This window comes from Astatotilapia calliptera, chromosome 22 (assembly GCF_964374335.1).
Source record: "Astatotilapia calliptera chromosome 22, fAstCal68.1, whole genome shotgun sequence".
Lineage (NCBI taxonomy): Eukaryota > Metazoa > Chordata > Actinopteri > Cichliformes > Cichlidae > Astatotilapia > Astatotilapia calliptera.
The window spans coordinates 36,398,311-36,470,399 of NC_137442.1; the positions used below are offsets into that span (position 1 = coordinate 36,398,311).

The window sequence follows — 72,089 nt, forward strand, 5'->3', positions numbered from 1 at the left end:
CGTTTGCTTATTGAAGTTAGTTCTTTAGTAAGAGCTTTACATTGTTTTACTAATGTTCCACTTCTGGTGAGATATACCACGAGTTTAGGATCAAAACACTGCATAAATCCTAAAAGTAAAATAAGTAAATGTGTTGGCACAAATAAAAAATGTAGGCATTTTAAGAATCTGGAACATTCATTTTTTATTTTGTTGTTTTGTTGCAAATGTTTTTAATGTCCGATTTACCGAGTTGGATATTAGTGTTCTCACAACAACAACAACAACAACAACAACAAGTCTGGTAACACAGAAATGTTCCAGGCTACGATGGCTGCTGATGTGTTCGGCCGCCACACACTGTTGCTTGAACAACTTTCCCTCCAAGTGTTCTTATTATAAAATGTCCTGTTGAGGATACAAAGGATGCAATGAGCGAGCCTCACCTGACTCCACCAACTGTCGTTCCTGTCTTTGTGATTCTGTTTAAACCAACCTGATGACTGATGTAGGTCAATGACAGTGAAGAGTAGGGGTGGGTATCGTTTAGGTTTTATCCGATACCGGTGCCAAATCGGTACTTTTGAAACAGTGCCGGTGCTTAAAGAATGGAGAACACAAAATTGGTCCAAAAACCTCTCATGTTCAGCTGGTTTTTGTAAAAAGATAACAATGTTAGCCTTTTCTGCAGCTATGGGGCATATATGGTATCACTGTTGGCTGGAAGCAGTGCTTAAACAATGGAAAAAACACAAACTTTGTCCAAAAACCTCTCATGTTTAACTGTTTTCCACTTTTTCTTTGGTCATTTTAGCCTTTTTGGCCAGGGTGAAGGGAGTATCTGCCATCAAACAAGAAGACAGCCGCATGTAGCTATGATGATGTTTGCTAGTTCACCTTACATGCATTAATGTAATAACGTGGTTAGCCTACTCAACGTAAATTACACACGAACAACATGAAGCTACTCACGCAGAGAAGAACGGCTGCTGCTGCATCATCATCCTCATCATTTCTGCTACACTGGCAGGGCTAGGGGCCAGGACTCTCCTCTTCGTGTTTCTGGGGGATGTTGCTAACTCGATAACAGGCACCACACCCGCAGTAGATGTGCACAGTGTGAGGTCTCGCAGCAAGCTATCAAATACGGCGCATTTTTCGGCTTTTAAAAAAAACGCTATACGTCTCCAGGTGTTTCATCGGATTCTTGGTGTTACCTCCTTTGACAGTATCACAGTATCAGCTTAAAGCACTTGTTGCTGCTGAGTTTGCATCTTTTGCTGTGAAGTACAGCCAGACTTTGACCGCTTCGCCTTGGGCATTTTTAATCTGTAGCTCTGCTCTAAAAGAACGTACGTACCTGGCCCCGCCTACTATCCTCGGAAACGTAAAATGATTGGCTAGAATTCAAAGTGTGTGACGTCTCAGGAAAAAAAGCACCGAAATAAAGCAATGTGCGCTGCTTTTCGGTCTGGTTACTACCGTTTATGTCAGAACCGGTGCCATCATGGCACCGGATACCGGTACCCATCCCTAGTGTGGAAGAGTTATCCTTCTGGAAGGGTTAAAAGAAGAAAGAAATGAGAAGAAGAGGGGGGGTGGCTGGAGCCTATCCGAGCTGTCTCAGGGTGAGAGGCGAGGGACACTGTGGACAGGTTGCCAGTCTGTCGCAGGGCTAACACGCTGAGACAGACGGATAGCTAACAGATGATAATGATTCAATATAATGCACTGACTTCATGCTGCCAGTGTAACATAACAACCCGTTCTCACTCCCAAAGCGTAACATTTTACGCTAGGTGACAAATCGTCACCATATTACGTTTTCGGCTACCCACCACGTTCCTAAATGACGACCTCGGAAAAAGAGGAAATATGAGAACCGTCTGGACTGAACCTACACATGTTCGCTCTTATTCTTCAAATCGCTTAGAAACACGCTATTTAACATCATTAAAGTCCTGGTTAAGGTCAGGAATAAGGTTATGGTCAGGGCTAGGGATAAGGTTAGGTTTAGGGCTGGAATACAGGGCTGGAACGTCTACTCCCGCGGGAGCGTCATTGCACTGGATTCCAGCCATAACCCGCCGCGTACCATAAGAACGCCGAAGGTCTCCTTTCGCGTTCCTCAGGAACGCCGCGGGACGTGACAAAACGTCGACATGTTACGCCTCGGGAGTGAGAACGCTCTGAACATAACCAGTATCGGGCTTTTTCTTTTGTTTCCCAAAGCTTAGTTAGCTTAGCGAGCAGAGCAGCGCGGTGTGTCCGTCTGTGCGACCACGATGGCACACGGTCCATTTGTAAGCATAAGCTAGCAGGGGGACTGTTGTAACTTCATGCAGCGTTGTACCAACTGCTGGTTTAACGTGGGTTGCGGTCAAAGTCAACTTTAGATCAAGCACACAGGACTGAGACGAGGCTATGGTGGAGGTCGGGTCTTTTTACTCAGCTCCCTTTCAATCACATACAATACCACAGTACCACCTACTGGTGGGAGGTAGTAATAGCTGCTGCTTATTGCAATATACCACATCCCTCTTTTCCGAGATAAAGATACTACCTCTTAACTCCAATATTTTGTAACATAAATGCACCTTTTAAATCGTAGGAACATTAACAATATTATATTCTTGAGACATTAAGTAAAGCACACCTTAGATTGCCTATCACTTGAACAATGCAAATATATATCAGTGCAGTGTTTTGAAACAGATGAACACATGACAAATTGGATGAGACATGTCAAAATGAACATATGAAACATGACATATTTTCTCTCTTTTCCAACAAGACAGTTATCTAACTTGTACAGAACAACTCAGGTACAGGATAGAGTGACTTTAAGTTTCCCAATCACTTAGTCTCTATACCTGGCAGGGCGTATTATTGCTCGGCCACTGCGTGTGTAGCATGTGGGTGTATTGTCCATACTTGCAGGAGGTGAGTGTTGTGGGGTGTCACTTGCTGGTGGCACAACTGGCTCTTGGGCGTGAACAGACATCTGGGTCCATGGATGTGTCCTTAAACAGGCTTGGCTGTATTTTCCTCAGATGTCTCCTGTTTCTCCTGAGCACCTCACCCTCTGGTGTTTGCACAGTGTAGGAGCGTGGTTCCTGCATGCATGAATCACAGGTGTTGCGTTTGGGTCAGTGTGTATGTGGTGAACTCCAGGGAACTCACCTAAGCCTGTGAACACATCAGCATACATCTCCACAAGCTCTTCCTTGGTAGAAGGTGGTTTGGCTAGTTTCGTTTTAGTGGATGTTATGGCAAGGGTCTCAACTCGTTTCACCAGATGCAGCTCTTCACAAGCTTGTCCACCCAGGATCGGTTTATCTGCATGGCCTGATACAAGAAAGTCAAACACAGCCTTGTGCTTCCGTGCTTCACACTCAAGAGACACCACACCATCTGCACGTATGCGGGCTCCACCAAAAGCTATGAATACAGTCTTTGTGGGCTGTAACCGAGGCATCCCTGGTAACTTGTTGTAAACTGATCTGGGGAGCACATTTGCGTCTGCACCTGTGTCTAGCTTGAAGGTGACTGATACGTCTCCGATTGTTACACTTTCATGCCAACTTTCAGTTTTGTGCTTGTCACTGCACACCACGCCAATGTACAGTGAATCCCCATCAGTCTCAATGTTATTAATAGTTTTTGTTTTCTTGTAGTTTCTACTTTTCTCTGCGCCTGCTCTGCACACTTTTGAGAAGTGGTTATTTTTCCCACACTTGTGGCATGTTGCCCCATAGGCTGGACACTGTCGGAGCGCGTGTTTGTTGCCGCATTTGTAACAAACCATTTGCTTGTCGTTGCTCGTTTTGTTTTTACTGTGTCCTGATTTAACATGTCCCGTTATTTTTCTTAATGCGTCCACTGATGTATCTTGGGCTGCAGTTGTTGACTGCATAGCCTGAATCTGTGACTTGGCCACTTCTGCTGATCTGCATATTTCTATCGTTTTGCGCAGTGTGAGGTCGTTGTCACGAAGTAATCTCTCTTTTAGTCTTGTGTCATTTATGCTGAACACCAATTTGTCCCTGATCATGTCGTCCTCATTGACCCCAAACTCACAACTTTTACTTTTCTGACGGAGTTCTGTGATATATCTGTCCACTGTTACACCTGTTGACATTGGGTTTGACCAGAACTTATGGCGCTCAAAAACAACGTTCTTTTGTGGACTAAAGTAGTCCTTAAACGCTTTCAGAATGTCCTCCATTGCTAGCGCGTCTCCGGCCGGGGTTACAGTGAGTGTGTTGTACACTTCAAGCGCCTCCTCGCCGATAGTGTGGAGAAGAATGGCTGTTTTAACCTTTTCATCTTTCTCCAGCGCACCCGTAGCAGTCATATACAGTCTGAATCTTTGTTCCCACCTGCGCCAGGTCTCAGATAAATTGCCGGTGAGCAGTAGCGGCGATGGTGGCCTGAATTGCCCCATGCCGTTAGCAACGTCTACCGTTAGCTAATCTACGGCTAGCTTACTCACGTCGTGGTCCCCGTTCACACGGTCTCGCCAACTTCTCACACCATGTTGTAACTTCATGCAGCGTTGTACCAACTGCTGGTTTAACGTGGGTTGCGGTCAAAGTCAACTTTAGATCAAGCACACAGGACTGAGACGAGGCTATGGTGGAGGTCGGGTCTTTTTACTCAGCTCCCTTTCAATCACATACAATACCACAGTACCACCTACTGGTGGGAGGTAGTAATAGCTGCTGCTTATTGCAATATACCACAGGGACAGTCAGTCAGAGTGTTAGCACCTTAGAAAGAGTTTGATGTTTTTGATGTTGGCATTGTTAGTGAAAAAAACACAGTCTGTGTCGTTTCTGTTGAACTGATTATTTTGTTAATAATTTGGAGAGTGATATTACTTTTCTGTACTTGACCTATTTATGAGTTATGAAACTTAACAGCAAAGACATTCCGATGTGTATTCTATATTTGTCTCTCGCCCTTGTTCTCTGTGTGTTTTGGTTTTTGCCTCGTGGCCTTGGGCGAACTCGTCCCATGTCCCACGCTTGTTTGTGCTCACCTCGAGAGGTCCCATCTGTAGCCGATCACCTGGCTGATGACGCTGCTATTTTAGGCCGTGGTGGAGATTCTGTCTTTGCTGGATCGCTGAACGTCTAAACGTCAGTGATACCCCGCCCATTGTTTCTTCGTGCTTGCGGGTTTTTTTGTTTTGTTTTTTTGTGTGCCGTTTGGATCTTTAGCATCAGAATTGTTGTCTGAAGGCCAAGAAAGATGCCAAGCGGATTTATTTTACCAAGTGGATCATCATGGCCTTGCCATATTGGTCCATTTGATTGACCTTTATTATAATTATGAATTTATTTTATTTTTGTTTTTTAAGACGGGACAGACATGACTGGGGGATAGGACAGGGAGAGAAAGAAAGAGAGGGAGAGAAAGAAAACCAAAGGGGAGAAGAGACGGTGAGAAGGGGGGGAAGAAAAAACAAACAAAACACCTGGGTCACCTGTATGGAGAAAAAAAAAACAGAAGAGAAAGCAAACAACAAAGAGCAACATAATAAAAAAAAACAGCACCATCACAATAAACTAGCTAGCAGTAGATAACAGTAGATACTAAATATTAAACGCTATTGTGCAGCAAGCAAGATAGACAGCGCACAATGTGCTTTGAGGCAGCAGCCAAGAAAGCTGTAGTCCACGTCTGTGAATACCCGTGTGTACACCTGTGAGCATACCTGTGTGGATCAGCATGCTTGCATTCCAAAGGTTTCTCCATGTAACGATCTGCTAGGGAGTGTGGGGAGCCACAGCCCCGTCCACCAGGGCATGAAGCAGGCATGTGCTTGCGTTTTGAGATCTCGCTGGTCGTTGTGGATTGCCTGACCTCCCCGTCTCCCTGTGCTCAGGCTCTGGACCCTGGTGAGCCTGACCCCGACCCTTCGCACCACCAATCCCTGCACGTTCCCACACTGCTGTACGTTATTGTGTCACTGTAAATAAATCAGCTGTCTTTCTGAGTCTGCGCCTGAGTGCTGCACATTAACACTGCTAAACACTGTGCAGTGAACACTTTGTGCTAGTGGAATACTCAGAAGGATTTAGACTCATGTAAAGGCTTCTGAATTTAATGTTATTACCATGTTACTGTTGTAATGCTGCTTTATTATCTTTTCTCAGAATCATCACTGGGTTTCTGGCACCAGCAGCACTGAAGGAGGAGGACAGGTGCTCCCTGTAAATGCTGCTAATGCTAACTATAAAGTCAGAATTCAATTGTGAGTCAGCTTCAGGGTCTCGGCATGTTTATCTTCTCTGTGAGGTTGGCATGAAGCCCAGGCTCAGGCTCTGCTTTATGTTCAAGTAAAACAGGTGAATCCAGAAAGGAAGCACAAACTCAGGTAGCAACCACTTCTTTCCTCGTGTTTGTCCTTATCATGAGCACAGAGGGAAACATCCCAGCTTTCCTGATTGGAGCATCAGCAGCAGCCGCCGGTGTTACTCAACAGTTGAAAGCCTCGGGGTTTCCCAAGGCAGGGAGTGGCATCCCCTCTCCACTGGTGAACACATCAATAATCCCTCAGGCTGACTGACTGGCATGAAAATAAAGCAGGAAGACCTGTGGAGAAGAGGCAATTAGTGTTCACTCTAAGGTGGATGGGTTTAAAAGGTGGGTGAATCATGAGGCCCGGTTGGCTGAAGGTTCGTGTTGCTCTCCAACGCATCCATGGGGGTATGAGCGAGTGTGAGTCTGACACAGATGAAGTGCTCTGAGTGCTGAGTTGAAACTCTCTATAAGAATCAGTTCATTTACTGTTTATCTTTATGAACTAATTTGTCATTTTAATGCACTGGTTTCCAGTACACGCATGGAACAATGCCAGCTGTCTTAAAGATAAGTATAAATGTAATTCGTGTAATTCGGCTCAGAGAGCATTTAGGCTGATGTATGAACAAACACTACAACCAGGGGGAACCTGCTGATGTTTCAAATATGCCCTGCAGCAACTCCAAAGCTTTCCTCGTCATGCCGTGTAGGAAAACAATATAAAAACAAGACGTTGTGGTTTCTGTCTTTCACAACAGGTCTAAATACCTAAATGACGATGCAGGTCATGTCAGTGGTTGTGAAAATAACCTGATATGTATCCACAGACAAAGCCCAGGTGCTCTGAGGCACCGAGGCTGTTGGCCTCCTGGTACATGTCCTTTTTTTCAAGGCAGTTTTTTTATTTGATCATTTTATGTTGTTATTTTAATTTTGGCCCATGGCATGAATTCCCCCTTAGAAGCATTTAATGCCCAACAGTTCAAAGTCACAGGAGTCGGCCCGGCACCTCACTGACTTTCTTTGCCTCCCTCAGGAGCAGCACCTGATCAGATTTCATTAGCACACGGCTGGTTTCATATGTGCTACTGTTATCAAAATAAAACATGCCAGCCGAACATAAGCAGCCATCAGTTTGTAAAAAGAGAAGCTAGTTTGGTTTAAAATGTTCAAGAGAACAAAAAGAATTACTTATTTATACGGCGCCAAATCACAACAACAGTCGCCTCAGGGCGCTTTGTAGTGTAAGGTCGACCCTACATATATATACATATAGAGTGAGTATGGTTTTACTGTCAGCTAGTGAAGGTAAAAGTGCCAGTGCACGTTTTAGGTTTGCTTAACTTTAAAACATTAAAGTCATAAGAAAATGAGCAACAAGCTTTTTACAAACTGAGCTGATTAAATGTCACGATGAAAAATCCTGAATTCTGATCTTTGTTCACTCAACCTTTCCAACTCCAAAGAGCATTTTATAAAAAGTCCCACCTGTTCATAGTCTGTCGTTACTTTGGCAACAAAAAGATGTTTCTTTTAAAACATCTGAAGAAACAAGTTTGGACATTTTTCTGCTGAAAAACACAAAACTGGTGTGTTTGAACTGGGATTTGGATACATGCTGGTGTCTGTGGTAGGTAAAGCATAAAGCTCCGTTCTGACTGGGCTCAGCGCCCACGTGGAGCACAACGTTTTAATGCACCAGATAATCTTCAGCGTCATTTTAAAGAAGCCAACATGAACTTTTATCCAAATGATGCTCGTTTCCTGAGTGTCATGCATCACTCTTTCAGTACAGCCATCCAACAAGTGAAAATCAACAGGATCTCCTGGACTTAAACACCAGCACGGCCTTCTCACGCACATGTTCACTGAGACAGCACAGCAGCACCTGACACCCTGGGAGAGAGCACACCTCATCGCTGACTGTGTTGGAGCGTTGCTTTAAATGAGAGCGATGTAGGTCGTTTGCCTTTCATTAGTTTGGGGATCAGTGGACTTTGAGATCAATAAGAATGGGCAGAGTGAGGGAAGTGACACACACAGTCAATATGCATATCATGAATATTAGATGGTGAGAAAACAGAAGGATAATGGATAAAAATGAATCCACCGTGTACAATCGGTTAATCTGACAAATAACAGCTGAAACGAAACAATGACATAAAATGTGTTTGTTGGACGAGCTGAGTGTTTATCCTCTACTTATAGTCTCTTCATGTTTCCCACAAGCTGCCACAGCGTCTTCAACAAATCCACTCCCCTGTCTGCCTTCACGCTGCGTCCGGCCGTGTGACTCATGTTTCTCGTGTTTACGCTGCGGCAGTACATCACCTAGTCGTGATGACGAGGACTTTGCCATAAGCCACAGCAGACCACACTATATCCACCCTGCTGGCACCGCTTCAGTGTTTTCATTCCATATGATAGGAGTCACACCGCATTCCTGTTACAACTTCTCTGTGGCACATAAAAATCTCCTCGGAAAACCGCAGAGCCATGTGTTTTGAATTTTCTCTTTGTTCCCATTTACAGCATCTCGCTCGCTCTCATTTTTCCTTTACTCTCTCACACACAAACGCTGATCGCTGGCTCTCTTTCTGTTGATAGGTCCATTTAGTTCTTGTGAAAGCATTCCATTTATGTGCATTTGAGGTTTATGGTTGTCACTGACAACCGGCTGACAGAGAGTGGCAGCCTCTATCAGCGTTGGGGGTTTCCAAAGGAGCTTACGAGACACAGAGCGGCCATTGATGGGGCGAGCTTTATGGACTCAGAGCCACCCAGAGACAGCAGTGTGTGAGAAACACACCGAGGAGACTTGGAAGCGTCCTCCTTTGGCCCTCACAAGCCTAAATTACAACACTGTGATCATCTGGACTTTGTCAACAAGAAGAATTTGCTCCTCTGTCCACTCTCTCATTGGATTTTCCGTCTACTTTTAGACAGATATATGAGGAGGAGGGTGGCTGTGATGAAACCGGTCCTTAGTTCTTCTTCTGCTCAGTCACTCACATGCACAGCGCTCTCCTGTGTTAAAATCCAGTGTTTCACCCACCTCGACCTTGCTTTACAGTAAAACTACACTCAGTGCTTTTCTTTATTTTCAATGAAAGATCTTCAGATTCCACCTTTCATTGAAGGAGACGAGGAGCACATCACACAGGTGATGATCCTCACACAGTGAATCAGAGCGGCTCTCACACTGTGTGTTTGAGGTTAACAGATAATAAAATAACCGCTCACAGTTACATCTTAAGATTCTTGCACTGTTGTATGTGATAAATGTAATGCAGTAGAAGATACAATGAAATTAAAATGCAAAGTGTCCCAGCATCCCACAGAGCAGTAGTCAGGGTTCTTTGTGTACAGGCACTTGCAGTGCCAAAAATAAATAGACAGACCATGTTGGTGCTAACGTTGGTCATATAGACGCATGAAGGTTTCCGTGTCTGAAACCTAAAGCCAGCTCCGGATCCAGAATGACCCTCTGCCAGGACCTCTGGGAGTGGGTGGGCTCCTCTGTCACTCATCATATTCTGGTCTCAAACCCTCCTGATCTCAAAGCTTCAAGATGACAGCAAAATATCTACTTCACCGTGATGGCGTCTGTGGTTGGTCTCAGCGCTGCCGTGGAGAAGACTGAAGACTGAATAAATAAAGTCTTTGTAGTGACTTGGAAACAAGTGCAGCCACTGTGTGCTGTTGTTTTCTGATGTTTCATGTTTCATCTGCTTCTTCCTCGCTGTGCTGATCTCCAATATCTGTTCAAATTAACTCCGCCCCCAGCCATGACTTTTTCAAATACCTGCACTTAGTGTCAGTATTGCTACTGGGCAGCATGCCACAGCCCCTCTGTGACCTGTGCAAACTGACGCCACGGCAAAGCCAAAAGTCCCAGACTGAGATACTGGGACATACTACACAACCTTTGCTGCTCTTATAATTACTGCAGGGATTTAATTACCGAACACAAACCTTGGTGTTTAATCTTTTTCTGCATTATGTTCTATTATTCTATTAACAAGCAGACTGATAACAATCTTTTAACTGTAACCAATCAACACTAATCACACAATAACAAGATGGCCACGATCGTTCTTGTAGCCACATTTAAAAAATGCAAAACAATATCAGGGTTCATCAGGAAAAGATGAACATCAGCTGCGTTTTGCAAGGTGAACGCAGTATTTTATCTTCAGTTCAGACCGTGTTTAAACCGGATCAGTTCATAACATTTACACCCAGAAATGCATCCTTTGGATGGAGGTTTCATTCAGATACTTCACTGAATGAAGCTACAAAAATAATAATGCAAAACAAATGGGAGAAAATATTAATTATACGTATGATTTCAGTTCTAGTTTGTGTTCTCGTGGTAAATTATTAGTTTTGCTTTCCTAATAAGAGGCAGTTGGACTTTCAAACATTAACCTGGCAGAAGTTTCTAGACAGGCTTGTTCTGATGGACGGACTTTGTAGTGGGATTAGAAAAAAGTCCGTCAGTTCAATTGTTTCTTTAAAAAAATGTGACTATTTTAAAACACAAGTCTATAAATGAATTTGTCTGCTGTATAGAAAGGGTTGCTTTTAGAGTATTGTCGGAAATTTCACCACACACACGCACACGCACGCACGCACACGCACGCACACACACACACACACACACACACACACACACACACACACACACACTCCTCCCTCTCTGGAAACCTGTTCTAGAGGGAGTGACTTGATCCAGGCGGCGTCCAATTATATGGAAGCAGCACTTATTCCACTTTATTCCAGGCTACAGTTGAGTGGCTTGGAGCCTTCAGAGACACACAGACTTGTAGAATAAAGGCAGAGCAACAGACAGAGAGACGGTACCCATGTGACATGTGCACGGAAAGCTGAAGACAAAGGTAGAAACCACACCGAGTCAGGTTGCGCGGAGAGGAGGCAGAGGATGCTCCCAAACAAACCCACGAGAGGCTTCTTTTTTTCTCTCATCTGGAAATTTACGGCTTCACATGAATGATTCATGAGAGCCTGTTTTGATTTCTAAAGGAGTAAATAGGCTCTGTTTCACTGGCCAACCTGCCAAAACGCGCCAGCAGAGCTGGGATCAGAGCCTGGAGAAAAATCTGAAGTCAATTAATTTGGGGGGAGTTTGATAAGAATTCTGGACCTCGTCTGTCAAGGATCAACTGTTGCTGCAGCCGGAGCGCGAAGAGAGACATTCTCCAAGTGTGTCTGGCTTTTTTACTGGATGTTTGACCGTCACTCGGTTGTGCATGCAGCCACACAGCCAGTGTTGTGCAATTAACATGGAAGAGAGACTGATACTGCTTTTGATGCCTTGGATACACCTTCATCTGTCCTGATGTGATGCCACATTGTTGCGCTGAGGAGAATGATAATATGCCACACAGCTGCTGATAATCCCTGTGTGTGAAACTGTACAAATACATCTTTTTACCCCCGTTTGGACAGTTTGGGCATTTTCACTCACTGTCACGTCAACACTGACACGCGTTGTGTTACTGTGACCTTGCCCGGTTTTGACATCTATTCAGCGGGAGATCATGCTGATGATGATGGAGAACAGCGGCGTGGATGTGCATCAGGTTGACATCGATTCGGAATTTGAGCCTCACGCTCGGCCGCCGTCGTGCACCTGGCCGCTGCCGTGTCCGGAAGACTTCCCCGGGGGAGAGGAGGCGAGCCGAGGTCTGGCCCTGGCGGCAGTCAAAGTGGAGCAGTACAACGTGCCGGCGTGCCGGGGCGAGAGGAAAGGCGGCGCGCCGGCCGAGATCAAGCATCCGGCCGGCGCCCCGGCTCCGGTCGTGGCCGCTCCCGCCTGCATGTCCGGGGCTGCCCTCGACGTGGCCGGCCAGCTACGCAAAGCCAAGTCCTCCCGACGGAACGCGTGGGGAAACCTGTCGTATGCAGATCTCATCACCCGTGCCATCGAGAGCACCCCGGAGAAGAGGCTCACCCTGTCCCAGATATACGACTGGATGGTTCGCTTTGTTCCTTATTTTAAGGATAAAGGCGACAGCAACAGTTCAGCCGGGTGGAAGGTAGGCCACATGAAAGAATGTTCTGACACCACACAGCAAAGGTTTGAGTGCAATACTAGCCTACACTATGTTTAGCCTCAAGCTGTGTCTGCAGCACACCCCCTTTCCTGCATATCTCAAAGCCACATAATTGACCCTGGTTCCAGCAATTTATGTCAGTGGCGTGTCCTCGTGTCACTCCACAGTACAGTGTGTGAGCAGGGGCAATGAGCGTGGCTGGATAAGGGTTCACTGGGTTCATTGCATTCAGGAATTCCACCGTGTGCAAACAGGAGAAGCCACACGGAGCCCAAACTCCCCTCTTCACGGTTCCTCCCGGGTAGGCGAGCCGTGACGCATTTGCGCTCGTAAGCTTGTATTTCCCCGCGGTCACATCGGGGACATAGTGAGCCTCCTGTCCGATTTCTGTCACCTATGCCGTCGGTTGCGTGACGGGGATAAACCCTTTGGAGCCACCCCGCCCCCTACTATCCATTGCGCGCACGCCGAGTTACGCACAGGCTGTGGGAAAGCATGGCACAAGGAGAGAGGCTTAAAGGGTAACAGTGGGTGTCACAGCAAACAGATGTAACTACAGATTATCATTCAAATTAATACGAGGGTAATCTCATAGACTGCTAGCTGTAATCTACTTAAGGTTATCACCTATTCTGTGTTAGGATTACTAGTCTTTTGTTTCCACGCCTCACATGTGGGTTTTTCCTTCGTAGCTACTGTTTGACACCGTTCTCGTTTACAAACCAACAGGAGACTGTCAATAAAGCATCAAAGTGGGCTTCAAGTTACATTAAACACAAAAGTAACGGAACTGCATTTTATCGTAAATAACAAGAACATTTGCATCATTAGAGACCTGATTTGCTCTGTCTCCACTTGTGTTTTATGGTCTCAGTGGGAGTTCCCTCAGTGGGATGCAAGGGTCAGTGCTGCAATTAATGAGCGTTTTAAAAAGTGAAACACACTGTTAACTGTAACAGAACACGGACGAGGCCTCAGGTTCTCCCATCTTTACTCAGGTTCACAGGCGCCGTGAAAACACACAATGTATTTATTAAACATGATGACAGTCTCCACAGAAAGAGTGGGGACTCGCAGTAGACATACAGATATAGCGAGAGCAGAAGTTTATTTTTTAAATCAAAGAGTTCATAATTAAAGCTACAGAGGATGAGACGCACAGACTTTCTTCTGTCATCGTTAAGGCTCTAACTGAAAACTCTCTACGGTGTACACGCTGACTTTATGGTTACAAAATTCTGATGACATCACTATGACATCATCAGAATGATTTCTTTATAAACTTTAAAGCCCTCTCAGAGCTGCATTAATAATATACAACTGAAAAAATTATCCCCATAACAGTCAATTGACAGTCTTGTTTGTAACAGGTGGAGGAGAAATGTGGATGCTTTTTAAAGCCGCGGTTTGTTGCCATGGTGTTTTTGCTTTAGTGGGTCACCCAGAGGATACTGTATCAGGCATGCAGAAGAAGAGGAAACAGGGTCATAGTGGGATTAATCTGTGTGTGACATTTTATCCTATTCTTACAATGTTTTTGTGAGCGTCTTTCTTCTTATTTGACTAACTTTTTCCTTCAAGCTTCAACTCTATACCAGCTGAAAACTGAACATAACCGAGTTGCAGATTAATCCACGTAAAAATGTGAAAGAACAACAACAAAGAAACGTAAACCAATGATAAACAAGACTGGATATGACAGGGTTTAATTCCCTGAGTCTTGTTTTTGTTGCTGACCGGGGGATGCTCAGCGTGATCCCTGGCTGACCTCCACTGAAGCTTTGTTTGGAGGTTTTGATTGGCCGGTGTGGCAAGATAGGTGATTGGTGCAGAGACGGACTCCAAGTCCTGCGTGAAAACAACAACTTGATTCAATCACAATAAGTCTCATCAACAAAAGAGAGTAAGAGAGAGACGTGCACACTGCTTCAATGAAATTTCTAACGCAGTGTGTTTATAGGTATATAATACCTAAAAACGTACGCAGGCACTGACATTTCAGTAGAATATGTGTACACCCTCACACTGAGGGGTTGGGGCTTGTGAGTACATGACTGGCTGGATGAATGGGACGAGTGGGAAGGAAATAAGATCCAATCAAAGTCTTGCTGCTAAAAGAAGTCTTTAAGAGCTGTTGTGTAATCGCGTCTGAGAGCTGCTGCTCAGCCCTGCCACTGGGCTGTGTCTCCATATCTAGGCCAGCAGCTTCCCGTGCACCCTTCAGACAAACACTGTTGAGGTGTCACTCACTCTTAAGTGTGAAGTGCTAAGGCCACAGCAGCCAATCAGATGCTTTCACACACTGCTTGTCTCCAATGATACGTATGTGGATTTCTTTGATTGTTGTCTCTCACACACACACACACACACACACACACACACACACACACACACACACACACACACACACACACACACACACGGGCAGTGTGTGTGTGGCAGCAGGGTTGCACTGCTGACTATGTATGGATTTCTCTGACTGTGGCTCAGTAATTGTGGTCAAGTGTTTCAGCCATGTTTGTTATTGGCTCTGAGGTGGGAGGCTGTGTTTGGCTGTATGAAGTGAGTTCAGTTCTGTGGGTGGTTTCGGTGCTGCTGGTGGTGACGGGGGAGGGGGGTGCGTCTCTCTGTCTCTCACACACACACACACACACACACACACACACACACACACACACACACTGTTATGTTCATTTCACAAGTGGCTCTGCGTGGGAATGGATGTGCTGAGCTGTGGCCTGTCTGCAGGCTGTACTGCACACAGATTGGGCAGCAGGCAGGCAGGTAGGCAGCAACGATCTGACTCTACCTGAAGGCTTTACGAAGAAGCATGTTAGAGGTTCATTGTGGGTGTATGCCTGTGGTAATCAGACTGCGATAAAATGACATGAACACAAGACAAGCAGCAACTTAATATGTATTAATTTTTGTTTTCTGTCTCTCATGAGAGACTGGTCATGAGAGACTATAGTGTTTCTTTCCGTTGGTATATTCAGCACCAGAACGACTGTAGAGTTTCATTAGTGAACTCAGCTTAGGGGAGGCATATTTTCCCAGCAATCTACACATGAACGCAGATCAAATACGTGTTTAGAACTGATCTGAACCTGATGAGACACATTTTAAAAATCCTCACAAAGTTTCACCAAAGCCAAGCAGGTTTCACAGAATAACTAGTACTAGGACTAGCTATTTGAAATGGGATGCAGTTATATTTATGCTTTTCATGTTAGAACAAGCTCCAGGTCTTCTGAATTTGGAGTGGCTCTGCTAAACACCTGACGTGATGTAGGGGAAGCATCAGGTTTGTTTACTATACCAGCGTGGTTGAGCACAGGTTGTGTTTCCAGTGTTATGGTCGGGTAAAACAGTACGATGCCGAGGACAGTAACTAATATGTAAATATTACATATATATTACAGCACAATTTGGATTCTGTTTCAGTTTAAGCTCCTCAGTTCGTATCTTTCAGCCTTTGATGAAAATTGGAGATAATGTACTGGAATTTCAGGAGCAGGGCCACGCCTCCAAACATGCTCCTTCCGGGCCTCATCTGTATACGCTCCCCCAGTTCTGCGAGCTGTTCATTCTCGTTTACGTGCCCCTCCCTCTCTCCTTGTTTTCAATTCTTTAACTTCTTCACTTCTATTTAGTACACGGGGATCTGCCAGGCCCGGCAGCCGTCGCCAGTCCCCTTCGAGGCCTTCCCCAAACCGCAGCTCAATTCATGTCCAAGCTTCACCTTTACCTACTAAAACGCTATCAAACTTAAAATGAGGACGTGGGCCCAGCTAGTGAATATGAAGATATAGGTATCTTAGATTTTTGTCACTGGGGACAATTGTAAAGGTGGAGTCGTATCGTTTGGCTCTTTTTATTTACATATGAACAGAATATATTTTTTAGAGAACAAATTCCAACCCATGCCGTCAACACCAAAGCAAAATCTTTTCAGTAAAATGAACACAGTGTTTGATAAAATGAGGCAAACCTGGGTTGCTTTAGACTGTACAGGTGTAACTAATAAAGTAGCTCACGATCGTGTCATCCGTCCATATGCAGCATCCTGTCTGAAAGCACGTAGACACGAGGATCATTAGGCAAGGAGGAATTTTACAGCTTATTCCAGTGACCTTCCAGTAACACAGATTAAACTGAAAAACTTTAACACGGTGACTTATGAGAGAACTCACAACAAAAGTATTGATAATGATGTTTTAACTCCTGCAGAGAAGAAAAGAAAGCAAATTACATCCATTGAATCTTTCCTCTGGGCTGCATTTTCACCTGCTGGAAATCAGTTTTAATCCAAAATGATGTCCGCATTAAAACAGTCAAACTGACTTTAGATTAGCTTATCTTCTGTGTCCCTGATTACAGAGAGCAAAACTGAATCTTTATTGCTAATCTGGATCATAAAGCACTTGCTGTATTACTGCCCGGGCTGAGGAACGTCACCGTGTTCTGCTGAGAATCCACTTGTGGGTGATAGAGAAGGACAACAAGGTGATGAGATGAGAAAGAGAAAGCAGAAAAGAGAGAAGAACAAGTATTATTTGTCTTGCCAATAAAGCCTTTTTTGAACTGGATTCCATATTGAGTGGGAGAGGAAGAGAGAGGTGGAAAGAGAAGAGATAGAGCGAGTGCGTGAGTGGTGCTGATGGCCCCTGCTGCTGAGCACATTGATAGCAGCCTTAATGCCTGTGATGCTCCAGTGCCAGCCCAGACAGAGGGGAATTGGTTGGAGATGGTGAAACAAGCTTAGAGGGTTCCCCGTGCCAGCCGGCCTGGCGCTAGCTCAACAGAAAGCCCTCTGCACCACTACACAGTTATTGTTATTATCACAAAGGCATAGCAGAAGGAGAGGCAGCTCTGGAGTTGGCAGGCCTGGGGCTGGGTTAACTGGGGGCGTGGAACGAGAAGAGGAATTTGGAAGGCGAGGGGGGTTGGTGGTTGAGTCTGAGACTGTGGTAAACTCATCTGATCAGTCTTGTGAATGGAGAGAAAACAGTTGGGAAGAGCTGGTGAGGGCCTGAATGGGAAGGAGGCTGATTTTGGTCCAAAGGGATCAGTTGCCTTGTCAGTTTCTACAAAAGGCATCTGAGTAGATATCGCTTCAATCTGGAGAAGGACTGGGATGTAAACAAGGGATGCACCAGCAGTGGAGGCGGGGTGTTCACTGCCTAAATGAGTCATAGTGGTTGGAATAGCACATAATATTCTTGCTCTCAGCCCTCACACTTCAATCAGCTGGAATAAATTGTTAAGGAACTGTCTTCAGACAGAAATTCCAGAGAGAAAACAGAGTCCAGACACAGAACAGTCAGTGAGGCAGGCGGATCTTGGGAATCGTGCCTGGTGGTGTCGTAAAATGCCGACCCAGTACACATTCCCTGTGTTGTCTACCAGACCTTCAAAATGTTCCAGTTTCTGGCTCAGATGATGAGCAGAGGCCTCGCCAGACAACAGTCCGATAACAGCAGCGTGTAAAGTCGGGGCGTTACTAACAATACCTTAGAAGATTTCCCCAAGAGATTTTACTCACTTTAGCTACTTTCATCAATGCTGCTGCATTTTTGAAATGTGGTTATATATCATCATCTGCTGCTGCAGGCAGCCATTGTTTTCAGTTCACGTGTTGTTACGATTGTTCTGACCTTTTTCACCTTCCTGCTGGTTTCCGTTGGTTTAATGATACGAGACTCAGTCATATAACTTACACATGTGCCTCATGCAAAGCTTCTCTTGCATGATAGCAGTAAGGTTTAGCTTTGTAAAGCCATTTGTTCCACTTGTTATCAAGTCTTGATGACACAGTTAATGCAGGACAGACATTTCAGGTCATCCCATAATTAAAATACATCAAATAACAATAATAATGATGATGGTGACTTGAGTCAATAAAAAAGTTTCATTAACACATCTTCATTTAAATAGATGTAAATGTACCCTGAGTGTTGCTAAGGAAAGTGAGTCCAGTGAAGATCATTCATCTTCACATTTATAATGTCTAGCACTCCAGACAGCCATTAATGTCTATGTATTATCATAAGGACAGCAGCTGTCTGGCTTGATGACCCAATACAAACATGGGTGCTTGGAAAATAAAGCACTGGTTTTTCAATAGCAGAGCAATGGCTGCCTGGGTGGCAGGAAAATCAGAGGAAAATTAAGAACAGGAAAGTGTTTAACTGTTAACTGTTACTCTTTAACTGTTACTCTTTAACTGTTACTCTTTAACTGTTACTCTTTAAATGTTGCTCTTTAACTGTTACTCTTTAACTGTTACTCTTTAACTGTTACTCTTTAACTGTTACTCTTTAACTGTTACTCTTTAAATGTTGCTCTTTAACTGTTGCTCTTTAACTGTTACTCTTTAACTGTTACTCTTTAACTGTTACTCTTTAACTGTTACTCTTTAAATGTTGCTCTTTAAATTTACTCTTTAACTGTTACTCTTTAACTGTTGCTCTTTAAATTTACTCTTTAACTGTTACTCTTTAACTGTTACTCTTTAACTGTTACTCTTTAAATGTTGCTCTTTAAATTTACTCTTTAACTGTTACTCTTTAACTGTTGCTCTTTAAATTTACTCTTTAACTGTTACTCTTTAACTGTTACTCTTTAACTGTTGCTCTTTAAATTTACTCTTTAACTGTTACTCTTTAACTGTTACTCTTTAACTGTTGCTCTTTAAATTTACTCTTTAACTGTTACTCTTTAACTGTTACTCTTTAAATGTTGCTCTTTAAATTTACTCTTTAACTGTTACTCTTTAACTGTTGCTCTTTAAATGTTGCTCTTTAACTGTTACTCTTTAACTGTTGCTCTTTAACTGTTACTCTTTAACTGTTACTCTTTAACTGTTACTCTTTAACTGTTACTCTTTAACTGTTGCTCTTTAACTGTTACTCTTTAACTGTTACTCTTTAACTGTTACTCTTTATGTTGCTCTTTAAATTTACTCTTTAACTGTTACTCTTTAACTGTTACTCTTTAACTGTTGCTCTTTAACTGTTACTCTTTAACTGTTACTCTTTAAATGTTACTCTTTAACTGTTACTCTTTAAATGTTGCTCTTTAAATTTACTCTTTAACTGTTACTCTTTAACTGTTGCTCTTTAACTGTTGCTCTTTAACTGTTACTCTTTAACTGTTACTCTTTAAATGTTGCTCTTTAAATTTACTCTTTAACTGTTACTCTTTAACTGTTACTCTTTAACTGTTACTCTTTAACTGTTACTCTTTAACTGTTGCTCTTTAACTGTTGCTCTTTAACTGTTGCTCTTTAAATGTTACTCTTTAACTGTTACTCTTTAACTGTTACTCTTTAACTGTTACTCTTTAAATTTACTCTTTAACTGTTACTCTTTAACTGTTACTCTTTAACTGTTGCTCTTTAAATGTTGCTCTTTAAATGTTACTCTTTAAATGTTACTCTTTAACTGTTACTCTTTAACTGTTACTCTTTAACTGTTACTCTTTAAATTTACTCTTTAACTGTTACTCTTTAACTGTTACTCTTTAACTGTTGCTCTTTAACTGTTACTCTTTAACTGTTACTCTTTAAATTTACTCTTTAACTGTTACTCTTTAACTGTTACTCTTTAACTGTTACTCTTTAAATTTACTCTTTAACTGTTACTCTTTAACTGTTACTCTTTAACTGTTACTCTTTAACTGTTACTCTTTAACTGTTACTCTTTAAATTTACTCTTTAACTGTTACTCTTTAACTGTTACTCTTTAACTGTTGCTCTTTAACTGTTACTCTTTAACTGTTACTCTTTAAATTTACTCTTTAACTGTTACTCTTTAACTGTTACTCTTTAACTGTTACTCTTTAACTGTTACTCTTTAACTGTTACTCTTTAACTGTTACTCTTTAACTGTTACTCTTTAACTGTTACTCTTTAAATTTACTCTTTAACTGTTACTCTTTAACTGTTACTCTTTAACTGTTACTCTTTAAATTTACTCTTTAACTGTTACTCTTTAACTGTTACTCTTTAACTGTTACTCTTTAACTGTTGCTCTTTAAATTTACTCTTTAACTGTTACTCTTTAACTGTTACTCTTTAACTGTTACTCTTTAACTGTTGCTCTTTAAATTTACTCTTTAACTGTTACTCTTTAACTGTTACTCTTTAACTGTTGCTCTTTAAATTTACTCTTTAACTGTTACTCTTTAACTGTTACTCTTTAACTGTTGCTCTTTAACTGTTACTCTTTAACTGTTACTCTTTAACTGTTACTCTTTAACTGTTACTCTTTAACTGTTACTCTTTAACTGTTGCTCTTTAAATTTACTCTTTAACTGTTACTCTTTAACTGTTACTCTTTAAATGTTGCTCTTTAAATTTACTCTTTAACTGTTACTCTTTAACTGTTGCTCTTTAAATGTTGCTCTTTAACTGTTACTCTTTAACTGTTGCTCTTTAACTGTTACTCTTTAACTGTTACTCTTTAACTGTTACTCTTTAACTGTTACTCTTTAACTGTTGCTCTTTAACTGTTACTCTTTAACTGTTACTCTTTAACTGTTACTCTTTATGTTGCTCTTTAAATTTACTCTTTAACTGTTACTCTTTAACTGTTGCTCTTTAACTGTTGCTCTTTAACTGTTACTCTTTAACTGTTACTCTTTAACTGTTACTCTTTAAATGTTGCTCTTTAAATTTACTCTTTAACTGTTACTCTTTAACTGTTGCTCTTTAACTGTTGCTCTTTAACTGTTACTCTTTAACTGTTACTCTTTAAATGTTGCTCTTTAAATTTACTCTTTAACTGTTACTCTTTAACTGTTACTCTTTAACTGTTACTCTTTAACTGTTGCTCTTTAACTGTTGCTCTTTAACTGTTGCTCTTTAACTGTTGCTCTTTAAATGTTACTCTTTAACTGTTACTCTTTAACTGTTACTCTTTAACTGTTACTCTTTAAATTTACTCTTTAACTGTTACTCTTTAACTGTTACTCTTTAACTGTTGCTCTTTAACTGTTGCTCTTTAAATGTTGCTCTTTAAATTTACTCTTTAACTGTTGCTCTTTAACTGTTACTCTTTAACTGTTGCTCTTTAAATGTTACTCTTTAAATGTTACTCTTTAACTGTTACTCTTTAACTGTTACTCTTTAACTGTTACTCTTTAACTGTTACTCTTTAAATTTACTCTTTAACTGTTACTCTTTAACTGTTACTCTTTAACTGTTGCTCTTTAACTGTTGCTCTTTAAATTTACTCTTTAACTGTTGCTCTTTAAATTTACTCTTTAACTGTTGCTCTTTAACTGTTGCTCTTTAACTGTTACTCTTTAAATGTTACTCTTTAAATGTTACTCTTTAAATGTTACTCCTCCTGCATGAATCAAATGTTCAGATACAGAAGGAGATCTGGAGCTGGATCAGTTTGTGACATTTTCTTGCAAACATCGAGACAATGTGCCTGATTTACTAACACATGTGTGGGGGAAAAAAAATAGTTCCCACGTAGAATCACTGTCAGATTTATCAGATGCTGAATAATTTTGTTCTTTTGCGGTTGATGATAATTTAAGAGAGAAGGCTACACCAACTACACTAAAGCAAAAACACTGAAAATATCACACTGGAGAAACTTAAATAACAGTGTTGGAGGTCCACGGAGGAAACCAGGAGAGGGGCCACTTTCCAAAATATTTGATTGATCATTTTAAATAAAAAAATAAAAAATCACCATGGCTAAAGGAAAAAAAAAAAAATCTGAATCACAGTATGAAAAATGACAAAGAGACTACAAGAAAAGAAGAAAACAAAGGAACCCTCCTCATCCTCCAGCATCTGTGGGACAGTGGAGACAACACGCAGGACTTTTAATAAAAGATCAAATAATTCAAGATAACACAAGAAATAGTGGAATATATTTAGTATTAAATATAGTATTTGTTTTTATATTTTTACATGTTATATAATCGTTTTGATTTTTAAATTGTTTTAGGTTCTGATTCCAGGCACGTGTCTCACGATGCTTAGACAGCTGTAAACAATCAGCACAAAGCAATAATAAGTATAATTAGTAGTAGTAATATTCATATTAAAGATGTATTTCAATTTTCAGCCAGGGCTTCATTTGGTCATCAGGACTTCAAATTTTTGGAATTTCTAATTTTCATACAAATCAATTAAGGTAAGAAAATGTTGGCAAACCGCTGATGTGTGATCCATACACAGATCTGTGTATATGCACTGCGACCAATGTTCCTCCGTTTATTACAAAATGACATTTTTCTTTTTTGAAATGTGACATGAAGAGCTCTGTATTAAGATGCTAAAACACCCACAGCTGTATGAAAACGGCAGGAAATTTCCAGCCAGTCTGTGAATTATCCCATAATGACGTTAAAAACTAAAACCAGTTTTAGGTTTACCATCATAGCGAAACATAATACAGGGTGCTAGTGTGCAGTCAGTCCATCAGTTCACAGCAGCATCAAACTGATTACGATCCCACTGGAATCACCGAGAAAACGTTCTAATGTAATCATGCATCTGAAATTGAACTAAATTTTAATGTGATTAATGAGAGAGTTGCCTCATAAAGTATTCACCCCAACTTTCTGCATATTGTACTCATTATACTATGCATCAATTTTAATAAATCATTATGCACTCAGTTTATAAGAGCTTTTGATGCCTCATAATGCCTTATGAGGACCACTCCAAGTAATGTGTTGCCCTTATTTTCTTTGCAAATGGGATTAGTTTGGAGTTCCTGCACATGCCGAAATGGATTTAATAGAGGTTTGTATGGATCTGAAGATTCTGTGTGTGTACATGTGTGCATCTGCTGTTGTTGTGGTGTGGCTGGGGCTGATGGGAGTCCAGGTCCAGGGGGTACAGCTCTAGTTAATAATTCAGATGAGGCTCATTATCAAGGCAGCACAGATCTCTCTCTGATTCCACCTTAATTGCAGGCAGGATGTGCCTCTCAGACACTCTCAAAGTCACTCCCCCTCCTGTCTGCAGTACCACACACAGATGCACGCACGCCGACAGACCTCCACTGGTTCTCTTCCAGACCTCCCAGTTGCAGCAGGTCTCCTCAGTGGGATCAGACCTGGATTTCTGCATAATCACATGAACGTACATTTGGAGATGAGCAGATAAGTTGTGCTCTCGCCTTTGTTCTGTCACAGAGCATCGACTCAGAGACCGGTCGTGCGCTCCTGTTATGAGTCAGTTACATTTTTAATCAGATCTTCGTGAAGGCTTTCTCCTGTTCGAGGGCTCGGCAAACTGAGATTGATGGGAGGTAATCAGTCGGGGGACAGCGGGCTTGTGATTAATGCTTCTGGAGAGTGGAGCTCTCAGCACCACACTGGAGAACTTGGATCACAGCGTCTCCACCACAAATTTCCAGAAGCGCTGAAGAATTTCTGTTCTACCTGCATGTCAGCCCAGTCCCACAGAGCACATTTGGACTGGTTCTTATATACTGTACCTCAGAGTGCCTCGTTCACCCATACAAGCGCTTTCTATCTACATTCATACATCAATGGATGCAACCGAGAGCAACTTGGGGTCAATATCTTGCCCAATGATATTTGGCATGTAGACCAGAGCAGCTGGGGATCCAACCAGCAACCTTCCCATTAGTAGATGGCCTGCTACAGCCACAGTGAGAAGTTGGGTATTGGGTTAGGGCAGGGGTGTGTCCTGCAGCACACCAGCCCTCAAGGCCTGGAGTTGGACACCCCTGGGTTAGGGTAAGAGAATATGTATGTGTAGATCCCAGGTGGATGACAATTTCCCAACATATGTATTTGTGACTGTTTCTCATTTAACTATTGTCATAGATTTCTCCTTTCCCTAACTGCACAAAGAAAGGAGGGAAAAACCTTTTCCCACATGTAAACTGAGTATCTTGTATGGACCGGGCAGCAGAAGGCCCTTGTCTTGGCTTCTGTAACTGAACCTGGAGCATGACGGCACTGCGCCCGTTTGCTGGCGTGGAAGGAGCAAGCCAGGAGGACTTATGGGAAATCAGAAAACTACCAATTCAAAAATGGCTGAAAATTCAACAAGTTATAATAATTACATTTAGGACAGAGCTCCCAGGTCTGAAACATAGCTGCACTGAAACACAACATTTTATGTAGATGTTCTGAAAACAAGCTAAAAAACCAAAATCCGCACTCATTACCTGTTTATCGTTGGACACAGAAACTAAAGACTGGCCTTTAAATTCAAAAATGTAGCGCAACATATGCCCTTCTTAATAGGTGTACTGACAGAAATTGGCTAAAACGCAGGCTGAATTAGAGAACGTATGCTGTGTGAAAATACTGAAATTATTGCAGTGACTTTTATAAAAGCTTGCAATAGTTAGCAGAATTATGAGTTTAAACATGCCTACTATCTTCCTAAAGAACTGCACTCACTATTAGTTCGGAAGGTTTCTGGTTCGAGCCCCGGCTCGGACAGTCTCGGTCGTTGTGTCCTTGGGCAAGACACTTCACCCCGTTGCCTACTGGTGGTGGTCAGAGGGCCCGGTGGCGCCAGTGTCCGGCAGCCTCGCCTCTGTCAGTGCGCCCCAGGGTGGCTGTGGCTATAATGTAGCTGCCATTGTGTGTGTGAATGTGTGGATGACTGGTTGTGTAAAGCGCTGTTATTAATGCAACTCAAATCCAGAACATTTGCTGAGTGCGGCGTCTTTTTGTCGTTGTTGACTAAACCAGAAGAAGTCGTTTCCCACACGTGTTTCATGTTTTTAAAGTAGGGACAAACTGGCAGTGCAGCTTTTCAGGCTGGAGAAACTGGTGAACTGATCAAACCAAGTCCCCCATCAAACCCATCAGAGGTGAACAACCATTGGCTGTGAGTCATTTCTGGACTTGGTTGGAAAAGAATTCCAAAATGAAAGTCGTGCCGTCATCGGAGTTGTTCCCTACTACTACATACTTCTTGAATGTTGCATGAATGCCATTTTAGACTTTTGAACAAGACGTGATAGAGCTGAAAATAGTAACAATTTTGAAATCATTAAGGATCATCAGAGCCATTTGTAACCATCCTCAGGTGTTGAAGGCTGTTTAGTTCAAAGATATATATTTAACTCTGACCTAAAGTAGGTGAGAGACCAGTAGGGCAATTCATCCAGCCATGTTTCTATCATGATTAAATAAAAGACTATAAGATAAATACTATTGTTTAAAAAAAAAAAATCTAAACTGCTTTGTTCAGAAAACCTAAAAAATGCCACGGCCGATGGTGTAACGTGGTCTCTGCACTGTAGGAACTCGGTTTAGGAAGAAGAAACACATTTGTACTGACGGATGATGAAAAGTCTGACATTTGTGAGGCAGATTCACGCCTGCCATAGTTACAGAACAGCAGAGTAAAAAGCTCCACTCTGTCATTTTACTGTACTATCACTCACCCGTGATAATTATTGTTCTCAGTGTAGTTTAGTCACAGCGAGGTGATGTTCACCATCAATCAACTCACTTTCATTTGCAGGCAATTGAATCCATTTTCATTAAAGATGTCTGTTATTGCACTTTGATCATAGCTGATAAAAGCCTGTTGAAAATTAAAGCCATTAGTGTCTTAAGAGCAGGATCATTTGCTGTGTTTTAACCAGAATTAATTGGCCATTGTCTTTGCAAAATGTCTGTTAGAACAGTTTCTGCTCTGGGGAAGGTGTCTGTGAACAATGTCAGGCGGAGCCGAGGTGGAGAAAGAGCTAAATACCTGCTGTCAGCTCAAAGATGGGTCGAAACGAGGACGGTTTCACTGCTGAATATTCATCAGTCCAATGACATATTTGGTCAAATTGCAATAAAAGCCTTTCAATACTTGAGGCGACTGCTGTTGTTATTTAGTGCCATATAAATAAAACTGAAGTGAACTGAAAAAATCTGGGATGAGCGAGAAAAATCTTGTCATTTTGTGAAATATTCTTCAAATATCATTAAACTGCTTAAAATGAAGGCTAAGCAGATTTACATTATGCTATGTGCAAAGTGTGTGTGACGGCATGCTGGAGGTGGTCCAGGAGGCAGGCAGAGGTTAGCAGCGTAAGACAGCCTCTCGGTGGATTTCTGTGTCAGTTTGATGAAAATAGGTCAGGTTTCCGAGCTCTGCATTTAGCATTCCGGTCATGTGATGGCTGACGCTGCACGTGATGACAGCTAGCCTCAGATGAACCCCGCACCCTTTCTGGCTCTGTTTTCCCCTCCTGCTTCCTGTCTAATCCAGACACTCTCCCGTCTTTCTCTGTCTCTGCTGTGCCTGCTGTCGCTTCAAGCTCATGTAAAGAAATTCAGATCTGCTGGCCAAAGATTAAAAGCCTGCTCTTTCAAAGAAGCTGCACTCCACAGCAGACTCTGATACAATTTACCTGTTTAGGACGTAGTTTTGAGTATTTTTCTCTGCTTTCAACAGAAAAAACTGCTCTGTAAAGTTTCATGAACTGAGCCATGGCTGCAATAACAGGGTCTGCAGAATGTTTTGTCATCTTTATGTATGATCATCTCTCACTACTGCCATCTCATAAGTGAAGCAAATGTAAAGCTAACAGCAAAATGAAAAGACACCTATAAGTTAGATCTGATAGATGTACACTTTGAAAAAGTTACTTAAAGGCCATTAAATTAATTTCTTGTTACCAGAGAAGAGCTATACTCTAGCCTTTAGCTCAAAGCTAATACCAGCTTCTGAACATGCTTCTGTGTGTTGCTAACACTAGTTTTTCTCAGCAAGCATCACAACCATCTTTAAAGCTGAGAAAAACCACGTATGCAAACTGGCTTTTTTATTTATTCTAGCTATCCGGTCTTTAAGTGATGACATATGAATCCTGCTTCTGGGTCCAAACTGCTCTGTGCTTATTAAGGCTGTTCTGTTTTTAACATGCTTTGTATCATGCTCTATTTATTCTGAACAAGCCCCTAAAAACAGTCAGTGGTCACTGTCGACCTCTCTCGGTTTTTATTACCACTGTTCATTTTAAAGCTCTGTTTTTAAACCCTTCCGATGTAACTGCAGCCAATGCAGCAGTATATGAATGACTAACCTCGTATTGTGGATGGATTATCTCAGTTGTTCTCCTGACTGAAGTTTGGTCCTTTTACAGCATCCTGCCATGCGATTACATTTGTTCCTGACCACCGAGAACACTCACGTTAACTTTTATCGAGTGGCAAAAAAGTTAGCTTGTTTATATTATGCTAACATAGCTGTGTCGCTAGCTACCACGTAGCACATCATTATATAGCAGCTAGCCCAACTTCAGTAACCCTACAAACGTCACTGCTGTTTAGTTTTCTGTCTTCATTTATGTTGGAAGTGATAGCAGAGCTGTACGTTTGAATTGTTTCAGAAATCTCTCAGTCAGAACATGCTATATAATGTTTAGGTGCAAGCTAGCGAGCTAACTTCCTGCTAACTTCTAACTGCTCTACTTTTGAGTAGAAGGGGGTCACCACAAGATGTAACGCTAAAGTTTGAGTTATGGGTCCAGCCAGCAAACAATAAAAGGACAAAATGCAAAACTGGTGATATGTAGGATAGCAGGGGATTAAACAAGGTTTTCCTTTGCACTTAACAGCAGAGGATAAATAATTACAGGTTAGATAAGATGATGAGAAATACAAACATTTAGACTTGCGCTGTCAGAGTTAGCAACAGGGTGTCACCAGGATGCTAGGTGTGGGTTAACACATCCCCGAGGCGATAGTGTGTTTGTTAGCACCCTTCTTTTTTTTCCCTTTTTGATTAAGGATGTATCATAACTGATTCTCATTTTACATTGATGAGATCACACCAGCAGCTTTCATTTCCCATCTCTTTAGGATGCTGTTAATGGATAGCTAATGAGTCTGCTGAAATATGTCTGCACTAAACATCATACGTGTTTTTTCCAGGTGTCTTTAAAGCAGTCACTTTGTGGCAGGTTGTTTTATAGCATCACAGACGACTTTGTGCCGTGTTGTTAATTGGCTGTGGTGTTGAATAAGGTTACATTAAAATGAGAGCATGATGATAATACATTTACTATACTGCTAAAAAAGCATTACTTGCTTATTACATAGAATTAAATCTGTTTCAGGGAAGTTAAGGCTTCACACAACACAATGGGTTGGATTATTGAGATTATTGGGTCAAATTTTACAAAATGCTCACAATAGCTTGTAAGAAAACGTATCGTTATGGATTGATTAGCATAGTCTTAAATGCTGTCAATTTGCAGCTTCGCCCCGGAGATATTGACAGATGTGATGTCAGTTTAAGCTTTGAGTACTGGAGCTGATAGGCGGGCAGTTAGGGGATGGTGGTGTACTGATGCAGTTGCGTGACTGAGCAGTGCTCAGGTCTGTTTGTGTAATTCTTGCACGATGGATATTGAAGACGTAACACTGAGGCCTTCCCTCCCTGCGCTCTCTCGTCTCCATTTTCCTTTTCCTTCACTTTCCCCTCTCTGTCTCTGCTAATGATCTGCTCCGCCTGTCGCTGCCTAGCTGACTGATGCCTACTGACAGCCCCACTCATGTGGAAATCTGCTCGTCTTGCTCCCCTTCTCTCTCTCACACACACACACACACACACACACAAAACGAGAAATGAACTCCTGCACATCACAATGCTACATATGTGCTGTGCATGTGTGACACACGTGCATATGCACGCCAACATGAAGAAGTGCTCACGGTGAGATCGATGGATCTACATTAACTAATCAAGCCCATTTGTTCAGTTACATGCCAGCAGATATACATGTAGAGCAGATGACAACACACAGACCATAGAGCATGTGTATGTTATCCACACACATACACAATGCTCATTGTGCAGCTGACTTGCCATCCACGCATTTTCAAATGATCTTATCCTCTTATTGGACATCACAGTGGATCATCTGCCTACACCCTATCCCAGCATCGTGTCCCGTCACACCAACCCTCTGCATGTATTCCTTCACCACATCCTCTGAGGTCTTCCTCTGTTCCTCCTGCCTGCCAGTCTCATATTCAACATGCTTTGTCCATTGTGTCCTTTGTCCCTCCTCTGGAAATGTCCAGATCATCTCGATCTTGCAGACAGAGGTTAGCAGCGTAAAACAGGTTCAGCTCAGGTTCAGCTTTCCAAAAAGCCCAACCTGAGCTTTTCTTTTGATTTCATCACAGTAGATGTCTTTCTGAAAGTGCTGTGGTTGACCTTAAAGGATATGATTCACCCATTGTTGTCTTCTTCACTGCCTTGTGCCAACACAGAGCAGAGCAGCTACCTGAACTCTACTCCCACAGAGGTCCTATGTGTTATTGTAGGGTCTACCTTACAGTATAAAGCAGTTTGAGGTGGCTGTTGTTGTGATTTGGCTCTGTATGAATAACAGATCTCATTATCATCTTGTAAACTCTTCTTCTATCACACATTACCCCAATATTCCCCAACCACTCTCCATCACCTCTCTTTGCACTTTCCATTGTTTTGCATGGTGACCCTACAGATTTTAACTCATGTACCTTCACTCTCTCTTCTCAGTCCAGTTAAATTCAGTTTTAATAATAATAATAATAATAATAATAATAATAATAATATTTTATAATAGTATTATTAAATAATATTATTTATTAATAATATTATTTAATAATACTTTATTATTATTGGGGGCTAAATAAATAGTTTTATTTCCCCAAATCATTTTCCTCAAGGTGCTGCAGTAATTCAATAATACTTTTCGTGTCACGTTCACCTTTCCACCCGACCTCACTGACGATCTTCCCTTCTTGGATGCTTCATGGAGATACGTCATCTGTCTACCTTTCCATCACCGTAGCCAACCAGGAGCAGCTCAGAGCTGATCCTTGATGTAATGGCACCCCCGCCTTCAACTGATCTGTCACTCCTACCGTGCACCTCACCGCTGTCAGTTCAATTCAATGAAACTTTTATATTAAATATTTTTGATTTTAATTTCTTTTTATTAATTACATTGTATTTTAAAGCTCCAAATCACAACAACAGTCACTTCAAGGGACTTTATATTGTATGGCAAAGTCCCCACAATAATACAGAGAAACCCCAACAATGAGCTGAGGCCCTGTGAACAAGCATTTGTCAACTGTGGGGAGAAAGAACTCCCTTTGAACAGGAAGGAACCGCCAGCAGAGTCAGGCTCAGCGAGGGGCGGCCATCTGCCACGACCAGTTAACTCTTGACTATCACACTTTTTCTTTTAACTTCTTCCTTTGAGTACTTCCTTGTATTTCATTATTCCACGCCCAGGTCTCCCTGTCTGCTTTCTTTCCCTCTGGACGATACACCAAAAACTTCTTGGCAGTTTCTGCAGGTGTCCTTTCCCAGTCATCTAGTAACTCTTCCCTGCCACCTACAGCCTGTTTCCCCCTTTTCCTCCTCCTGACGTCTATCTGACAGCTAGATGTACCACGCCTAGCTGCATTCCCTGTCCCCACCTTTCAGTCTCCTCTTCCAGATCAGACCTTCTGCCAAAGATGTAGTGAAACTATGTGCAACTTCCTCCACTCTTATATGTTATATGTTATAAGCCTTCCTTCCTTCTCTCTTATCGCCTCGTCACTCTCCTCTTCCATTGTCTTTGGCCAGCAGTAGCACAGTTTCCACTGGTAAAGGCGGCTGTTGTTAACCCTGACTGATTCTTTATCCTCCGCATGTTTGGCTTGGCCAGAATGTTATGTCAGACAGCCTCTGTGATGCAGTCCTTCCCATTTACCCAGTCTTGGACTGGCACTGGTAGTACAGTGGGTTCTCGCCTCCCTTTGGCTGTTTTCATGTAGTTTTGATGTTTTTTATTTTGTATTTTGATGTGACTTGAATTCTACTGAAGCCATCTGCACGACCGACTGACTGAATTATACTGAATAGAAAGCAGCACATTTCAGTGGAATTCCCACACTTTTATCTCACCTGGGGACAAAAGATTATAAAATAATATAAATAATGTGATATAAGTAGAGATGGGAATACTTCTGTTACGTTAGAAACATGGTGAAGGTTTGACATGATTAGCCTTTCAGCAGCTGCGTTAGTCGTGGTTCAAGAGTTCATGTTTAGCACGAGAGGAGCTGAAATAGTTCATGGATCAGAAAATGACTCTAGCTTCTCAGATATGGAGGAGCAACCCCAGAGCCACATACGAGCTGCTCACCCCAGTCCTGCTCTCAGCGGCAGCTTCTTGTTGACCAAAACTACAGCAAGTCCTGTACAAGCTCAGTCAGTAGGCCCAACACAAAGAGACAGACAACAACACACAGTCACAGCCTGTGCACTGATTCAGCACAAACATGCAAACCTGATACAGAAAGGCTCCGGCTGAACAGCAGCTTTAAAACCTTCTGTTCAGACAGCGATATGAAGAAGCTGGTTAATACTCACAGTAAATGTGTAACTTTTCATTTTGTCAATTTTAATAATCGATTATAATTAATTTATCAATTAAATAAAAATCAGCTTTTTCCGACTTAATACTTAAAAAACAGGAGAGGTGAAGACGTCACAGTGAGTGCTGATGGTGAAGTTTTCAGGATGTCGTATTATGGGAGCATTTATTTCAGTCATGCACTGTCATGTGTGGATAATCAAACGTAACACACTATGTTTAATGTGTGAATCATCGTTCTGGTTATCCTAGCACATAAACACTACTGCTAATAATAAAATGTAGAACGGTTCTGTCAGGCTGACAAAAAGCAGCTGAAATGGATTTATTGGATTTATTTGACACACGTGAACACATGTTCATGTACAAAAACATGTAACACACAGCTCCTCGTTGTGTTTGAAGCCTGATCTGTTTATAGTCTGTTGTAGTTATAGTTGTTTACATTGACCAACAGTTGAACCAGTCTTTATGCTACCTAATGTTGAATATGGAGAGCTCAGCTGTTATCAGTCTGACAGACAAAGGGATTCAAATCTAAGGTGAATGACACTGAATTTACTGATAATGTAAAGTAATCTTAGCACTAATTTAACCTTCAGATTTTTTTTAAATGTCTGCTTTTACTCAAGAATCCTCTTCAAACTGTCCCACGTGAGTCTTACATTCTCAAACCAGCCTCAGGTTTGAAACCTTCGTTATGACTTAAAAGCCTGTTGCCTGGTGGATCCCAGCATTACATATATTATTATTCACATATTAACTAACCTGCGACGAGGCAAAAACACTTCAGTGGTGCTCACAAATAAATTGTTGCCACTTCACAGATTTTGCAACACCTCCAAACTGAAGCTTGGTGAAGTAGCCTAGTTTCTCAGTAAGATAATAACTGAATATCTTTGTGTTCTTTCATCAGTGTGTGCTCCAGCACTGACTCCGTATTCTCCTGCTGCTCTTACTCCTAATTTCTAATTGGCTCTTACTAATAATAAACAGTCATGCATATGGAAATCTGTTCAGAATAGCTCATTTGAATCAATTCAGTATAATTCACTCCCACAGACTCCCACTGTGGCATCGATCAGCTCTGCAGCCAGTCCAGTGTATACATCACTGACTGGTTCATATTTGATTTTTAATAATCTAAGCATGCTTGGCTCTCTACAGCAGCGCCCTGCCGAGCGAGTTTCAGTAAGGTGAGGAATGAGGTCAGTGAGCAAACCTGCGATGCCGTGTAACACCCGTGGGCTCCCCCTGGACCCGGCATGCACACGGCCCACAGTCCCCCAGCTGATGGCTCAGCCTTGCCATCGTGCTCAGCCAGGGTGGGGGGTGGGGTTACACAAGACTCCGCTAGGCCTGCCAGCTCTGGCACAGATTAGAGAGGGAGACTCGGCCGGGTATTTCACCGCTTTACTGAATATCTGTGCGAGAAAGGAACATGAGGCAGTTTCTCAGGTAGAGCAGAGACTTCAGTGACCTTTCACCATGTTGTGTTTTAGCAGAATCAGCCTCCTTCTTTTATAACACATTTTAAAGTGTATAATTCTGTAGCTAATGGCATTTAATAATACTAAAAACATATAAATCAGCAATAAGCCCTGAATACAGTTTTTAGTCTGGGAAAGATTTCTTTTCACTTTTAATAAGCCGATATATGAATCCACCAAAGTGACAGCGACGGACTTTACTTCAGTGAAAGATAAATCAAGTAGAATCCACGTCGACACCACCCACAGTTTTACAAGGTGCTCCCCCCAAATATTGTAGGGGTGTAGAGCGGGGTCAGGTTGGAGCACATCCACCAAAGCTTCAAGCGCAGCAGAAGGATTTATTGTTATAATCATGATGTGCATTCTTGACGTATAGAAAATACAATACAAAAGATTTAAAATGTCATGTCACCTTTGACCTCTGACCTCTCCCTTCAGGTCAAACAGGTGGGGCTGTGTTGAGCATAGCTGATTAATTTTATATGACTTTTGTTTTGTACATCACAGGAACAGGTTACGTAACTTTAAATAAATGTACCAGTTTGAACACGTGTACGGGGTCACAGTATTATTCTGTTGGAAAACAGCATAAACTTAGTAAACACTTAATTTCACTTAACATCAAAACGAATGTTACTCCTGCACTATAACATGTAAATAAACACTCAGAATTATGCTGTTAAAACCTGTTTAACCAAAGCCTGCACGCTGGTTTTACTGCTCTACAAAAGAGTTTTAAAGTAAGAAAAATTTACCCAACATGAATATGTACAAAACACAGAACTGTTACAGTAACTAATGCCCAGAGAAGGCTTTTTAGTTTCTACTGATTTATAACAGATTAATAATCTAAGGAGCTTGGAAAGACCGACTGAGAACCTTCACAGACATAACAGATGAATAACTTTTGGCTAAAATCATTTCTTTGTGTTACACCCAAAATGTTGCATTTTTATTAAACAGATCACACACAAACACACAAACACACAAACACTACGGTTGGAAAAAAATCCAGTTCAACTCTTGAACCTATTTTCTTTTGTCCTTCAGACGCACATCCAACTCCAGCCATGAATAAAAGGAAGCCTGGCTACAAACACCCCAGTCTGGTTTTGTTTGAATTAGCAGGATGGTTTGAAACTTTGTTAGCTGTGGTGGGAGCGCTGAGAACAGCGAAGCCAAATATCAGAGAAAACACTTGGATGTGCAGCAGGAAAAACTTCAAGCCTCTAATGAAGTTTCTCGTCTGCACTTTGAAAGACTGAAAGCTCCGCTTTACTCCACCCCTCAGTTACCAACTTGACCCCCCTCCTCCCTTCACTCACACACACACACATGTGCACATACTCAAAGACACACAAAAAACACACATTGCAGCATCCCCATTAGCAATTCATGAGCGGCGTCTCATTAGACTTTAAGTTTTACCATAGGCCTCTGAAGTATATGGCTGGAGCAGTTATTAATATTTCATAGTCTCCCATGGAGGAACTAAAAACAAAGTCGACCCGCTTCCGCTACAAAGTGACTCGCGCGCCTCGTTTCTTCCTTTCTTTCCACTTCTCTTTCACCCCCTCTTTCCCCTGTTTGTTAGACCGTCTCTCTCTTCCCCTCTGCTTGCCGTTCGCTCCTCCGCCGTCGCTTTCTACCTTGCTCGCTTCCGATCCTTCTCTGCCACACAGACCTTAACTCAAACTGACTTAATTGGGCTGTCTTTGTTCTGGGAAATGTGGGCATACCTTCCCCTTCTCCCCAGCAGAGAGAGAAAAGAGAAGTCGAAAGTGAAGAGGAGGTGGAGAACGACAGACGAAGGGAGGGGAAACGATGTAGGATAAACCTGGGTCGCTCTACAAATAACCCATGTGCCCTGCTCGGGGTGAGGGGGACTCGGGGGTCGGGAGGTGGGGTGGGTAGGGGTGTGACAGAGGTGTGTGTGTGTGTGTGTGTGTGTGTGTGTGTGTGTGTGTGTGTGTGTAGACAAAGATGGGGAGGGGAGTCTCAAGGGTTCACGGGTTGTCTGTCAGACTGGCAGACAGGAGTTCTGCCCCCGAAACTAACCCATGCATGAATAAGTCAATAAAACTGTGTGTGTGCGTGTGTGTGTGTGTGGGGGGGGGGGGTATTGGTGAGAGTCAGTAAAGACAGGGAAGAGAAGAGAATCAGATGAGGGTGATGAGGCTTCTGGTTTCCCAGCATCTGTGACAAAGAGACAGACGCCGCACTGCCAATGAGAAACAGGCTGAGAGAGGCTCGCACACTCAGAGAGGAGCATGTCGCTGGGACAGTTGCAGCTTGTCTGTATGTTGTGTGGAAGTTTGTGGGAATATGTTGCACATGTGTAAGGATTCTGCAGCGCTCTCAAACTGAGATCAGAAATCAACCACTTACATGTTTTAATGCTTCTTTTTCCAAGACAAAATAAATCAAATGAGTTGATTTTGCTCATAAAAATCAGTCAAAAGTACATTTATTTGTATTTATTTGCATTTGTATTTCCAAATGCGATTGTTGAACAAACCTCTTGCTAAGGTTTGCTCACAGTTAGTGTTCAGTCTCTGCAGGTACAGCTATTTCTTTAGAAGCTGACTTTGTCCCCTTACTTTTTGTCAGATTACACATATATAGCTATAATTTGTTACATTTAAAAATGTAAACATGTCTCTTGGGCATTTTTGTTGTTGCAGGTAGTTTCATGCAGTCCATCCTGGTAGGTTTGGTGTAATCTTGATCACAAACAAACACAGAAACGTCTCTTCCCTGATCTAAACCAAACGAACATGCAGGACTGGTAGCAGCACTCCAGCGTGCAGAGCGTGTAAGGCTTTGGGTGTTAATACATGGTGGCTCCTGCAGTTCTCGTTCCCCTGGCACGCATGTATTCCTCAAAGTGACAAAGCAGTCCTGCGCAATGAAAAGAATGATTTAATAAGAAAAAGAACAGAGATGTGCTGGCGGGAGAGGGAGGAGGGGGAAACAGAGGATGGAAACAATTCACTGTCCTTGAAAACCAATAAGGCTAATTTGAATTTGAGACTGAGGACTTCTTCTCTCGTCTTTGACCTCGTACGACCTCCTCGTCGCCCTTTTCCTGCACTCCCCAATCAGTTTAATCTCTCTCTGCTCATCCCTCACACATGCTCTCCCTCTCCCTTTCTCCATCCGTCGTTCGTTACAGCACACTCTCACTAAAGCAGATTTTTCCATGATGGATGGGCTCTGTGGAAAAGCTCTGTCAGATCTTCACGCCGGGAGGCGGGCAGTTCACCTGGGGACACGTGTGACATTAAGAGGTGGAAGCTGAAGGAGGGGCTGCAAAGTGTCAGTTTGTCGTCGTTCTCAATGCTTAGAGCGAGGTGTGTTTTAGCCACGCAGCGACCTGTTAGCCATGGGAACACTGCTGCATCCACATGCCCCCCCAGGCTCTCCCTCCTTCTCTTTTCCCTCTGCATTAATGCAACGGTCTCTTTGGTTCTCCAACATGTGTGCAGCCTCACAGGCATCTTTGCAAGCTCTCTCACATCGTCAACATAACCCCCTCCAGCCTTTCTCTTCACTCCATTCTGCCCTCACTTTTTCTTCCCCGTCTCTCTTTCTCTCTCTGTCTACGGTGGTCAAGTCTCCTGGGTAGAAGACAGTTGGCAGGATGCGAGCTTGCTACCATGGAAACAGGAACCCTCCCTCTCCCTCAGGTCTCCTTAGCAACTAGTAGCTTGGCATTGTAGTAATGAGCCGTCCCAGCATGCCATGCTTGCGGAGCGCGAGATGCGTGTGCGTTTGTGTGTGTGCGTGTTGGTGTGGCTTTGTGTTTGCAAGGGTGAGATTCACGCAGTCAGAGTGCTGTGATGTCAACTGATAAAGCAGAATGACAACTTTTGTAAAGTCTGACGATACGTTCATCGTCTTTCCCCGCGTCTCTTCAGTTTCCTGCCACGAAGGAGAAATGGATAACCTGGTTATTCTTTCAGTCAACATGTCCCACATATTTTAGTGTGATTTTTCCCCCTTTAAGATTGAAATATTTCCACAGAGTGTGTCTGACAGGAGACGTGCTCACTGGAGAGTGTGACAGTGTGAACTGGGAAATGGTTATCTGGGAAAAAATGATCAAGTCTTATCTGGTGGGTTTGAATCTGAATTTAAAGGACTAATTGAATCAAATTCTACTGTCAGGTACTTATTATATATAGTTATGTTATTATTATTTATTATTATTAGATAGAATTATGGAGTTATTATAATTCATGCAAATTTACTCACTCAGTAATCAGCATGTGCACGTCTACATGAGCATATTGGCTGTTTGCTGATGTGAAACGAAATCTAATAATACTGAACACATGCGCGACTAAAATCTTTTCATTGTTTCATTCTTCTGTTCTCACTAACTGTTCGCTTAGCTTTAAGCTACTGGAAGGTTTAAAAAACAACCAACAAACTGCATCTTTAGGTCAGCAGACAGGCATCATAGAAGCAACTAACTGCTAACTTATGGCGAAGGGGCGGGATTAAATATATGTAGCTGAATCAGAACGGGTGAAGCCAGATTGAAATGTTCTTTGCTAATTGAACCTTGTGTGTTGTTTACGTGATTGAAATAAATGAACAACCAAACAACAAGCACGTTGTGCGTCACAGGACGCTGTATAAATGTAACTATGGGCCATAATGAGTGCATGAGTTTCCCTGTGGCTGGGCTGGAGGAGAGCGTCAGAAGAACTCCACTGCTGTGTCCTGTCATTGATCCATCCTGTATCAAAGCATGCACATCGGCCTGTTTACTGGTGATGCCGTGCAGCACTGCTGGGACTGAGATGAGTGTGTGATTTCAGGTGATTTGGTCCCGTAGATGAAAACTTTTAGAGCAGGTTTGGTGTCATCGCTCTTACAAAGCTGTTATTTACTGTCTAATGCTCATTTATTTGTTGATCAGGTACACGTAACAGTTTTTCTTTGCTATTTTCTCTCTCTCCTTGCCTGCTGATGTGGACAGGCCTCTGATCCACAGAAAGCCCAGACTGCACATAAAGGATGGTTATAGATATAACGCCCGGGGCTTACGGGGTGAAGTTCATCTTAATGCCTCTGTGAGGGTTTAGTGCACCTACAGGACAGTCAGCAGAGTTTCTTGCACCATCTCGTACCGGAGTACTACATTTATTTGTTAGACTTGTTGTTTTATATAAAGAGAGATCTTTATACGGCACAACTGCTTCTGGATGCACTAACACTGTTAGCAGGACTCGTACGTCATTGTCAGGTGTAATATAATAAAGCTAACATCAGCGCACATCTGACTGAATAGGAAGAAGTGCCACAAAATGGCAACTGGCCGTTATTGTGGTGATGTTGGTGAAGCAGTTAATGTTGTGTGATGCTTTATTCAAGCAGCAGTTTGGGAGCAAAGCTTGTTGGGCTCTGAATATTCAACGACACCTTCGTTTGTTCAAAGAAATAATGAATATTCGGTATAAAGTATGCAATACTCATGGTCACGATTAAGTGGCTTCTCAGCGGCACTTTGGATTGAATCAGACTAACCTGTGAGTGAACTATACGTCTCCAAAGCTCATCACCGCTTCCATACGAGTTTGTTATTCAAGGCTACAATATTGTGTTTTTCACACTCTGGATGAAAGGCGGTGAAAGCGTGTGGCGGGGTCCTCCATCTTTGTTTCTTCAAGTCGATCTTTTTTTCCCGTTAGCCTGAATCGGCTCTTCACTGTGGATCAGCACACGTGCTCAGTGCTGGGCGGAGGTGCTCTCCTGAGACCTGACTGCAGGTGTGATCAGTCCTGTTTATCAGCTCCTCCTTTGGCTCTCGTAGGTGTCACGATGTTACACCTGGTGCGTGAAACTCTCAGGGGGGAGGAGTCAGCTGTGGAGGTGATGTGGTTTTGTTACTATCATGTGGGGCATTTTCATTGTTTGTATCATTTTTTCCTCATTTTTGTCACAAGCAAAACTCCATGAAATCTGTAATGATAATGTAACTGTAGGATAATGAAACCAGAAAAGGATTCAATCATAAGTGTTTGAAGCTTTGCAAGTGATTCCCCCAAAATACAAACATTTAAAAAGTGATCAGCATAAAAATGTATACGCTGCAGAGGTGAGATACACTGTAAATAAATTGTAATATAAAAGTATTTTACAGTTTTGTTCTGTTCTTCTAGAACATCATTAAATTCACATCAATAGACTGATTTCACATTTCAAACGTAAATTTACGTAAAATCACTGTAAATGTAATAATTCTTGTTTTTTACATGTATCTGTCTGCACATATGCATATTTACATTGTTAAAATAATTCAGAAATGTGTCATGATTTCACAAATATCTGTCCGTTATTTGAAAGATTGAACTGTTAAATTCAAATGTAATGCTATGGACAAATATATAAAATGATTCGTATAAACTTTTTTTTACATCACATAATAATTACTATCATTGTTGTTTAGGGCCATCGTGGCTCAAGAGTTGGCAGTTCGCCTTGTAATCAGAAGGTTGCCGGTTCGAGCCCCGGCTCGGACAGTCTCGGTCGTTGTGTCCTTGGGCGAGACACTTCACCTACTAGTGATGGCCAGAGGGGAATTATAAAGCGCTATATGAATGCAATCCATTATTAGTTAAATTAACTGTATGTTTCTGTACATTTAAGTATTATTATTCATAGTGCTGCATTCATTGACCTTGATTATAGGTAATTTCATTGTTTAATCACATTAAAATGTTCCTAATTTAATGTTTAAAGGCACTTGAAAAAGGCAAAAGCCCATGTAAAAGTAGGGCAACAAACTGTATTGTCATTACTGAAAATAACCGTATTTTCATGAGAAAGTTATTTTCTGGTATTATTTTGGCGCCCCAGCTGCTGGAATATTACTGTTTTTTTAGGATCTTTTCTTTTACGGTGTGGCTTTCCTTATATGATATCTAAACTATCAAAATAAGAGCATTTTAGAGCAGAAAGATGACTCCTACCGTGCTTTATTTAAATGTAAGTAGCAGAACACGCTGGTTTTGCTCTCTGTGATGTAAGGACAACAGGAAGGAAGCGCCATTATGGCTGCATCAGTCTTTACAGAGCTGGCTCTGGCCCATGAACTGGGCATCTCTGGCACGCAGGGAGGATTTTCTGATCCCCTGCCCCGCTTTCAGATGCTCGTTAATCTGCCCGCTCTATTTTTATCTGCCCTCTCCTCTCGCCCCCGGGCTCTCCGCCTTCACTTGGCTCCTTATGTCCTTCTGCAGAGGGAGAGCCTCAGCAGGCCGGCAGCTCCAATTAGAGGCCTCTTCGCTGGGAATTGGGCTTGCTGTCCGCCCCCAGTCCCTCAGGCTCTTTTCTTGTCTACCTTTTCTCAGGTTAGTCCCTTCTCTCCCAGTGTACCCCACCCCCTACCAGACCCCTCTAGAGCTTGTGGAGCTCCACAGGGAGTGAGGGGGAGTGAAAGGCCTTCTGTCGCCCGAGGACTGGCTCTAGTCCCTCGGCTGCACTTTCAGAAGAAGCTAACTGGTGCACCTTTCAGAAGGCTGTCTCAGCACAACTGCAGGAGACACTAACTCTGATCCAATTGTCACAGCCACAACAGGAACATCTGAAACTGCTGCTAGCAGTGTAAACACTGTAATGCATCCTGAGCACAGAGATTGTTGTTTGATGGGCTGCTCACATCATGACCCAAAGAACATGCCAGATGAGACAGACGTGTATAAATGAAGCCAAAGCTTGCTTTGTTTCCAGCTCCTGCATTAAAACCTTTCTTAACTGTTGTTTGCACCAAAAGTGTCGTCTACGTTCAACGAGGTGGTTGTTTCACACACACTTCAATGATCTCCTATGCGATGCCATGTTTCTCACGCACTAATCTGCATTCTAGCTCCCTGCTCTGTGCTGCTTGTACACAACCACGCATTGTCTTAAACGTTAAAGTTACACTGGTTTCTCTGACCTAATATTTTCCTGCAGTCAAGAAAAGAGAGAGACGAATGGCATCTTTTTTCCCAGCTTAGCTCCCACCCAAACTCAGCTTGCTCACACCTTCTCCAACCCCATTAATCCCTCAGCCTCCCACTTCTTTATTTCCCTTCAAAGAGACAAGCACAGCCCGTGACATCAGTCACAGGAAGTGAATCTTTAGCGTTGACTAATTTCCATCGATTGCCTCCAGACAGGCTTAGCACACAAGACCCATTCCTACACAGAGCCTGGCTGCTCTCATTTAAGTCTCCCCGCCTGCAGAAAACGCTTCACAATGAACGCAGTCTGTGCTTTTATCTTTTTCCCCACTCCTGCTTATTATCAAATAAATGCGCGGCATAGAGAGATACCCATTGACAGGACCGTGCATAATGACTCCTGGCTGTGTGAAATGGATTAATAAATAATGGTTGAGCAAACGGCTTTGCCTAGTCCTGCTACTTTTCAACACGGCGCGTAGAACAATCCACTGCTGGACCACATCTAATGGGACACTGCATGAAATGCAAAATGCAACAGTCTGCTTGAATGCACTGTGGAATGCATTATAAATTAGAGGTGGGCTTCTTAAAATGTGTGGACTATCAAATCCACTGCATGACGTTCTGTTGAATCCTCTTCAAGATGCGTTCTGTCCTGCGAGGACGGCGAGGTAAAAGCTAAAACGTCCAGAAGCTGGACTCGTCCGTGTTCCCTCGTCTCGCCGCAGCTGAAGGTAAATCAGTTTCCTCTTTGCTGTCACGCGCATACCCACGGTTCACATCCTGCACACGGTCGAGCCTGCAAACAGCAAAGGCCTCCTTGTTTTTCCCCTGTCACCGACACATTGCTTCATTAACACTCTTGGCTTTGGGAATATTGACACTTTTCAAAGTGGCAGAGAGTAAAAGTGCTCGCACTGCCTACGCTGCACCAACGGGGCTTAAAAGAGACCAACCCGAGGCTGCCACTGTACCCGTGCGCCAGAGTAATAAGTCTGTCTGAGACACGGGGTGAAAAGGTCTCAATCTCCTTAACGCTAGATTAAGGAGCAGCTTGATCAAGGCGTCTTAAGTGCTTCATTATGGAATCAGGATCAATAGCCACTAAGAAGAATTGAGCTAGGAGCTTCGGTAGGTAGAGCTGATTGAATAGAGGCTAATGACTTCTCAGAAGCCTTTTATAGCAGAGGAATGGCTCATACTGTATGTGCTGCCTGTGGTACTTGTGTTAAATCACACACGGCTCACGTTTCAGTAGCAGGCAAATAACCAGCACAGACTTTTATTAGCAGGGAGACGCTAACGCGGGCTCTGGAGAAAAACATGTTTTCTACCAGGACAAATAGCACGGGGTCAATCCGGATGTGTTTGGAAGACCCGCGAAAACCTGTGCTTGTTTTTCTCGACTCCCAATAACCGTCTGACCAATTATGTCTATCAATGGTGCGCCCACCCTCAGTCGCCATGATCCGACCAATCCCCACCCTGTCTCTGTGGTTTCAGGGTGAAACCCAGCTGAGGAGTGCCCAGAATTAACCAGGATTAGCCCTGGATTGTTAGGGATTACTCAGGCTGGAGAGGGATTAAGTATGATTGCCAGTTTAGAGTGGGGTGGGGGCGCCTTGTGCAAGTCTGTGCCCACGCAAGGCGAGGCGAACGAGTTGTGAAACACCGTACGTATGGTGGTGTTTACATGTGTGGCATCTAATGTTGTTGTTGATTCGGCCGAGCTCAATTTATAGCACCTTTACAAAACGCAGCAGCGCTTCACAGAGAGGACGACCGAACAAAAGGACGACACACGAGAGGAAAACGAGAAGAGGAAAAATAAAAAAATTACAGTAGATTGAAAATAATAATAACAATTGTAGCCAGATAATGAAATAACAGGCCCTGGGGAGCAGACATGTAAAAGGTTTCCCTCGCTCCAACTTATGAGCAAGACTGAGTGAGAAAAGAGACACAAATCGCCTGCGTGTCTTACAGATGGATTGCATCACTTTGCTTCTCATTTTGCTCTCTTCTGTTCTTCTGGTGTCTTTTCCTGACTTTGTCGGACCATATTAACACTTTTTTTATATGAAGTTTGATTTAAAACAATGAGAACAACATCAAAAATATATATATAAAATATAAAGGTGCAAAAGCAAAGTGGAGAGTCAACATCACCAGCTTTTCTACTTTACAAATCAGAACTGTAAATTAGGGACAGCTTTGTCTCTGACGCCTGTTCATCATCAAAAACAATGCAGTTTAATGAAGGAGTCAGCATCCATTTGAATGACAGTAATGCTGAGAGGCCTCGTTTAATGTGCCACACTAGCAAACCACAAATGCTGGTGGGTTGGCTTTTAATAACAGATCTAAAGCACGGACAGAGTTAAAGTGCAAAGAGATGTTTAAATATGTGGAAACCGTGTTTGTTTTTTGTGTGCTGCTACTTTCTGTTCCACAGAGCTAACACACAAGGCTTTTCTCTATACGCACGTATAGCTTCATTGATAGAAATATTAGAAAGGCAACAAGAGGGAAAAGAGCAGAATGGGTTGAGTCATTTGCGTTGCTACGCAACACAAACTGGATAATTTGCAATACATGTAATTAGTGTTAGCTAGCTCACCCAGAATGAAAAAGGACAAGGGGGTTGAAAATAATAATAATCAAGAAAATTAGCCATTGCTCTGTTATTGCTTTTCTGAAAGGGAGTTTGTCGGCATGCAGCTGAAGAGGACACATGCTTTCTGAGCTTTCAAAATGCTATTTGCAGGAAAAAATGTAGGTGCATAGCAGACAAAACAGCAGCAGCATGACATGACCTACTGCAGTCTGAGAGCATCATCTGATCTATTGCACTAGACTTAAACAGACTGCAGGGATGACATCGTCTGCATGCTCACTGTGGAAGCCAAGCAGCAGTTCCAGTTTGATTTGTTCAGAATGGGATGCTCTGCTCAGCCTGTTTAAACAGATGTATAATGTCCTCTGTAGGTCAGCTTTTGATTTTGATGCTACTGTTGCATCATGGGAAACGCACTGTTAAAGCTTGGTTTGCACTGTGAAGCAAAGGTAGGCCATATCAGTTTCTTCTGCTTCAGTTGTGTCTGTTGTCGTTCCATCTTAAATACAACAGTCACAGAAATCGTAGGCGGGACTTTTCAAAACATTAATGGACAAAACAAGTCTGATCCAAAGTCACTGACTAACGTGTCTCTGATCTGTAGCACATGTTCCCCTCATGTTTTCATGCTGTATGTGAAGTTTGAACTAAGATTTTTTCCGATTCTATTTGAGCTCTTTTAATCTCACAGAGAGAAATATGAAGTACTTGTTTGGAACTGTAGCCCGATGTGTTTTTAACGGGGAAACAACAGGACATCTGTGTACGCACAGATTTGTGTGTCTATGGACCATTAGCTAACAACTGGACTGACTATTCCCTGACTCAGTGAAAGAAGTGCCAGGATCAGACTCACTCAGTATTTAGGCAGAACATACAGCTGTGCTACAGTGCAGTGCATTCCCTGTAGAGGAGCAGGGTGGATATGAGGACAGATTCAGTTATTGTTCTCTCTGCAGCAGTCCATCTCCGTCAGCATTAGCAGAAAGGCAGAGACATAGAGCAAAGGGAGCGGGCTCCTCCGCATCAGATCAGTCTTATTGGCAGCTTAATATAAACACAGCTATGGCCTACATAAGCCTAGGAATCTATTTTTACTTGTTTTTTATTCTAGCCAAAGGGTACACTTGAGGATTTCACTCCAGCTATAGAGATGTGATTACCATTATAACCTGCAGACTGTCCAAAGTCCCAGTGTAGTGTGGTCAAAGACATTTCTGACACTAAACACATTGGACAGCTAGTCCCACAGAGACAGAAGCCTTTGGTGTCAAGTAGTTTCAGTACTTCTTTTTGCTAAAGGAGAGGATTTAAAGTCTCTTGGACCCAAAATGCTTGTTGAGTTTGTCTCTATTATCGTAGGGTCTACCTTACAATATAAAGGGCTTTGAGGAGATTTGGTGCTGTATAGATAAAGTGAAATTAAATTGACACCATGCTAAAAACATATCTCAAATTGTTCTAATTTGTGGGATGAGACCACCCGTTTATGATGAGAGTTTCTGTTAAACTTTATAAAGATTAAAGGGAAATTCACCTTTACCTGCAAAATGCTGCTGAGAAAAGTCCTTCAGTTATTTAGCTCACACTGATTTAAACATAAATACCAATAAATGAATCAGTGCTGCACGTTTCAACAGCATGACAAACAGCAGACTCCAGAGTGGTCATACGGCTGAATTATCACTATTAGACCACCGCTGCACATTAGGGGAAATAATTTACAGGACAGCCTTAGTTTCAGCTCTGTGCAACTAATACAATGATGATTGAAAATAAAAAAAATGACTTTTGTTTCAAAAGATCAACATGATACTTTATTATCTATTATCCTGTGTGCAATTATTGATGAACTGAACATACACACTTCTTTATTTGAGGTTTCATTTGATGAATTACACAAAAAAGTCTCCTCAAGTCTAAACTTGAAAATGCAGGCAGCGTGGTGCAGTGCAAGAAGCTGAAGTAAGTTTACATAATTGTTAATTTCAGGATTTAACTCTTTGTGCTGTTATTGTTTCAGAAGGACTGACAGTCAGGAATCATAATATGTAAGCAGCCACATGAACGTACACATTATAAAAGCAGGGACGGGAACAGCAGCCTGCTGTTGTGGCATAATTGTTGCTCTTGTAGGTGTTCAGAAGCCCCTCCCCCACCGCACGCGCGCGCGCACACACACACACACACACACACACACACACACACACTAATCACAGCTTGGTACAGGTAGTGAGGCTTTGGGACTACTGGTGATTGAGCCTCCCTGGTGGATTGGAGCAGGAATCTGACAGACTCAGATAAAAGGCTGTTTGGAGTTGCCTGCAGCATCAAACAGCATCAGCCTCCTCCCCCCACTTCTCCTCCTTACCATCACCTCCCCTCTCTTCACTACGCCTCTTTTGGTTTACTCTGTTGCCATGGCTACGCTCAGCCGGAGCCGTCATGTTGCGGAGGAACCTGTCAGGGTGCCGCTCTCAGATCACCTGATGCGGGTCGCCTCCACTGGTGGCCTCTTTCACATGGTGTCATCGTTCAATTTGGCTTTGATTAAGTCTGCTCTCCATAGCGAGCTGCGGCGCAGGAGTGCAGTCGCTCTATTTCTTTGGTAAATGTTGAGCTTGTGCAATTTTGTTGACCTGGTGTTTTGGAGAGAACACTTTGAAACAGCAGGAAAAAACCATAAATACAGCTCTCGTAGGAAATTTCCACATCTGTGAAGAGAGTCTAGTCAAGGCAGCGTGATGTGAGTGGAGGATAGGTAAACATTACCTGTTAGGAGTCACGCCGTGGGGATGGGTGGGCTCTTCTGCATGAATGAAAACAGTAGTAGGTGGGATACAAGACTGATCCCAAACTCACATAAACCTGAATTCTTCCTGTGAGAAACCCATTACCTGCCACTCTGGATGCTGTGCTTTTCATAATGTGCTGTCCAATTTGCAGCCAGTTAACTGTGTGTGTGTGTGTGTGTGTGTGTGTGTGTGTGTGTGTGTGTGTGTGTGTGTGTGTGTGTGTGTGTGTGTGTGTGTGTGTGTGTGTGTGTGTGTGTGTGTGTGTGTGTGTGAGGGGCTATACATATGCTGAATCTACAGGCAGCACTGAAATGTTTAGCCTTAGGTTTGTTTCTGGTTGATATTTGCTTTTACATGCGAATATATGCATGTATGAATAAATGAGTGAGTGAATGATAGAGGAGAGGTGGTAGCCGAAGTTTTGCGAGATGATGGGAGGATAGATAGAGAGAGAATAAGAGAGAGAGAGAAAATGAGCATTGTCAGGATCTAGAGAGGCTGGGACACAGATAGGGAGATGAATGGGGCTGAGAGCAGGAAAATTGGACAGGGGACGGGGAGTGAATGAAGATAGAGAATGGCTCGAGATATCAGGAGACAGAGATTGTGAGCTATGTGCAGGTAATAAACAAGGCAGAAATAGATAGATATCTCCTGAGAGGAAAAAGAAAAGTGTGTGATTGCGGGCATTGGGGTAGATGTTTGGAGGAATTGTTGCTCCCAAAAGACCAAAAAACCAAAGGGAAGAAAGAGAGGGCAGAATGGCGAGGAAAACTGGAAAGAGTGTGAATAATGACACAAGCCGGAAAGATTTGGATGAACATGCTGTACTTAGTCTTACTTGGCCAGCTGAGATGATGTGTATCCCTGCTAAGCTCTCCTTTAGGCAGGCTTAGATCTCATCAACTCACTCCAGGTTGGCACCAGTTTCAAATGCTGCTGCAGAGCTCTGGATTAACTATACAGCCGTCACTCAGACACTTAAACAGGGTCTGGAGAGGCTTATTGCATACTCCCCCCCACCACCCCACAGCGCTCCTCACCCACCCACAGTCACTGCATCCGTCTCCATTTCAAGCGACTTGCAGAAGGACTTCATTATAAAGCTGTCTGCCGTGGTCACCTACAGTCGTGCTAATTGTGCCATGATTTTTAAAAGAGGTCAGATGAGCAGGTCCCTCCCGTCCTCCCACTTACTTCCACTGTAACTTATTCCAGGCCTCTGTAGTGTTTCTTTTTTTATTCTGGTGCTCTTCCACAGCTTCTCGTGCCAAATCCCCCGCCTCCCCCCTCTTCTTCTCTGGCTGGATCTTAGGCTTTCATATTTGGAGGCCCTGCAATCGATACGGGCTGTCTGTGATTGGGTTGCCTTGTGTGATTCATTTCTGTAACCTTGGTGATGGTTTGATGTAGAGGCTGCACCCATGTCCATATTATGACTCACTGAGCGCGTGTGGAGAGGAGAGGCAGGTCAAGGGAGATATTGATTGGCCCTTCACTTTCCCTGCCCTCTCTGCTCACCCCTCCATCTGCTTTTTCTTTATCCATCTTTTTTCTCACTTGCAGTGCTGCCTCGACAGTTTAACCATAATTCGAAATGACTTTGTTTTCTCAAGAAATGATTATTTAACCCTAAATGTTCCCTTGGGTGTTAACATTTATCAATTTTCTTCTCTCTCTCTCTTCCTTTCTCCTATTTTTCTTTCTTGTTGCAGAATTCTATCAGGCACAATCTGTCGCTGCACAGTCGCTTCATCCGGGTGCAAAATGAAGGGACGGGGAAGAGTTCCTGGTGGATGCTCAACCCAGAAGGCGGGAAGATGGGAAAGGGACCGAGGCGACGTGCATCTATAGACAATGGCACCCGCTACCTGAAGACGAAGGGTCGCATCAGCCGGAAGAGAGCAGGGGCCATGGGGCTACAACGAGGACAAGGTCAGGGAGCTGGACCAGCGATGCAAGGCTCCCCAGAGCACGGCAGTCCAGCGGCGAAAGGAGGTGTGGGCATAGGTGGAGAGGAGTATGATACTTGGACAGACCTCCATTCCCGCACGTCATCTTCTGGCTCCACGTTGAGCGGCTGCCTATCTCCAATCCTAGCTGAGGCCGAGGCTGATGAACCAGAGGAGGGTGGGCTTTCCAATTCAGCTTCCCCAAGAATATACCCAAGCCCCACTAGCACGCGTTCCCCAGCCTTGGGCACTGGAGGCCACTGTCCCACGGTGGAGTTGCCTCAGCTGACTGACCTGACTGGGGCTATCAGTCTAGATGAGAGTGGCTACCCCCAGCCACCACAAATTAAATGCAATGGTTATCCCTATGTGCCTGGACCCAAGGCAGAGGGCTCCTACTGTGCGCCAATGTACGGACAGCCTTCTATGGGCATGCTGCGCCACCACACTCCCATGGAGACCATCCAGGAGAACAAGCCAGTCAGCTTTCAGCGCCCAGTGAGGGGCTATTCAGAGAACAATGCCCTGCAGAGTTTGCTCACTGGAGGTCCTCGATATTGCAACAAAGACACAGTCCTGAGCCAAGGACGGGAACCACACACATTAATGACACAGGGAACCAATGGCATTCACAGCCAGCACAACCACAATCAGAATCGCAGCCACAATCAGAACCACAGCCAAGAGCATGCTCGCAATGCAAGTCTACACAATGACCATGACCAGAACACAACTCACCATCAGAACCACAATCAGGGTCACAAACACCAAGCCTGCCTCGACTACGCACACAGTCACAAGCCCCACCCGGCTCACGACTACGGTTCGAGTCATGATCACAATCACAGTAAAGTAAATCCTAGCCATGATCACAACCCTCACTCCACGCAGAGTCACCTGCACAACCACAATCCCCACAACCCTCATAACCCTATGCATAGCGGGCCTCACCATCAGGCTCTTTCCCCGAGAGTGAGCACTGACATCCTGCAGCCCTACAGTCTCAAGACCTCTAACCACTATGGACCCCGTCCCCACCTCCCAACATCCCCTTCTCTGCCCCCGAACCCTGCCGGCCTCATGGGTGTTCCCCAGGACCCCTGCCGCCTGGCATCCGCACCTCACCCTCGTCATCAGCCTTACCCTGGAGCTCACCATCAGGGTATCACTGACTCCTGGCATGGGTTCTACCCCAACAATCACCAGTCAGGGAATGCTGGTTTCCAACCTCAAAACTCCCAGAGTAGAATGGCTGCTGACCTGGAGATGGAGAATGTCCCTAATAGTCTAGACTGTGATGTGGACTCTATCCTGCTCAGTGATTTTATGAATACAGAAAACATGGACTTCAACTTTGACGGTTCTCTGTCCCAGGGAGTGGGGATGGGGATGGGGATGGGCATGAGTCTAGGGGCTTTTGCATGCCCCCCACCTTCACACAGCAACCAGAGCTGGGTGCCAGGGTGAACTTACGCCCATACATACAGACTCGTGACCAGAAAGCTCATTCCCTGGGCTGGGCTGCTGTTTGGCTGTAGCCTTGGACTGACTGACTGTGATTCTGTATCATCATTTTGTTTTCTGGGGACTCCCCACACTCCGATGTTGTGCTCTTTCTCTTACTTAAAAGCCTTCTGTCGCCATATCGAACCTGCCCCCAGTTAGCACAGTGCTAAAGCAACCCCCGCCCCCCCCCCCCCCCCCCCGCCTTTCATTTTTTATATTTTTATTCTCTAATCCCAAGCTCATTCTGCCTGTCCCTAAGCTTCCAAGCACTTTATATCCATCTTTTCATACAACAGCAGTAACACAGAGCCCAGGCAAAGTCATGTTGTGTGTTGGCTTAACTTTAATGTATGCAATCCACTTTACAGTATTAAAGGAGGCGTTGTTCTTGACTTGAGAACATGATCAAACAGCTGCATAAATGTCTTCAGTGTGGAGGTGCTCTCAAATCGGGGGTTAAAAGTCAAGGGAAGGCTTTGAAGTTTAAAGAAAAAAGGTTTTTAGAAGAAGAGGGAATTTGCAGGTATAGAAGAGGGGAACTCCAGGGTGATTGCGACTCGTCTTCTCCAGGTGGACAACGGTGTTTCGTTTCAGGCTCGGCACAGGAGGACAGGCGTCCATTAGGCAACGCTCAGCACTGAAATGCAACGTCCCTTCTTTAATCTCCAAAGTAATGCCAGAGTGATGCATCGCTATTGCAAATCTAATGCGCCACTCTATAGTTTTTCAACCTCCCCCTTTCTCTTCAACTCTGGACACATTGGCTTAATGTGTTTTGGCAAAAGTGATGATTAAACTCACTCTGCACTAAATGGGCGAGGGATTGAAATGGGTGATTTTTGAGGGCGGGGGTGGGGTGGCATTGAGGGGGGATGATAGGAGAGAAGAAATGCAAATATTCCCTCTGTGTCTCTTCTTCTCCATTTAGTGGATTTATGTAGCTTTCCCCATAATGAAATAAGCAACGATCGCGGCCTGCTGTGCATCCTTAGGGGCTCTCTGATTGGCCTGTGCCTCATCGCCTCGGCGTGGCACCTTCACCGACTGACCCGAGAATACCTTAGTGAGCAAGTGTGGTCAGGCCAGCATGTTGATGGAGCTGCTGTCCTCAGACCCCAGGTAACCTTGTGTAATTCACTAACACCCAGGTTCAAGCCCACTATGTGCTTTTACTCCTGTGAATTGCTCACTGATGAACACCGTCAGCAGATTACTATTTGGTGCTATCTCTTCTTCCCAGGCTCCCTCCTATCGCGCCGCCCCATCCCGAGGTTACTCGGAGGGTAAACAAGAGTAATTAACCGCCAAACAAGATGGATGATTTATGCAAGTGTGTGTATTCGCTCATTGGCACAAAGTCATAATTCTCTGCACCTCCCACAAAGCACAAGCAGGGCGTATTTTGAGAGGTGGTACCCAGCGACGAGGTAGAGCGGCTGGCAAACGGTATGCTCGCAATGTCCTTCAAGAATCCTCTTTACAAGACTCCCATCCCGGCCATAGCTTTACTTTGCTGTTGTCTTTTCTTGTGCTTGTTCTGTGAACGTGCAGTTGTCTGTCCTGTTTCGGTACAGCGTGGATAGGAGCTTTTGTGTGCATTTTATTTTCTTTGTTCGCAGTGGGGAAAACAGGAAAAGGGTGGCAATTGCCAGCCCTCGTGCTGGCAACTGTCCCCTTCAAGATAGAGAGAATAGGGACAAGAGAGGAAAGGAAGGTAGATGGATATCAAGAGATGCTAAGAGGGAGGAAAAGAGCTGAATGAGGAGGTAGGATCTCTAAGACCGTAAGAGATTTTCTAGCTTGGAATTGGCTGTTTCAATCAGGCCAAATGTCAAGTGCTACTCAGCTAGCTGCAGCGAGCTTTGACCAGAAAGCCACTTCTCCCTGGTGATCAAGGACAATGACGGGTATTTCCATGCACATTTCTTTTGATTTTTTCATTCCTTTTCAGGAGTTAAGATAGCCCATTGTTGTAATTCAACTGTAATTTGTTCTCTGGCCTGTGTGCAATTGTGTCAAGCTTGTCGTGGGTGTGCGAGCGTGTATCACAGTGATGTACAAGAACTGATTAAGGGAATATTATTGAGAAATAACTTGCCCTGGTGTTGTCTATGCCTGGCTGAGTGCACCAGATAATATATACAGTTTATATTTATTGGTTAGGGAGCTGGGTCTACGGAGGACCAGACCCCTCACTTCTCTGTTTCCTTGATGACGAAGAAGTGGAAAGCTATTTCAGTTTGACGACATTTTGTTATGTACATAATCTATATTGACAAAATTGTACTATAATTTTTTTGCAAATATCAATTTCTTTTCTAAAATGATGTATCTGCTCTTCTGGTGACTGTAAAATAAAAAATACAACCCTTTTTGTTTTGTGTCTCTGTGATTCGATTGGACTAGTTTTACATGTTTAGTTCTAGTTTGTGTTCATGCTTTTCCAAGATTAAAAAAATAAAATATAAAGTCATATAAGATCAAGAGTAATTCACTGGCTGGAGATTTTTGATGATGCCAACAGAACTCATATAGGAAAATCAAATTTCAGTGACTAACTGTGAATATTAACAATGTTAATACTAATAATGCAATATTAATATTATCAAGTCAACAAATAATTATGCAAAGAAAGCAGAAATTATAATGCTATAAATACTTCAGTATGTTTGAGGTATTTCTAGGTGATTATTTTATTTTCAATAAAACAAGCTGACAAAAGTAAAGAACCTCTTTTTACTCTGATTGATCCAAATAGTTAAAAATGTTATAGTGAAAGTGTATAAATGAAGGTGAATGTATAAATGGTAACTGTGTTGACTCCCACTTTGGATTCCTTTGAAGTTACAAAAATTAGCATTTTGGGTTTTTTGGAGCCAGAAATGACCTTAGAGTGACGAAAGAAAGTTTAAATTTATTAGCTGGCGTGGTCAGCAAGTTCCCTTTAAAAACGGTGAAATGCACAGACAACAATGTGACAGACCTGAAGCACAAATTCTTCATTTCATTTCAATTCAATTTTATTTATTTAGTGCCATACACAACAGTTTTCTCAAGGCACAAATATAATATGAAAACATGTTACTACAAAAGATGTTCACGTGATATTAAAACATGACAAATTAACGCCAATAAAACAAAAAAGCGCAACTAAAAAGTGCGTTGCATTGTGCCGTGCATTATTAATGATGCACGCTGTTTGAAAATTAATGACAAAAACTTCAGTAAAAGTGACACTTATCTGAAGACGGGTGACCTCCACGAGCTTATCTGAGAAACATTGAGCGTTTCCCAGGCCAGCTGATGATCAGGTCTACGGGCTTCCTCCCAGAAGGACATGGCTGGAACGCCCACGAGGTGACTGCCTCCAGTGTTACTGGAAGACAGAATAACTGTCTAGTTGTACACCATGTTTCTACGCTTTCTAGGTCAGAGCACAAAAACCTTGGTTTTACCACATAATACAGCCTTAACATTAGTCAGGTAATCTGTTAAAATAGTCCAAAAGGCAATGCACACACTCACAACATCCAGATGTTTTTCTTTCCAAGCTCCTGATGACCTGGATGATTGAGAACCTTTGCAGACAATCCTTGGACTCATTGTCAGACCATACTGAATACCTCTGGGAATTGCTTGAATGAAAGTTCAGTAAAATTGACTAATCCACCACATCATTTTTTCAGTTTGATTTTTGGGGTATCTAAGAATTCAGCTCTCTGTAGGATAATAACCGTTGATTCTAGTGTTGAAGCCAACAAGTGGCAAAAACTGCAGTTCTGCTTTTTGCCACTTGGCAGACTCCAAAAATCCTCATACTGTAGACTCTTATCTTAAAATCTCTAAATTTAAAGGACTGAAAAATATAGTTACAGGCTGATATACAGTAAAATGTGGTTTTTGCTTACGTTGGTATTTTCCTTTCCAAGGTTTCCAAAGTTTCAAGTTTTCAGGTGAACCCATTGTGAGACATCTTGATGCTCAATCATCCAGGTAAGTAAATGTCAAAAAGCTGGTTTTGTTCATCTGGATGTTTTCAGTGGGAGACTTCTTCAGTCTCAGCTGACTGCAGGTTTCCAACCTTCCAACAGTTCGTTTACACAATGACTGAAGCTAGCACCACTGAATGAACACCCAGCCCCACCCTATCATGTGACTTACTGAGAACAGGTGGCCCAGGATGTGAGTAGACGTTAAGGAAGGGATCTGAAAACTGGATTATAGATGACAGACAGTTGGTGTCGTAAGCCACCGCCTCTGTTCAAAGATGGTCGATAGGGTGGGGCAAAGTCTCCAAACGGGTTCACCTGAAGCCTTGGCTGATTGTGACCCACACTGTGATTAGGCAGAGGATCAATAGGGGGTCCAGGACCTCTTAGGGACACTCCAATTGGGCTTAAAATCTGGGGCTCTTCACCAATCGCTCCTAAAACTGAAGAAGCTTCTCAGATGAAAAGTCTTCAAGAAGCTTAAAGTCCAGACACTTTTCTTTCCAAGCTCAGGTCCAAGGATTTCATCCTAATACCCAATTGGCAGTCATTTGGCTGTTGCCTAGACTGTAGAGGTCTATTTGTCTCTCCATGGATGTGTCTCTGTAGACATCACTGACCCACCAACAGACAGGGCATGTTGAAAAATGTTACGGGCAGCATAATGTTCTCCGCAGCTTCTCCACACTCTTTTACATCTGTGACATGTGGTCAAGGTGAGCCCACTCTCATATGTGAAAAGCCAGGTGGGGGGTTCCAGTGGTAGACCTGACAATTCAGGTGTACTACAGCAAATGCTAATGGGGCTCCATGGTACTAGGCAGTGAGCACAGGGTCCACTAGAGGGCGTCTGACCCTCAGGACACCCTCATGGTGTTTATTTCTGATTGGTCAGAGACATTAACACCAGTGCCTGCTGGAGGTCACTTTGCAGGTCTCTGGTAGTGCTCCGTCTGTTCATCCTTTCACAAAGGAGCAGATACCAGTCCTGTCCAGCTCTCCCACAGTAAATCACTGTCTCCTGAAATCTCCACCATGACGTAGATACTGTGCTTGGCACCAAAAAACAGGTGGCTCTAAACTTTTTTTTCATGAGCTCAGTACCTTGGGTGGGTAGGGTAGGTATGGGTGGCTGTAGCTCAGGCGCTAGAGCAGGTCATCTACTGATCGGAAGGGGGCTTCCCCTAGTCTGCATGCAGAATATCCTTGGCCAAGATACTAACCAAGTTGCTCTCAGATGCATCCATTGGAGTATGAATGTGTGTGAATGTTAGAAAGTTAGAAAGCACTAAGAAAAATGTGCTTGAGTGAATGGGTGAATGCACAAGTTGGGTAAAGCGCTTTGAGTGCTCAAGATTGAGCAGAGCGCTACATAAGAACCAGTCCATTTACCTTCAACAGTTTCTAATGGAGAGAAGGAGAAGATGGAATGCTGAGGCAAGAATGGAGCAAGTACAAAAACCTCCTGAGAAAAGAGTGGGAGGTTACATTTAACTGTAGTTACAGACAGACTGGAAGAAGCCCAGGAACAAGAAACAAAAGCCACGTTATTCAGAGAGATTTGAGGGCATCTGACTGTTTGGGTTTTCTCTGTGATCTTTAACTTGGCCAGATGGTGGATACAAACCCAGGATCTTCTCGCTATGAGGCGGTGGTGCTAACCACCACACCAGCATGCTATAGAGCTAGTTTATAATATTTGTTTTTGTCCTTTTTGCCCTCAGTTTTAGCTGTGGTAAGAGTTGCACTATAAATACAAGCCATTGTTTCCAGATTTGGAAACAGGCAAAGGGTGACAATTGCTCTCACTTGTCTCATTAGACATGAGTGTTCAGATTATTGGCGAATTTTTAAATGAGCCGAGAGTTCACTGCTTCGTCAAAGTTATAAACTGAAAATGACTGAACCTAATACACTGGGGGGAAAATCTCTTTATCCTTGAAGAATTTACAATTTGCACAAAGTCAGTGTATGAACTATGATAATAGCAGTAAGATAATAATTTTAATATTCACTTGTTTCTTACTTCATCTCACTCAGTGTTGATGTTTTGTTTCCACAGATTAGCCATTAGCTTTGTGAATGCAAGGACTCATATATAATAGGGGTGGGGGAAAAAATCGATACTGTGTAGTATCGTGATATTTTGTTTGCTAATAATGTATCGATACAGGGACAGCACAAATCGATATTTTGTTACAAAAAAAGTTTTTGTGGACTCTGACTTCAGAGCATGTTGATCCTTTTTCTGAGCAAGAATCCTGACATTCCTTCACTGTCCAAATGTGTTTAACTTGTTTTTGGCAGCAATAAACATGACAGTTTACTTATTTTCATTTATGTTTTATTTTAATTAAGTTTAAAACTTTTTTATTTAATGTAAAATTATATTTTGTCTTAATTTACTTTCAAATTCTTCAGTTGCTGAAGGGGCTGCATAGTTTTCATATTGCATAGTTCAGAATAGTTATAATTGTACCAGATGGTTGCATTCAGTTAAGTTGGACTAGACTGTAATACAAACCGTTCAGTTTGTCAACAATAAAACTGAAATGAGAGAAAGACTGAGTGTGAGACTTTGATATTAGATAAAATGAATATTGATAAAGTTTACCTTTATGGACAGAATCTGAATACTGCAAAATATTTAAAAAAATTGCAATAATGTCGTATCGTGCGTTAAGTATCGTGATAATATCGTATCGTGGGATGTATGGTGATTCCCACCTCTAATAAACTGAAAGGACAATAAAAATAATTTATTAAGTTGCAGATGCAATCATATAGTGAAAGAACAATGGAGGAAATATTTACATTTATTACTTAGAGTGGGACACTTTAAAACCTCTGACATCGGTTTTGTGACTAAAAGGGAATTTGTGCACGACTCCCTCTATGCATGTGTATGCACATGTGTCTGTGTGTGTGTGTGTGTGTGTGTGTGTGTGTGTGTGTGTGCATAGTCTAGGGCCTGTGCGATAAGGCTCGTTAGCAACCTGATGCCGTGCCACAGCTGTGTCTGTCCCAGCGGAAGCTTTCCCACCGAGGGACCGACTGCATCTGCATCTCCATACTGTGCAGCACACACAGACGTACACATGACTATATCCAGGTTTGAGCCTGCAGAGAAAAATGCAAAGCAAGACATAGTTAGTGGCAACTCACCTGACTAGACGGCTGTTCTTTATATACCTGGGAAGATGGTGGCACCCGGCACCGAGACACAGACGGACAGATAGGTACACACACACACACACACACAGACACAGACACACACACACACACACACACACAGACACAGACACACACACACACACACACACACACACACACACACACACACAGACACACACACACACAGTCAGATGCCAATAACTGCTCTCCATCATTTCCAGCTCATGCCATTCTGTAAAATATGCCTCTCTCGCTGCTAGTTAGCTCATCTGGTAGAGGAAGGTTAGTGTGAGGCAGGATGCATAATAAGGACACGCTCCTGCTGCACTCCATGCAAATGTGAAACCTGACGTGTCAGAGCCTTGATGGATCTGTTCTGACAGACACGGTGACAGTGTGGTGACAGCAACTTAAAAACCTACCCTCCTCCCTCTCCCTCTCTCCATCCTCATATATATTTACAACCACAGCATCCTAATGCACTTTCCACCCTAATCTCCCAGTTTCCTTTGCAGCTAGTTTAGAAATGTCCTCATATTTCACAGAATATGGAATTTTGTGATCTGACAAAGGTTGTAGGCTGATATGGGAGCTCTGTACTAGCGTTTGATATCAACATAAAGTGTATGGTGCTGGAAAATATGCAAAGACTGTCACTAAAAACTGCAGACTAAAATTCTTCATTCACCCTGAGGAAGTACTTTGAAAATGATCACACAGTCCAGTGATGTAGTTTGTAGTTTGATGTAGTCAACTGCAAGTAAATTATGATAGAAAATAATGTTCTATTGTAATTACACTACAACGTATGCATTGAGTATATGTAAAAAAAACAACAACAACAAAAGAACAAGACGGTTTTGTTTCATGAGAAAATATTTCCAAATAGATGAAAATATAAATACCACCAACATCAAAAAGCAAACACACATTTTTCTCAGATTATTATGACTACCTCTAGATCTGCAAAGCTTTAAAAAGATCCACCAATCAAATGTTACCATCTTGAAATTGACAAAAGTTGTGCCTGAAACCTGTATTCTCCAACAGCATGGTTGCAAGTATTTTCATGCTACAGATATGTCAATGGGCCTCCAGAGGACTTCAAGAGTTCAGGTATTTGTCGAGCTTTTTCAGTATTGTGATCAGTGTTGAGGTAGTTACTCAATACCCGTGTATTAAACATTACTCGTAACTTAAAAGTGATGCAGTATGGCTGGTGCAACTTTCAGTGATCGTCTAATCATACTGTCAGAAGGAACGTGGCTACTGAGGCCCGAAAACTAACTAAAAATGTAAATAAAAGTAAAACGTGCAACCAACCATAACCTGTGTCTGTTGTGCTGGGACCTGTAGTAATATTGGCTAATGTTACTGTGATGCCCAAACTTCCAGTGCGACACGCTGGACCTGCAGCCAATGTAGCTGTTGTGTTGGAGCACATGGTGGCAGAGCTGGTATGTGAGGTAGGCAACCATCAGGAGCAGGCGACCACCTACCAGCAATCACTTGAGAAGCTAGAGACACAGGCTGAGTGCCAGATGCAAGTTTTGGAGAACCTGGTTGCTCAGTCTGGGTCCTCTCCTGCACCAGCTCTCTCTCTGGCCCTCAGTTACACTGCGTGGGATCGGGGAAGGGGATGAGTCTAAGTGTTGTACAGGAAAAGAGCTCACCAAGTTGCTGGTGCTAAAAAGCCATCAGGAATTACATTTCCAGGCAGCTCATTGTAACATGACGGCTGGTCAAAGCAAATAAAAGCAAATAATGGCTCAATTCTGTTGGCCCAGAATGGTCCATTCCAAGATAGCCTTTGGATCCATCGCCATTACTGAAGGTCCTGTTTGAATGTGATGGCATAGACCTTACCGAGCAATTTCACCAGAGTGCATGTGGACATCACTTTCAATTAGTTTGAGTGGATTATGCAATGCAATATCTAAAACTGTGCCACTGAGCAGCATTTCTGCAAAGAGTGTGGCAAAGATGCTGTTTTTGGATCAATTCCTGACTTGGCGTCCCAAAAAAAGATAGTAACCAGGGGACTTTGTTTATGTTTTGCACTTTAAAAGGACCAGTGTCAATCACACAGACTAAAAGGTTAGTGATGCAACTGAATAAATCTCTAAAGTTTTTAATTTGCAAGTTCATTCACGAGGATGAATGCAACTGGGATTAGTGGTTAGACCCTTTGTTATTTGCTGTGCAGAGGAGCCCCAGACATCCACAGGATTTTGAAACTCACCCTGGTTCGGTAACTCGAACATAAGAGACAGTTAGTTAAGAAGTAATTGGCTGGTATGCTGGAGATGGTCTAATACACTTCCAAGACTAAAATGGAGGTGAGGCAGTTCATGGGGCTGGCTTGTTATTCCCACAGGTTTGTCCCCAACGTTCCCGTCCCAAACTAACTGCAGCTGAGCAATCTCTTAACCGACCTCCTGAAAGGGAGCTCCAGATCTGGTCCAGTGGATGGAGCAGTGCCAGGCGGTGTTTGCCTGACTTCTCCCTCATTTTTGTCCTCTGCCTGAATCACCCGCTGGAATCTGGCTCTCCAGCCATTTAGGTTCAAGGTGATCCATAGGGTGGGGGCACAGATGGTCATTGCCGAGTTCTTCTCCCAACCACAACCTGTATCATGCTGGAACCTGCAGTAACCTTAGCTAGTGTTACAGAACACAAAGCCAAGAACAAGGATGAAAACCAGTCCAAAGAGACCTTAAAGTGATGTCCGGAGTAATTAAACTTATGCTGTCATTATTCTCTCCCATCTCCCTTTTTTCCTTCCCACTGTTGCTCGGTTAGATTGTCTAATTGCTGGGGTTTTACAGTTTCAGGGGTTAACCTTACAATAAAAAGCACCTTGAGACAACTCCTGGTATGACTTGGCACTGTATAAATAAAACTCAATTGAATTTAATTGAATAGTCAAACTGTGATTCGTGTCTCTGTTCAATGTGTGCCGTGGGAGCAGACACCTGCAAGACAATGGCAAGTCTGATACTTTTGTGCCAGTGAGAGATACTGCTGTCCCAAATAAGGAGACTACTCTCTAAAACCAGGGGTGGCCATTTATTTTCCCCAAGGGGCCACACGACAAACTGGCACTACTGAGGTGAACTAAATTCTCCTTAAAATGATTTTTATTATTTCTCTTTATAAGCCATTACTGGTACGAGCAGACATTGAGTTAGGCGATGAGAATGTACGGTAAAAATGCCAGGATTCAATCACGATTTCATTGACTTCCCTGAAAATACAAACTCTGAATCATCTAGTATTGCTATTCTGCTTGTAGTACTTGATCTACTGCTTTTCCAGTTTGTTTTTTCTTATTCAGTAAAAGGAATCCAGCTTGTTTTGGTCTTAAACAAGTGAATTAAAGTCAGGTTCAGTGTCACAGTTTCTCCCACTGAAAAATTTATGTCCAGATTAACAGAATCTACTTTTTGGGGTCTGAGGTGGAAATTTGAAAAGTCACAAATTGAAAAGTTATATCAACAGCAAAAGCTCTGTTTTCCATTCTCCATGTATGAGCTCTGGCATGTCCGCGTCCTTTTCACAAACCTTTAACCTTTTGAATTTCCCTTCGACCTCATGCAGGCTGGTCAGCGATGGTCACATGGGGCTGTACAAAAAAACAAAACAAACAAAACCCTTTTATCACAGTATCTTATCATCAAATTTGGCTTCATATACAGGAGATAAAATTTAACACTGGTGGTCAGCAGAGGACAACGAGTACAATAACCTGACATGATCCATTCTCACTGGCCTCCTGACCTCATGCAGCTCCCAGAGAGCCATGGGGAAGGGCTGATGGCTCTTCCTGCTGGTGAGTGTGTTGAAATGTGCTCACTGCTGTGGTTTATTACAGCAGAGCTTCCCCTGGGATTCAGCTGATGGCCAACATCAAAGCTGCGCCTGGCATATTAGAACAGCGAGAATGTGGGTGGAGGTCATCTCCAATGAATTCTGCCTCATATATGGGACAAACGCCTACAGCACGTTGCAAAAATGCTCATTATCAATTCATGGAGCCACTGAACACTCCCGTCTCTCTTCAAATTCTCTTTTTTCCATCTCTTTAAAGAGAACTGAGGGTTTTTTTTCTTCTTTTTTGAGCATGAATTTCAACAATTCAAACTTCCGCTCAATGACAAGCTACGAGTCCCACGCTGGAAAAAGGTCCCATGTGTTTGAAGCATCTAGGCTGCTCCATCTTTTTGATCAGCAGCTCGGCTGTGCATTCTGCAGATCAGAAAGTGGATCAGAGGCTCCCCGGGGACTGCCATTTACGCCTGCCACCAGCGGAGGATAGAGAATGTAATTAAGAGTTTGTTAAGATGCCCAAATTCCTTCTCATTTCCACCCACCTCCCTCTATCCACCTCCCATCCTCCTTCCCCTGCTCCCAGTAGCTCTGATCTCGCCACAGATTAAACCTCTCATTCCCTGAGAAGACGGAGCCGTGGAAAGGAGCTGCATCTCCAGCCACACGGGCTGATTATCTTTAAGAGTAATTAGTGAGTGTGACAATTCCAGAGACGGAGCCCTGTATCGACTTAATGGAGATGGATTATTGTGAATGTGGTGTAAACAGGCCCTCTGGAAGGCATAGGAAAGAAGAGTGCATGTGTGTTAATTGTCAGTGTCACTTATTCTTTATGTGTCTTTATGTGGTTGTTAGTAATTACTGTTCATGTATGTTTATGTATAAGTGTCAGTCAGTCGACAGGCGACTTTAAAGCACCGCGAGGCAATAATTATCCCCTCAATAATCTGCGGCTCAAGCTCACTGTGAGATTTGATTCTGAATGCTAATTGATGTTGAAGTTGATTGTTACGTGTGTGGGGGAGGCAGACAACTTGAAAGCTCATTTTTCATTCACAGAAATGTGTCTGGGTCGGTCAGTATAAGAATATAATTCATATTTTATTAAGTTTGCTGAGGATATTACAGGAAAATAAAAGACACATTTAGGTAAAGTGAGTTTTACACACATGTTGTTAACAAGCAATGCCCTTTGTTAGTGCTCCTTCTCCTCTTCCTGTCATCTCATATATTAAAGGTAAAACAGTTTCACAGTCTGAGGAGGAGTAATAGAAAAACCTAACAGAAGAGATGTTGCTGTGTGAGCCAGCAGAGGAAAGAGACTGGGTCCAGTCTTGCTATTGGGGTTCCTTGTAGCTGACATGAAGTTGGTAGTAAGTGATGAGAATGCAGTATATTGTACTGGTTTCCTCCTGTGGTTGTAACCTGCAGATTTCATAGTGAGATGATTGTTTTTAGTGAAAGACTGTAACAGCTTCTCACTCCTGTTATTTCCTGCCTGCCTCACTCCTTCTATTCAGCAGATGCTCTTGAACGTTGTCCTGTACTCTATCACCCCCCCCCCCCCCCCCCCCCCCCGCAGTAACCTCTGATCTGTGGATTAGCTCCACCCTGTTAATTTCTATTTAAATGGTGCCACATTTGTAAAGGAAATGCATTTGTGGTTTGAGCAGCAGAGCTGAGTATGTTGGGTGCGAGTATTAAAATTTCCACTTAATAAAAAATATCTAACAAACAAAGACCAGTATGTGGTGTGTGTTATCTGGCTTCATGGACAGATAGAGCTGGGTGTCATCTGCATAGCAGTGTAAATGTATGCTATGTCTTCTAATGATGCTGCCTAAGGGAAGCATGTATAATGTAAACAGAATTGGTCCTAGCACTGAACCCTGTGGAACTCCATAATTAACCTCAGTGTGTGAAGAGGACTCTCCATTTACATGCACAAACTGGAGTCTATTAGATAGATATGATACAAACCACTGCAGCGCAGTACCTGTAATACCTACAGCATGTTCTAATCGCTCTAATAGGATATTATGGTCGACAGTATCGAACGCTGCACTGAGGTCTAGCAGGACAAGCACAGAGATGAGTCCACTGTCAGAGGCCATAAGAAGATCATTTGTAACCTTCACTAAAGCTGTTTCTGTGCTGTGATGGTCAATTCAGATCAATGGAAGAAAAAGAATCTAAATAAATATCAATAGTATTAAAAGTAGCTGTACATACTATTATGTCTGTGAGGTTCTGAATCATTTGTTTCTCTAATGGTTAAAGTTAAGTCATTCCTAGTTAAGGTTAAAGGAATGGTTGGCCTGACTGCAGTGCTGAAGCGAGTGGCTCCAGCTGAGTGTCGCCTGTAAGCGTAACAACAGAAATTAACTAAGGTTTCTACGATGGGAAAAACAGACACAAAAATAAGTAAATAAGCTCAGGTTTTTCTTAAACTTGAATGTATTATGTTATACAGACACACATATTTTCATGGCTTGTAATGCTCAGTGCAGTTCTGTCTGTAGCCACACTCCACTGCTGGCTGTTTTCATGTTGAGTCCATGTTGAGATGGTTAAACAAGAAAACAGATCGATGAAAACTACATCAGATGATGGAAAAGCTTTGAGTGAAAGTGTTGGTGTTGGTGGAGTGAAGATCAAACTGGGCAAACATGAGTGATGTCATAACTGCTCACAAAATACCACAAAAGTGCAGATTTTTAAAGTGATTCACTGAGATTGATATTGTAAGCACATCTCCAGCTGTGAGCCAAACCAGAGAAAAATACCGCTGTGTGATATTAAGACTGTAATCAGAATACATATTAGTTACAGGGACCGGATATTTTTCACATTTTTAAGATTTGCTGTGCTGTGATGGTCACCCAGACATCATAGTTTGAAATAATAACTAGCAAATGAAGTCATAATCACAAGTAACACACATGTAGTTCTATTATGAGTGTGTGCTCTGGCTGGTTTATCCAATTGGCATTGCCCGTTTTTGAGAAGAAGTCTCTACTTGACTCTAAAAGGAGTCCATTCTTTATTCTTTATTACATATTACTTTTAATATTCGAGTTTCTAAAAGGATTACCAGAAATAAAAACAGGCAGCATTGGTACAGATGAGCTGATATGAGAGTGAAGCAATAAACTCTTACTAACATTAGCATTTATAGCCAATTTACCTGAAAAATGTATTAGTCACATATTAAACTACTAACCACACACATATACAGACGTCCCTACATGTTCCTGCCTAGGATAAAGGAAACGCTGTGCCGAGTACAGCCTGGAAGTCCTGAGATCAAAATGGAATTGGATGCTAAGACTGAGATGTTAGATGCTAATCTGAAGGTGGGGTCTAACTAGCACCTGGTCAATGTCCACGTTTTATTACACTGGCCATGGTCAGAGCTGCTGGCCCCTCTCCACCACAGGTACTGCTTTCCTTGCTAGTGTATCATTGGAGTTACTTCTTCACGCTCCATCTTTGCCACATCACACATGTTGGCCACGGTAGTTAGCAAGAGGAAACCCCTCTGTTATGATGCCAAGTCATTAAAGTTTGTTTACTTGCTAATGCTAGCTGTGTTTCATATGAAGTGCATATCATGCAGTGCTTGCAGAGCAGCTTGCCCCGCACGCTGCTCTGCAAGCACTGCTCGCCTTGATTGCCCTAATGGAATGCAACTGATGTACTACTTTCAGTGCGATTGATATTTATTTAGTTTTTATCTCTGACTGATCTTTCTGGGTTTATTTCAGTAATCACTTCCTCCAAACCATCAGCATAAATAGTAGAGCCCTTTCCTAGTCCTACTGTTAATGCTTCCATTTTATTAAAGGTAGGTTTGAGGCTACGTCCACACTAATGTTCCCTCTAAGCTGTTTGCGTCTGCAATTGCGCACTGCTGGCACGGTCTCTGCGCACAGAAAATATGTGTTGCACACACAAAAAAAAATCTAACCTGAATTGAAATTAAAATTAATACTTTAACAATTCTGTTTGCAGTGTGAGTCAGTGACTGGCTGCTCCCGTATGGGATCAGAACGATGCCACCTTATCCCAAAGTCCAGCCAATGATGCGATTCACATTCGTATATACGCAGCTAATCAACGTGGCTGACAGGCTATGACAGCGTCCTTATGTGCCGGTGTTTTAGCAAAGCGGCTGATGTGGAGTGAAGCCACGTTAATGACAACGTGTACAACCATTGGAGATGTGAGCAGGACAGACGGAACAACTGACGGACAAAGTGTGGACTTTATACCAGTTTTTAAATTGTGTTGATCGGCCACGTAAAACCAGAGTTATGATAAAAATATCTGCAATGTTTGGTTTTCTTCCTGAATACTGTCGTTGTTTATATTTACTGCAGGAAGAAACGGTAAAAACTGCGTTTTATAAGGAAAATGCTCGAAAGCCTGTGAGCAAAAACACCAAAACTCCCAGCCTTTCCTATTGGTGGAAAAATGTACCATGTGGACCAATCAAAGAATGATATGGCAACATGGCCTTTAGTTGTTTAGGACGGGGGAAGTTTTAGGAGTGACGGCGTGTTTGAGATGTGAGAGATTTGAGACGTTTAGCACAAATCTTGTGTAGTTAGTGTGTAGTTAGTGTGTAGTCAGTGTGTAGTTAGTGTGTAGTCAGTGTGTAGTTAGTGTGTAGTTAGTGTGTAGTTAGTGTGTAGTCAGTGTGTAGTTAGTGTGTAGTCAGTGTGTAGTTAGTGTGTAGTCAGTGTGTAGTTAGTGTGTATTTAGTGTGTAGTCAGTGTGTAGTTGGTGTGTAGTTAGTGTGTAGTCAGTGTGTAGTTAGTGTGTAGTCAGTGTGTAGTTAGTGTATAGTTAGTGTGTAGTTAGTGTTTAGTTAGTGTGTAGTTAGTGTATAGTTAGTGTGTAGTTAGTGTATAGTTAGTGTGTAGTTAGTGTGTAGTTAGTGTATAGTTAGTGTGTAGTTAGTGTTTAGTTAGTGTGTAGTTAGTGTATAGTTAGTGTGTAGTTAGTGTATAGTTAGTGTGTAGTTAGTGTGTAGTTAGTGTATAGTTAGTGTGTAGTTAGTGTGTAGTCAGTGTGTAGTTAGTGTATAGTTAGTGTGTAGTTAGTGTTTAGTTAGTGTGTAGTTAGTGTATAGTTAGTGTGTAGTTAGTGTATAGTTAGTGTGTAGTTAGTGTGTAGTTAGTGTATAGTTAGTGTGTAGTTAGTGTTTAGTTAGTGTGTAGTTAGTGTATAGTTAGTGTGTAGTTAGTGTGTAGTTAGTGTATAGTTAGTGTGTAGTTAGTGTATAGTTAGTGTGTAGTTAGTGTATAGTTAGTGTATAGTTAGTGTGTAGTTAGTGTGTAGTTAGTGTATAGTTAGTGTGTAGTTAGTGTTTAGTTAGTGTGTAGTTAGTGTTTAGTTAGTGTATAGTTAGTGTGTAGTTAGTGTATAGTTAGTGTGTAGTTAGTGTGTAGTTAGTGTGTAGTCAGTGTGTAGTTAGTGTATAGTTAGTGTATAGTTAGTGTGTAGTTAGTGTGTAGTTAGTGTATAGTTAGTGTGTAGTTAGTGTGTAGTTAGTGTGTAGTTAGTGTATAGTTAGTGTGTAGTTAGTGTTTAGTTAGTGTGTAGTTAGTGTATAGTTAGTGTGTAGTTAGTGTATAGTTAGTGTGTAGTTAGTGTTTAGTTAGTGTGTAGTTAGTGTGTAGTTAGTGTGTAGTTAGTGTATAGTTAGTGTGTAGTTAGTGTATAGTTAGTGTATAGTTAGTGTGTAGTTAGTGTATAGGGTTAGGGTTAGGGTTAGGGGGTTAGTGTATAGTTAGTGTGTAGTTAGTGTATAGTTAGTGTGTAGTTAGTGTATAGTTAGTGTGTAGTTAGTGTGTAGTTAGTGTATAGTTAGTGTGTAGTTAGTGTGTAGTTAGTGTGTAGTTAGTGTATAGTTAGTGTGTAGTTAGTGTGTAGTTAGTGTATAGTTAGTGTGTAGTTAGTGTGTAGTTAGTGTATAGTTAGTGTGTAGTTAGTGTGTAGTTAGTGTGTAGTTAGTGTATAGTTAGTGTGTAGTCAGTGTGTAGTTAGTGTGTAGTCAGTGTGTAGTTAGTGTGTAGTGTAGTCAGTAGTTGTGTTGTGTGTCAGAACAATGAGGCGCCTGCTGAGTGTTACAGGTGTTACAGCAGTGACACATCTGCTGCTGTCAGGCCTGCAGGTATCAGGCTGTTGTTCTCCTTCATCTTATAGTGGACACAAATTATTTTTTGGAGCGGCACAAATAATTTGTGTGGCATCAGATTTGATGCAGAACAGCTGATTGTTCTGTAAATAGTTTGAAATGTTTGTTTAAAAAACACCTTGGCTGCATTTTTAGGTAAACAGCTGCAAAACACTTTGTTGTTTGCATAACTCAGTTACTTTTTTATGAAGAAGTAACTATATAATTAATTACCCAACATTGGTCATTATTTACTGTATTTTGCAGACAGAGTTACAGACTCTCTCCCAGACCACAGACTCAGAATACAGTCAGAGCTTTATTTAATAAAAAAAAAGAAAGTTGTGTTTTCAAAATTGGAGTTGAAGTTATTTTTCCTTCCAATAGTGTTAACATGCTGCACAGGACAGGAACAAGATTTTTATAATTTTCATTGTAAGTGGGCTAAAGCAGTTAATTAAAAGTAGTCTAACATAAATGCTGTAATTTGATTACTTTAATAAACATGTAACTTGGATGGATTGGATGCTGGCATGATCACAGTGCACACGTCTGCTGTTGCTCACAGTGGTCCAAGGGGACGCTCAGGGAGTTTGTGTTCGCTCAGACACATGAAACATTAATAATAATAATAATAATAATGGATTGCATTTATACAGCGCTTTTTGGGGCCCTCAAAGCGCTTAGAGGGAACACTGGTCCACACTAACGCGTTTTCGTCTGAAAACATAGTTTTCTCTCCCGTCCACACTGAGACAGCGTTTTCCCCAAGGAAAAACGCAGCATTTTGAAAACGCTCTCGAAAACGCATACATTTCAAAAACCAAGCTGTCCCGTTGCAGTGTGGACGATGACGCATGTTGGTCATGTGATACAGTCATGTGACCAATTAAACAAAGATAGCGGAGGGCATTATACAGCTGTTGTTTTGTTTGACAGCCCTGTTAAAGATTAATCAGTCAGTCTGCACGGGCTCCAGAGAGCTTTTCTTCAAATTCGTTAATTCTCACTCGCTTTTGCAACTTTTTATTTTTATTTTTTATTCCTATTTATTCTATTTATCCCCTTTGTATATTTTATTTATATTTGTCTCTGTATTTATATATGTGTGTGTGTGTATATATATATATATATAACATTCTGTAACTGTAACTTCTGTCGGTGCTGTGCTTTTTTGGAAATCGAATTTCCCAGAGGAACCCACCCGAGGGATTAATAAAGTTCTATCTTATCTTTGTACTTTTGTGTTACTCGCAGCAACAACTCCACCTCATTGTGAGTCCATTTAAAAAACTTGGTGCTTTTCCTCCACATTTTGCTGAAGTTTCAAAGAACCGGAAAGTAAATAAGCGGCAGACAGAAATTAGGCAGGTCGAATCTTCTTGCGTTTCACGCATGTGCAGGACTGGAACGTCAGCGTTTTCGGCTGTGTCAATGTGGACGCACAGCTCTGTGAAAACAACTGAAAACGCTAGTGTGGACGCGGAGACGGAAACGCCGTTTTCAATTCTGTCCGGGCTAGAGTGGACGTAGTCTGACTCACAGCTAAGCACTGTGTATAACCAGAGATGTCACAATCTCAGCATTTTGAGTTTTTGCTGTGGACGTATAATTCATTCTTAGATTTTTAGATGTGGTTTATGTTCAAGCTCTTTCAGTATAATGTTTCCTTGTGCTTCTGATTTTCAGTTTGTGTTCATCTTTAGGTTATGTGACATTTAGTCTTATCCCCGTGTCCATCTAGTCCCTCTGTGCCATGTCTCGGTAGTGTGTCTGGTCTCCCCAGTCAGTCATGTCTCCAAGTCAATTTTTCTTCAAGTTCACGAGTCTTAGTCTGGGTTTCAGTGTGTATATTAGCTCCTATTTTATTTTGACAGTCTTGTGTGCTTGGGTTTGGTTCTACTTCCCCTGTGTCGTTATCCTGTGATTCCTGTCATTACCTTTTATGCCAGCTCACCTTCTGACTCATGTTATGACTTTCGTATAGTTCATTTGTGGCGGGGGTGTGGTCTCTGGCTCTGCTGTAGGGGAGGGGTGGTGCTCAAGGGGCAGCGCCGAGGACCGGAGACGAGTGTGGAGTGTGGCAGCAGATGAAAAGCTGACTGCCCTGACAGAAGTCGGTGTCAAACCACATGTCGTGACCTTCCCCAGAGGCCTGGTTATGAACTAATCATCTGATTCAGGTGTGTTGACCCAGGGTGAGAGCTGAACCTGCAGGACACCAGCCATCGAGGCCCGGAGTTCCCCTGGAGTCATAATTCAAGCTCCGCTTTCGAGGATGTTAGAAGAAACCTAACATACAACAGCCACATCACAGTGTCAGACTGGACAGCAGGTAGACTGCATCTATCTCAGAGCCATCGTCTCCCCAAAACACTGTCTGCTTCCAGACTCTGCTCTCGTATTGTTTGGTAAAGGGGGCAATTTACAACAATTCCCAAAGTGTCAGCTGAGGCTTTTATTTTGAAATCTTACGATGCAGCTGTGGCTAACTCGAAGCAGTGTGGGTGATGTTGAACCAGGTGACAGACATCACATTTTTATATGCAACTAACTTCCGTGGGTTGACCAGCTGATCCAAGGGAACACAGCTTTATTGACTCAGATAGCTTCTTTGCTACTTTTGGGGTATTCATTAATTTCCTGATGTGCCACTCTTCATCATTTCCTTCGGACACACACACTACTCTATGTCAGTGGTGGTGTTCAGTATAATGACAGTGTGTCATTTTTTCCATGCCTCACTCCCTGCAGCCCGGGCATATGGCTGAAATATACTGCCCGGGGTTTTGCCCGGACACTGCTGTCCCTTCTCTGTAGGCCTTAGTTCCCTGGAGAAACAGGTGGTGTTGGAGAGCAGATGCTGGAAGCAGCAGAAATGGTCTTTCCTCACATGCAACCTTAATCGACCATCTCCTGCGTCCAGTCAGTCCAGTATACACACCAGTGCTTACGACGAGTCCTCTGAGGCCTTTCTTAGTTTCTACTCTTGCTCTTTGACACAGTGCTTTGCATGTTCGACGTAGCTGTGAGGTTATGGTCACAGTTTTATATGAATGGGCCACTGCTGAAGCATTCAGTAGAAATGCTCTGATCCTTCCAGTGCTGCACAATCTTTCAACAGCGACCAGACCTATGCCTGCCTTTCAACTCCGGCTCTTTCATGTGGCATTCAAATGCTGAAAATGATTCGGTATTTTTAACTCCACTACCAGCAGCATGATTTCACAGATGTTACGTTTCAGATCTGAAAGAAATATCAGCTGCTAATATTAGGACAGTTGCTATACTTTTCATGCTCCACAGATGATGCATTCTTCTGACTGTATTTCGATTTTTTGTGCATGAATTGACATCTGGTACAGATATTTGTGGTCCCCAGAGGTTATAATGTTCTGCCCGTTCCTCCGGTGCAGGGGTTCAGTACAGAGCTCTAGACCTTGAACAGAAGACGTCTCTGTGGTCTCCTTCTCTCACACATCTTCTGATTTTTTAAAAAGAATCGTGAGCTGACAACTGCACATAAAAATGAATAGAGGTCATTGGGGTAGGCATTGTTCATATACCAAACATAATATAAATCTATGATACGTCTTACATATCTCACATTTCAACCCTCATTTCTCGACATGCTGTAATGTTCGCTTAGAATATCAAACTGAAGAGTTTATTTTTATTCAGGAGTTTATGATTCTGAAGATATGAAGTTTTGCAACACTTTTCTGACATGCTCTCTGTCCTCATCCTTCCCTCCAGCCTCAGGACAGTCTTCATTTTCCTTCCTCTCACTTCCATCATCCTCTGTCTGCAGACAGACTCCTGCTTACAGCCTGATGCTGTTTGCAGCCTGTTTGATGGTTCGAGGCTGAAGAGGAACGCCATCATTTGAAATAATGGAGTAATTTTGATAACTGCTACCAGACTATGTTCAGCGTCTGTTATCATAATAGATCAATAATCTGCTGTGTCTCTTGTTAGCAGTATAAATGTTTGCATCTCCGTATAGCTCTGTACCTCTCTGCAGTCATTTTTATTTCATTTGTCATTTTTTGGTATTTTGGTTGTATTTATTATAGTTTTTTTTATTTTATTTTATTTTTGTTGAGTCTGCCAAACCTCCCAGTAACACTTTCATCAGCTTGCATGTCTTTCATATTCAGTATGATTAGATTTTATTTTTGTAATTACCAACTAATAATGAGAGTTTTATATATTCATGCACCCAGGAACTGTAAATGTTTTAGTTAACTGTGTTACTGACACAAAACTTTAATAAAGAGTGAAAAGTTTTATTTCAAAGTTCAAATAAAACTTGATTTAAAAAATCTGGTTTTTAACACATTCTTAAACACTTTCTTTCCTCTTTGGTTCTCATTTATAAATAAAAAACAGAGATCTGCATAATTTATTTTGAAAAATAAAAATTTAAATGAGCTCTAAATATAACTCAAAGAGCCTGATGAAGGTTGGACTGAAGGTGAACTCAAGATGCTAAAAGCACAAACCAAACATTCATTATATAATTAAAACCTGTCATCCAACTATCTGAAAACTTTTTTTCTCTTAATTGATTAGACACCATCGAATGTGGCATTTGGTCTTGGTTTGTTAAGAGGTCTGTGCTGAAGGGTTGATCTGAGCGGAGCAAACGACTGAATCTGAGGAAAAGTTGGGGTAGCAAAGCAAACCACACAGATACATGGGCTGGTCAGTGTGAGAACTCACATGCTGAAACACGCCAATGTTGTCTTTTACAGTTAATGTTGACTGATTAATGATAATAGTCTAATAATTAGAAAAACATTAACGGTCAGGTGACAGC

General features: G+C 42.5%; 1 protein-coding gene across 2 annotated transcripts; it reads left to right on the forward strand.

The window, feature by feature from the left end:
- Window positions 1–11,057: 11,057 nt before the first annotated feature.
- foxo6b (forkhead box O6 b) lies at window positions 11,058–52,461 on the forward strand. 2 transcript variants are annotated; one of them, XR_003270984.2, is made up of 3 exons: window positions 11,058–12,353; window positions 48,347–51,208; window positions 51,330–52,461. XR_003270984.2 is itself a non-coding variant. In XM_026156283.2 (2 exons), exons 1-2 carry the CDS (start codon window positions 11,856–11,858, stop codon window positions 50,048–50,050), a joined length of 2,202 nt encoding a protein of 733 aa, XP_026012068.1. In that variant the 5' UTR covers window positions 11,058–11,855; the 3' UTR covers window positions 50,051–52,461. The 2 variants fall into 2 exon arrangements, 1 of the variants encoding a protein (XP_026012068.1); XM_026156283.2 differs by having other exon boundaries at window positions 48,347–52,461.
- The last annotated feature ends 19,628 nt before the right edge of the window (window positions 52,462–72,089 follow it).

Coding starts and splice junctions, on each gene's coding strand:
- foxo6b (XM_026156283.2), top strand. CDS start 11,856: ATGCTGATGATGATGGAGAACAGCGGCGTGGATGTGCATCAGGTTGAC. Junction 12,354..48,346: donor ACAGTTCAGCCGGGTGGAAG/GTAGGCCACATG, acceptor TTCTTGTTGCAG/AATTCTATCAGGCACAATCT.